This window comes from Nomascus leucogenys, chromosome 7b (genome assembly GCF_006542625.1).
Source record: "Nomascus leucogenys isolate Asia chromosome 7b, Asia_NLE_v1, whole genome shotgun sequence".
Classification (NCBI taxonomy): domain Eukaryota; kingdom Metazoa; phylum Chordata; class Mammalia; order Primates; family Hylobatidae; genus Nomascus; species Nomascus leucogenys.
In genome coordinates this window covers 57,711,724-57,780,341 of record NC_044387.1, presented here as the reverse complement: position 1 = coordinate 57,780,341, position 68,618 = coordinate 57,711,724, and the positions used below count along the sequence as shown (strand labels likewise).

Here is a 68,618-nt window from a genome sequence, read left to right as displayed (position 1 = left end):
AATCTGTGGTCTGGGTCAGGAAAAGAGCTCAGTGTGAAGGCTCACAACTCCTGAGGAGACCCCCAACCCTCCCTCCTGGCTCTCCTTTGCAGTCTCTGTTGCCCCCAGAAGTAACTAGCACACCTCACATTATAGGGATTAGGGTGAGAAAGGAGACTGGTGAGAAATGGGCAGGATTAGTGGCTTGGGAGAGGGCAGTGGAGGAATCCAATCTCTGTACATTACTGGCCTGGCAGGAAGTGGGTGTAGACAGCAGCTGGGGCTTTGCAGAAATTGAGGCTGGAATGTGAAATGGGGCAGGGCTGGGGTGTGGAGAGTTACCTAACTGTTCCTGAGTACATGCCACGGGCTCCCCAGCCAGAGGGAAATGGCCAGCATCAGCCTTGCCTTCTCCTTCTGGATCCAACTCTACGAGGAGCCCAGAGCAAGGAAGATGTCCCTGAGAAGATGTCTGATACTGACCAACATCTACTAGCCTAAAGAGACCCTGGGTTAGCCCAGAATAGAGGCCCATTGTAGCTCAGGGGTGGGTACCCAGGATGCCCCAGGAGTAGAGGACCTAGAAAAGTCCCAGGCAGAATGGTGTGGGCTAGCCCAGCTGCTGGGGCCGAGGCTAGCCCAGGGTTGGTTTCAGCCCATGCAGACCCCCTCAAGGCTCAGATGTGGCCATGTGGCCATATGGCCATGCTGCAGCCTCAAGCTGATGGTTTCTTTGGAGAGAGTCATGGATAACAGGGTCTCTCCCTTCCTGGAGCTGAAGCTTACAGCTCCCAGGGGAACCAGGAGAGCTGAAGGAGAGTATCCCTTAGATTCACACAACCCTTGATAGTCCCCGTGTCTCATTAGATCTTCCCTCCAACCACATAAGGAGGGCAGGGCAAGCATTAACAGCCCCATTTCATAAATGAAGCAAGTGACATTCAAAAGATGCCATCTGTCCTCTTCTTGACTGTGGACATTTGTTACAAAAGAAGGACCTGGGCCTCCCACCCCCAACAAAGTGAATGAACTGTTTACTACACTGACCAAGCCTCAGAATCCTACCCTGTCAGAGCTGGGTAAAGGGGGGTGATCTTTGCAGAATCCTAAGTGTGGGAAGACTGGGGCTCAGGGAGAAAGGGTACCCACAAGGAGCGGTCCTCATTCCCTGAAACTCCCCCTTCTTCAGGGCAGTGGTCACTGGAGGCCTGGGAGGGTCAGTGGGTTCTACAGGCACTCACCCTGGGCTCCAAGGTCACGAGAGGCCAGCCTCCCTTCCTCCCAGCTGCCTCCTCCTGGCAGGGGACCTCTGGCACACGCTCCATGCTTGCCTGCCCCCCCGGATCTGTCCCCAAGCCAAGCATGGGGCCTCATTTAATCCCAGTTATGTAATGTGCAATTTAAACAGTTGGCCAATGAGGAGGCGCTTGGAGCCACACCCAGGAGTGGGGGCAAAAGGACCCAGCTGGGTCAGGGCTGACAAACTAGGCTTGGCCTCTTGCCTATAGTGGCCACTACTCCTCAAGCGTCAGCCAGCACCATGAGTGGGCGAGTTGGAGACCTGAGCCCCAAACAGGCAGAGACTCTGGCCAAGGTGAGAGCCCCTCCCCCTGGAGTTCTGGAAGACCAGGGGAAAGGGGCTGGGGGGTGGAAAGAAGTGGCCGGAATCCTGCCCCACTCAGTTGATTCAGCACGTCCTTGACATTGTCTCTTTGGTGTTACCTCCCAAAGGGTCAAGCCCCACAGTGCCCAGTGACAACCCTGTCCAGGGTGGGGGTTGAGGGACTAGCACCACTTCCAGGCAATAGTGTGGGTGGTGCCCACCCAAGTCAAGCCTGACTACTTCTCATCCAGGAGCCGGAACCAGAGAGGTTTACCTGGCAGCCAGGTACCCCCCTTCCTCCCTCCCAGGCACCATAGGTAGGAGCTGAAAGATGCTGCTGGTCTGCCCTTTAACCCCTTCCTCTTTGGGATCCTGAAAGGTGACCAGTCTGTAAAGGCCCAAGAGACAGAGCAGAAAGTGTTGTCATTCAAAGAGCTAAAGGAGGAAGAGGACAAATAATTACTAACCATGTTTTAATAGAAGGAGGATGGGATGAAAAAAAGCAAATGTTTTGAGGGCAAATAATTACTAACCATGTTTTAATAGAAGGAAGATGGGATGAAAAAAAGCAAATGTTTTGAGGGCTAACACATAGAGGGAACTAAGAATGCATCCAAACTCCAATACACTTATTCCACCCAATTATTTATCCTTTGTTCTTCTTCTTCTTCTTCTTCTTTTTTTTTTTTTTTTTTTGAGATGGAGTCTCACTCTGTCATACAGGCTGGAGTGCTGTGGAGTGATCTCAGCTCACTGCAGCCTCCGTCTCCCGGGTTCAAGCAATTCTCCTGCCTCAGCCTCCTGAGTAGCTGGGATTACAGGCATGTGCCGCCACACCCAGCTAATTTTTGTATTTTTAGTAGAGATGAGTTTTCACCATGTTGGCCAAGCTGGTCTCAAACTCCTGACCTCAGGTGATCCACCAACCTCAGCCTTCTAAAGTGCTGGGATTACAGCCATGAGCCACCATACCTGGCCCATTTATCCCTTCTTTCATCCACCCATCCATCTTCCTACCCACCCATCTACCTATCCATCTTTCTTTCTCTCCATCACCCACCCATCTCTCCTCTGTCCATTCACTGACTTATCCACCCACCCACTCTCCGTCCATCCATCTGTCCATCCATCCATCCATTCATTCATTGATTTCTTCTTCCTTTTTCCATCTACCTACCCACTCACCCATCTTTTCTTCTTTCTAACCATTTATTCATCCATCTATCCTCCTTCCATTCATCCACCTATCCAGTGATCCATCTGCCCTTCTATTCAACCATTAACCCATCCTTTCATCAATGTGGGCCATTTTGCATGTGGGAGGAAAGGAGAGGTTGTGAAAACAGTCTTTGAGTCTGGAGGCCAAGGCTTAATGTCAGAGAGCCACTTTAACCAGCATCTCTCTTGCCAGTTCCGAGAAAATGTCCAGGATGTGCTTCCCGCCCTGCCCAACCCCGATGATTATTTCCTTCTACGCTGGCTCCGAGGTGAGGGCAGAGGTGGGAGAGGTTGGGATCAGGGGGCATCAAGAGGGGCCTGGTCTCAACTGCTCCAGAGTGTCTCATGGCTCTCAGGGTCCATCCACACAATCTTGCTTCTCATGTTCAGGTCCAGAGGAGGGAAGGGGGTAGGGGAGCAAGGTCTCACCCAGGCCCCCAGCATCCTCCATAGCTCCCACTGGCCAGGAGCAAGACAAGGCATCTTTCCTGCCTCACACCTTCCTTCTGTTTTCCCACAGCTCGGAATTTTGACTTGCAGAAGTCGGAGGCTATGCTCCGCAAGGTGAGACCTATCCATTCTGGAAATTTATAGAGGGGCTTTGTCAGGGGCAATCCATGCCTCAAGCCCCTCCTTCCATCCCCGTTCTCAGGGCACTGGGAGCCCAGTGGGGTCTTACCACTCATTTCCCTTTCAGTACATGGAGTTCCGGAAGACCATGGATATTGACCATATCCTTGATTGGCAGCCCCCAGAGGTGAGCCAACACCGCCAAACACCTCAGTCTTTCATGAACGTACCACTCAAGGTCACTGGGGACCATGAATGAGGGGCAGCCAGCCTGAGAGGCCTGTGGAACCCGCGGGCCCACAGTCTCCTTTCCTATAGAAATAATGAATGTTTCCTGGGGGCTTGCAAGGTCCAGGCCTAGGTTAAGATGTTAGCAGCATGTGCTTCTTTAATCATCACAATGATGGATACTACTGTCCCCATTTTGTGGGTGAGGACACTGAAGCCCAGCAAAAATTAGGTAACTTGCCCACAGTCCCATAGCCCAAGGTAGGGCTGGGATTTATGCTTAGGCCTGTTTGGCCCCCCAAACCCAGGCTCTTAACCACCACGGTTAGCCTGTGCTTCTGTAACCCTGCCCCCTAGGGCATTGCCTAAAGCATCCTGTCTCAGTGGGAAAGAAGTTTAGCCCATCAAGGCACTGATGAGGACAGTGCCACCACTGGCATCTTAGTAGAGTAATGGTCACATCTTCACTTGTAGGGCATGTACCCTGAGCTGGGCACTCTGCTTTGCCAATTTTATCTCAGGGACTTTCCCCAAGAGTCCCAAGAGTGAGGGATTATCCAAACCATTTTACAAAAAAGGAGGTAGAATGGAGCTTAGAGAGGTGGTGTCACCTGCTCAAGGACACACAGTAGAGAAGCAGCAGTATCTGCTTTTTTTTTTTGGATGGGGTCTCACTCTGTTGCCAAGGCTAGTGTGCAGTGGCACGATCATGGCTCACTGCAACCTTGAACTCCTAGGCTCAAGTGATTCTCCCACCTCAGCCTCCCAAGTCTACAGATGTGTATTACCATGGCTGGCTAATTTATTTTATTTTTGTAGGGACAGGGTCTCTCTCTGTTGCCCAAGCTGGTCTCAAACTCCTGGCCTCAGGAGATCCCATCTGCCTCAACCTCCTGAGTAGCTGGGATTACAGGCATGAGCCTCCATGCCCAGCCAGTGTCTGTTTTTGAACCAGCTCTGTTAACCTTCAGAATCTGTGTTCTCCATCACTAAACCCAACTCTTCTCCACAGAAAGGGACATGGGAGACGTCAGGGGCAGACCTAAGAAGCCCAGGGGCCTGCTGAGACATGGCTTTGCCATTTATCCTCTATGAGCAAGGACCTCCCTTGCAGGACCTCAGCTTTCTCACCTGAGACAATAGCACTGCCTTCCGGGGAGGGACAGTGCTTTATACCATGGTGTGTGTAGGCTTGGGCCAGGTCAGCCTGGTCTGGGATCTCAAAGGAGGTGTGTAATGCCAAGTTCTGTGCATCTTTTCATGCCCAGGTGATCCAGAAGTACATGCCTGGGGGCCTGTGTGGCTATGACCGTGATGGCTGCCCTGTGTGGTATGACATCATTGGGCCACTTGATCCCAAGGGGTTGCTCTTCTCAGTCACCAAGCAGGACCTGCTCAAGACCAAGATGAGGGACTGTGAGCGCATCCTGCATGAGTGTGACCTGCAGACACAGAGGGTGAGGCCCAGGCCAGGTGGGGTGGATGGCTGGGGCAGGTGAGGCTGCTGGGGGGATTGGTCTCAGAAACACACCTGTGTTCTCTACAACCACAGTCAGAGGGCTCTGGGGTCAAACACCAGCTCTGTTGCTTGCCAGCTGTGTGGCCTTGAAAAGTCACAGTCACAGAAAGACAGTTTCTTGAAGGATACATTTGCTGGGAATATAACTCTGTTTTTTTTTTTTTTCCTTGAGACAGAGTCTCGCTCTGTCACCCAGGCTGGAGTGCAGTGGTGTGATCTTGGCTCACTGAAACCTCTGCTACCGGGTTCAAGCGATTTTCCTGCCTTGGCCTCCTGAGTAGCTGGGATTACAGGCACCCGCCACCACACCTGGCTAATTTTTGTGTTTTTAATAGAGACGGGGTTTCACCATGTTGGCCGGGATGGTCTCGATCTCCTGACCTTGTGATCCACCCGCCTCGGCCTCCCAAAGTTCTGGGATTACAGGCGTGAGCCACTGTACTGGGCCGGGAATAGAATTCTTGGTTGATGGATTTTTTTGTTTTGTTTTGTTTTTTTTCAGTGTTTTGAATATGTCATTTCACCTGTCTGAGCCTCAGCTCCTTCACCTACAAAAGAGGGATATTAATAAATAATGGTTGCAAAAGAGAAATGAAATAATGCAAGTATGCAGTTTAGCACACAGGGCCTAATACATATTTCTCAACAATGATAGCTATTGCTATTCCCTCTGAGCCTTTCTTTGCCCTTGCTATTCCTTCTGTCTGAACAACCTTAGTTCCCACCACACACACCTACCTCCCACAACTTTCCCTGACTTTCTCCTATCTATCCTTTAGGTCTGAAACTTAGATGTTACCTTCTCTGAGTCCCCCGCCTGGGTTAAATAACCTCTTCTGTATCCCTGAAGCTCTTGTGCTGACCTATCACAGCACTCATCATAGGATCCGAATGACCTGGTTGCTTGTCATCTCCCCAGCCAGACAGTGAACTTTTTAAGGACAAGAACTGTGGGTTATTAGGCACTATTCATTATATTTTAGTGTCTGGCACACCCAAAAAAAGTGCTTGATAAATATCAGTTTATATTTATCAGTTTATATTTATATTATGGAAAAATGGAGGATGAATAAATTAATGACAACATGAATGGATGGATGGTTCAATTAATTGATGGGTAAATTGATATATACGGGGGTGGGTTGGTGGATGGATGGATGGATGGATGGATGGATGGATGGATGGATGGATGATGGATGGATGGATGGATGAGTGGGGAAATGCATTCACTGGTTTGTCTACTTGTTCCTCTGAGGACAGAGTTGGGGGCTAGAAGAAGCCCCAAGGGGTCATGTACTTGGATTACCGTCTCCCAAGCCTACACCCTGAACTCCAGAACTACTTCTTGCTCTCATCCTTGCAGCTAGGGAAGAAGATTGAGACCATCGTGATGATATTTGACTGTGAGGGCCTGGGACTGAAACACTTCTGGAAACCTCTGGTAGAAGTGTACCAGGAGGTGAGGAGAAGGCCCAGGGCCACCCCCTACTTGCTTTGATGACCAGCTTGGCCTGCCATGACCCAGCTGCTTACTGAGAGCCAAGATTTAGTTTAGAAATGTCCTGGGCTCCCTCACTGTGACTCAAACCTCAGAAGGCCTTAATATGTTTCCTAGAAGATCCCACAGAATGGGTTTCAGGGACAACACTGTGCTGAGACCACACGTTCCAGCTTCCACCAAACCCTCTCCATGCTTGTTTCCTGACCTACGAAATGGGGATAGCAATGCAGGGATACTTCAGCAAGTTGTTATATAAAGTGTATATACACTGCTTGGCAAATAGTGAACATTTAATAAACAGTAGTCATTATTATACTACCATTATTATAATATTTACTAAAAATGATTATTATGTAATTACTATTAGAGTATGGTTATAATAGTTTGAGGTGAGAAGGTTCCCTCCAGAGGCCAGTGGAGGTGATGGCATGAAGGGAAACCCTCCAGAGCCATCTGAAACCTCCCAACAGGAGATTGCACAGGAGATGAAGGTAGGAGAAGATGCGACGTGCTCTCTGAAGGGATCTCTCTTGGTTCCACAGTTCTTTGGCCTCCTTGAAGAGAATTACCCAGAGACCCTGAAGTTCATGCTCATCGTGAAAGGTGTGTGACAAATGACTTCGCTTACTTGTGCCTCTGTTTCCTCATCTATACGCAGAGAATGATAACACTGTCTTTGTCCCAGGATTGTTGAGAGGCAGGTTGGTTTCTTGGCTGTATGCAAATCACTTAGAATGCCTGGCATAGAGTAAGTTCTCAATAAATGGTAACTTCTAGGGTTGGCCTTACTGCAAGAGAAGGCAGCTCCAGTCCCAGATCTCCCAGGGATCCTCCTTTATTTCTCCTGTCCATGATGATCTCTCCCTCCCCAGACTGCCTCTGGCACTGGCAACTGGTGCAGCCTTTCCTGTTTGCTGCCTTTTAGGGATCTCCAGCTGTTTTATTTGTGCTCATCCTGCTTTACTGGCTGAGTTTTCTGCTCCTTGAAGGCAGGGGCTGTGATTCTCCACTTTTGTTGTAGCCCTCACAGGCCTGGGTCCTTGGTGGATGCTCCATAGGTATTTGGGTGATTGTTGTGGGTAGATGAAAGGATGGATGGATGTTTGGTGATTGGCTGGTTGGTTGATCAGTTGGTTGCTTGATTGGTTGTTCAGTTGACCGGCCAGTTGGATGCTTGGCTAGTTGACTGACTGGTGGTTTGTTGGGGAATTGGCTGGCTGCTTGGTTGGCTAGTTCTTAGCTTGGTTGACTGATTGAGTGGCTGGTTGGCATTTTGGTTGGTAGGTTGTTTTGATGGCTGGTTAGTTGGTTGCCTGGTTAGCAGGTTGGTTAGTTGGTTGTCTGGTTTGTTGTTTGTCTGAATCTTGGATGGTTATTTGGATGGTGGCTGGCTGGTTATTTGGATAGTTGGCTGGCTGATTATTTGGATATTTGGCTGGCTAGTTATTTGGATGGTTGGCTGGCTGGTTATTTGACTGACTGGCTGGCTGGTTCTTTGGATGGTTGGATGACTGGTTATTTGGATGGTTGGCTGGCTAGAGAACACAGTTAGTTGAGTGGTTATCTGGCTGTTCCATTGGCTGATTGCTTTGCTGTTTGGCTGATTTGTTAGATGGTTGACTATTTGGTAGGTTGGCTGGTTAGAAGATAAATTGTTTGACTATTTGTTGTCAGTTGGCTGGTTTGTTGCATAGTTGGTTGGCTGTTTGGTAGGTTGGCTGGTTTATCGGTTGACTGAATAGGTGGCTGATTAGAAGTTTGAATGATTGGCTGGTTTGTTGGCTGAATGGCTGGTTGATGGTTGCATTGCATGATTGATGCATGATTGGTTAGTTGGCTGTTTGTTGGCTAGTTGACTGGTTGGTTGGATGGTTTGTTGGGTGCAGGACAGACACCGGAATTGGCCAGGGTTAGTCATGACTCCTCTGTATCATTGGCTATAACCATTATGGAGGGGGTTGCCCAATGTAATTCTTTTCTTCCCATTATCCTTACTTCTATCTCTCCAGCTACAAAACTGTTCCCTGTGGGCTACAACCTTATGAAGCCATTCCTGAGTGAGGACACCCGCAGGAAAATTATTGTGTTGGGAAGTAAGTAGTGCCAGCTCAATTTCCTGACCTCTATACGTGACCTTTGGAATGAGGTTGTCCCATTACCCCATCTAGAACTCCACACATTAGGTTGGGTGCAGTGGCTCACGAATGTAATCCCAGTACTTTGGGAGGCTGAGGCAGGAGGATTGCTTGAGATCAGGAGGTTGAGACCAGCCACAGCAACACAGCAAGACCCCATCTCTACAAAAAATTTAAAAATTAGCTGGTTGTGGTGGTGCGCACCTGTAATTCCAGCTACTTAAGAGGCTGAGGTGGGAGGATCACTTGAGCCCAGGAGTTTGAAGCTGCAGTGAGTCGTGTTCACACCACTGTACTCCAGCCTGGGCAATAGAGTGAGACCCTATCTCAAAAACAACAGAACTCTACACATCACCTAGTCAGAGGCTCCTTCTTCCCAACAGTGAAGTGGGTTTTACCCTAAAGAGTCTGTTACCTTTGCTCTTTTCCCTGCCATACCCCTTTGGTGGACAAGGCCTCCACACCTACCACCTCACTGGTTTCAGTTTGGTTGCTAGTCAATTTCTGGTATATAGGCCTCGGTTTCTTTTCAACACTCATAAGCTTAGTGCTTCCAAAGTCAACCTCGGCTGAAGAGGATGAGGCAGACGAGCAGAAAGAGTAGTCACAATTCAGAGAAAGGAGGCTCAACAAGAAAGGACTGGATAAATAAATAATGGTGCATTCATTTGATGAATTCTGGAGCACCCATGAGAAACAATGCTATGTGTGAATATTTAATGCCATGCAAATGTCTTTAAGTTTTTAAAAGTAGATTGTAAACTTATCTTCATAAGCATGAACTAAAATAAGATTAAACTAAAAGTATGATCTTATTTTTATGAAAACATGTGCAATAAATACATATTTCTAGAAGGAAAAACAACAAGATATTTATTTGTTGATAGTGAGAGATTGTGTGGTTTTTAATTTTATTACCTGTATTGTCTATGATTTCTAAACTGTATAATAATATGTATTAATTGTATAAATAGGAAAATAGTTGTGTTTACAAGTGACAGGCTGAGAGAAAGAGAAAGAAGGGAAATAGTTCTTAAACCCAAACCAATGACCCTGGCTTGGAGGAAAACGTCTCCCAAGCAGGATAGTCAGATCACAGAATCAGGAGAACTGAGGATCCAGGAGTGAGGAGGAGCTTATAAATCCTTACCTTCTCTTTCTTCCTGGTACCTGAGCCTCTGCCTCTACCCAATTCCACTGGGATGGGGAACTTGATAGATTATGAGGGCCTGGTTTGAAGGGTCCAGGCTCATGCCTTCTAAGCCTTCCAAAGCCTAGAGCAGCGTGGGTTACCAGCACAGTCCAGGCCTTAAGTCCACAGCCTCTGCCCCATGTGACTCTGCTCATTTGGTCCTGGTATGTGGGACATTGTGGTCTTCCCCTTAATCCCACTGTAGAGAATGAATCTCCCATGGCCAAAGTGAGGGGGTTTGGGGACTGGGTAGCCTGGATTAGCCATAAGGCTGAGGCATGGTAACAGCCAGGACCCAGAACTCTTAGAGATTTACATAGGGCATGAAGAACATTATGGTCATGGTGATTAGGCAGAGGGAGGTGGGGAGGGTCCCTCCAAAGGCCCAGTGCTGTCCATCCACCACTAGGAGGTCTGACTTGGGCATGCCACTTACTTACAGAGTGATCCCAACAAGGCCGTTGACATCATTGAGCTCTAAAGTCTCCTTGAGGCAATTAGATAACTCTTAGCTTCACTGCTCATGACTGGAAGATCTTCAAGAATGTGCTGTTGGCTGGGCGTGGTGGCTCATGCCTGTAATCCCAGCACTTTGGGAGGCTGAGGCAGGTGGATCATGAGGTCAGGAGTTGAAGACCAGCCTGGCCAGGATTGTGAAACCCTGTCTCTACTAAAAATATAAAAATTAGCCAGTCATGGTGGTGGACACCTGTAATCCCAGCTACTCACGAAGCTGAGGTAGAGAACTGCTTGAACCCATGAGGCTGAGGTTGCAGTGAGCTGAGATCGCACCACTGCACTCCAGCCTGGGCGACAGAGCAAGACTCCGTCTCAAAAAAGAAAAAAAAAAAAAAAGAATGTTCTGTAGGCTGGGCATGGTGGCTTACACCTGTAATCCCAACACTTTGGGAGACCCAGGTAAGACAATCATTTGAGCCCAGGAGTTTGAGACTAGCTTGGGTAACACAGTGAAACCCTATCTCTACAAAAACAACAGAACAAAATAAACATTAGCCAGGCATGGTGGTACATGCCTGTAGTCCCAGCTACTCAGGAGGCTGAGGTGGGAGGATCACTTGAGCCCAGGAGGTCGAGGCTGCAGTGAGCCATGATCATTCCACTGCACTCCAGCCTGGACAACAGAGTGAGACACTGTCTCAAAGAAAAAAAAAAAAAGGTGCTGATTCATCTATCAAGGGGGGAAACACATTTCCACAGCAATACAATGCTGAGAAAGACACTTCCTATAGCCCCAGGCCTAGGACACTGGGGAATTGGTCCTGGCAGCCTACCTCCTGTAGGTCTTCTTCCCCAATTCAGGTCATCCTGGTGGGCGTGGGAGGCCAGTTGGTCCCCTCCCATGCTTGCTAACCACCCTTGAATCCCACTGCTCCCAGATAACTGGAAGGAAGGTTTGCTGAAACTCATCAGTCCTGAGGAACTGCCTGCCCAGTTTGGGGGCACCCTGACTGACCCAGATGGGAACCCCAAATGTTTAACCAAGGTACAAAGAGCCCTTCCCCGGGACAAGAGAGGTTCAAGGATTAAGCTGGATTCCCTTTCCACTCAGTCATTCATCCACAATTACCTACAGAGAGACCCCAAGAACTGGGTGTTAAGCTAATCAATACAACCCTCACCCTTACAGAGCTCTCAGCAGCTGTAAAGGCAAACAAGAAATAGGCGAATTTTAACCCAGAGGGATGAGCTGGAAGGGGAAGCTCCCAGCAGACGCACTGGCCCAGTTTGGAGGGTCAACAAAGGCTTGAGGAGGTGGGAGAGTGGGGCTAGGATGAAGAGGATACTTCCAGGAGGTGATGAAAGTGTCTCAGGCAGGAGAAACGTGAACAATGGCCCCGAGAAGGGAGCAAGCCCATCTCATCCCATGTCCGCAGATTAACTATGGCGGGGAGATCCCCAAGTCCATGTACGTGCGGGACCAGGTGAAGACTCAGTACGAGCACTCGGTGCAGATCAACCGCGGCTCGTCACACCAAGTGGAATACGAGATCCTATTTCCAGGCTGCGTCCTCAGGTAGGGGCAGGCCCTAACCCCTCAGAGACCCATCAGGCTGAGCAGCAACCTTTCTCCTCCCCCTCCCCCTGACAGGTGGCAGTTCTCATCTGACGGTGCGGACATCGGCTTCGGAGTTTTCCTGAAGACCAAGATGGGGGAGCGACAACGGGCAGGGGAGATGACAGAAGTTCTACCCAGCCAGCGCTATAACGCCCACATGGTGCCCGAGGATGGGAGCCTCACCTGCTTGGAGGCCGGCGTCTGTAAGTCTGCCCCAGCTAGGACCTGGCTCTGAAAGGCTAGAGCCACCTGTCCCATGCTTTAGAGAAGGAAACAGAGGGGCAGTGAGACACCTCCCCCATTCAGGGACACACAGCCTAGGTTAGCACCATTCATTCATACAGTTGCTCACTCAGTCCATATTCATGAGCACCTACTGTGCACCAGGAGCCAGAGACACACAGGCCCTGAAGGGACTGGGGGCACCTGGACCACAGAACACAGACAACAAGTGATAGGGCAGGTGTAGTTTTCCACATGAGGAAACCGAGCCTCTGAAAAATAAATCAACTTGTGCAGAGCCACAAAGCTGAGTGTGGTTCCAGGGTCTCACCCCAGCCTCAGGGTAGCTACATAGTACTGGGCAAAAGTCTGACCAATCTGGGAAGGACCCTTGGTTTGCTCACCTGTGAGCCAGGAGTTACAATGCCTGCTTTTTCTTTTCTCTTTTTTTTTTTTTTTTTTTTTTTTTTTTTGAGACAGAGTTTCATTCTTGTTGCCCAGGCTGGAGTGCAATGGTGCAATCTCTGCTCACCACAACCTCCGCCTCCCAGGTTCAAGCAATTCTCCTGCCTCAGCCTTCCGAGCAGCTGGGATTACAGGCATGTGCCACCACACTTAATTTGGTAATTTTAGTAGAGATGGGGTTTCTCCATGTTGGCCAGGCTGCTCTTGAACTCCTGACCTCAAGTGATCCACCCACCTTGGCCTCCCAAAGTGCTGGGATTATAGGTGTGAGCCACTGTGCCCGGCCAACACCTGCTTTTTGGGGTGGTTGTGATGAGGCAAACAGTGTCCAGCAGGCCTGCTCCAGAACCCCACTTCATCCAAGGGGGCTGGGAGGTCTCTGATGAACCCAACCACACGCCTTCACACCCCCGTCATGTGCGTCTCCAGGTGTGAGACAATGGGATGTAATGACCATTGTTCTTGATGCCAGTAAAGCCAGGCCTGGGCACATGCCAAGAGGAGGTTGGTGTCTGTTTACAGGACCTGCTTGGGTTGGCAGTTCCCATGGGGAAGGGAAGAGGCGTGGTGGGAGCTTGGCCCAGCTTGGCAAACAAAGCCAGTGGGAACACAAGCCTGTCCTCCTCCATGGCCAGGGGTGGAACAAAGAGTGTGTAAAGCCAAGCCCAATGCCCATCTTTCCATCTGTCCCCCAGATGTCCTACGCTTCGACAACACCTATAGCTTTGTCCACGCCAAGAAGGTCAGCTTCACAGTGGAGGTCCTGCTCCCCGACGAGGGCATGCAGAAATATGATAAGGAGCTCACCCCTGTCTAGGTGGCTCCCTCACTTCTCAGAGACCTCCTAACCCTTTGATTTCTCTCTTTATATCCTATCCTCCCTCCCTCCCTGAAATTGACTGTTAGTCCTCCTGACTCTGTGACGTTAGTGAGTACAGAAAGAGATGCCCTGGGGAAAACTCATCTGCTGTGGTCAGATCAAGAAAGGTATGAGAGGCACAATCTTGGAGGGTACCAAGGTTGCAGAAGAGGAAAAAGCAAGGGTAATGGCAAGAAGTGGGTGTACGAAACTCAATAAACAGCAAAATGAATCCCCTAGCCTTTGTCCTCACCTACCCTGAGGCAGGTGTGTGTGCTTGAATTCCTTCCGTATGGCTGTGAGCAACTTGGGTTGGAGACATATCTAAATCCTTTTTACTTCCACTCCCTATATATAGTAGATGCTCAGTGTATATTTGTGGCATTGACTGGAGGACCAGAAGGTAGGGTGCGGGTGACTCAATGGCTATACATGATTAGGAGGAGCCTATGTGGGGTGGATTTCAGCACCTTGGACAGGAGCAGAGGTGTGGTGGGGTTGGATTCTCTTCTGAAGACCCAGACAATTCAGTCTCCAGATTTCTGGCAGTGGCTGTCTTTTGAAGGCCCCAGCCACAAAGGCCACATGCCTCTGATAGGAGCTGCCTACATCAGGCTTTATCTGACTTGCACGCTCAGCTTCCCACCCTAACCACTTCCCTTGTTGCACACAGCTTATGTTTTAGGGACTTTCCTGGAAGCAAAGGCAGGCACATCTGGCATAATCATAATAAAGAAAACAACAACTATTATTTGGCGAGTGCTCTCTGTGTACCAGAAACTGTGCCGAGAGCTTTGTGAGTTTAGCATGTTTTATTCTCATGCCAACCCCAAGGTACTTTATGCATAAGGAAACGGAGGCTCAGAGGGGTGAAGCTACTCACTCAACATCTTACAGCTTGGGTGGCAGCTCCAGGACCTGGGGCAGGGGGTGTTCATTTGTTTGTTTATTTGTTTGTTTGTTTTTTGAGACAGGGTCTCTCTCTGTCGCCCACCCAGGCTGGAGTGCTGTGGTACGATCATGGCTCACTGCAGTCTTGACCTCTTGGGCTCAAGCCATTCTCCCACCTCAGCCTCTTGAGTAGCTGGGACTACAGGTGGGCATCACCACACTTGGCTAATTTTTTGTATTTTTTTGTAGAGATGGGGTTTCCCCATGTTGTCTCAAGCTCCTGGCCTCAAGCGATTTGCCCCCAGTCAGCCTCCCAAAGTGCTGGTTTAACAGGCCTCAGCCACCATGCCTGGCCTGTTTTTGTTTTGTTCACTCCAATGACATTGCTCTCAATTGCCTTCTAATACCACCTCCTGCCTATAATCCCAGCCCTTGGGGAGGCTGAGATGGGAGGATCGCTTGAGCCTAGGAGTTTTAAACCAGTCTGGGCAACATAGCAAGACCACATCTCTATCAAAAAAAAAAATTTAACATAGTAAGAATACGACCTCCTAAGATTCCACTTTTACAAAGGCAGTGAGAAGGCATGACTTATTTGTTCTAGACCTTCCAGTAGAAGTGTCCTGCATGTCACCCTCTCCAGTCCCTGTTTGTAGGTAGAGGAGGTGATAGGCCATAGAGACCAATAATACTTAAGCAGCTTGTCCAAGGAAACTCACAGCAGAGTGGGGAAGGGCTTGTGTTCCTCAGCCCAGCATCCTGTCCGCTGCTCACATGGCATCTGTGAAGCACAACCCCCGAAACTCGCCATGTCCTGGGTGACTAGGGGAAAAGCCAGGACTCCAGAGTTTCCTTCCCAACTTTCTGCTGTGATTCAGGGACATGAAGAGGCTGGCTTGAGCCCCAGCCCCTGACACAACTCTTGCCAGGGGGAGCCAGATCACACCAGGGAATGGGGATGAATGGGAACCAAAGGCTGGTGCCGTGAGAGGTTCCTTGGAAACAAACGAAGAGAGGGCTGAGCTCATCCATGGGCAGGCTATGAGGTCTGATTCAGGCTAGTCAAGCAAATATTCAGCAGCAGCAAGCACTTTCCCACATGCACTTATGGGTGCAAAATCTGCTATCTGCTTTATGGATGGGAAACTGAGCTCCCAAAGGCACTGGCCTTGTACCTTCAGCCTGCAGGTGGCAGAAATAAGCCTGGAGCTAAGGCTGCCCCTTACCCGGTCACCTCTTCACCCCCACCACTCTTCCATAACAATTCGTCAGAATGGGACAAGACTGCCTTCTTCCTGAGCTGGCAGGGAAGGAGGAGGAAGAAGGAAGGAGAAAGGAAAAAGGAAGGAAGACAAGAGAACATGAGGGTTGTCAGATTTAGAAAGGAAAAAAAAAAAGCATGGCCAGGTGCAGTAGCTCGTGCCTATAATCCCAACACTTTAGGAGGCCAAAGCAGGCAGATCACTTGACATCAGGAGTTCGAGACCAGCTTGGCCAACATGGTGAAACCCCGTCTCTACTAAAAATACAAAATTTAGCCTGGGGAGGTAATGCACACCTGTAATCTCAGCTCCTCAGAAGGCTGAGGCAGGAGAATCTCTTGAATCCAGGAGGCGGAGATTGCAGTGAGCCGAGATCACACCACTGCACTCCAGCCTGAGCAACAGACCGAGACTCCATCTAAAAAAAAAAAAAAAAAAAAAAAAGGACATACTTAAAACGTATCCATTGTTTATCTAAAATTAAAATTGACCTATGTATCTTATATTTTATCTGACAATCCTACCAATGAGGGAAGATGGAGGGAGGAGAGGAAAGGGAGGAGGACGGAAAGAGGGGGATGGGTTCACCCTCTTGGAAGACGGTGGGAGCACCCACAATTTGGGCCAATGATGTCATGGAATCCTTGGGAGAGGATGGCTTAGTGTGAGTGATGCAGGGTCGGGGGACAGGGTGGTCTCACCCTCGACCACCAAAGGAAAGGCCCCGATGCTGAAGCAGGGTCTGCGGTGGAGAGCGTGGACCCTTTGTGCCCCTGGGACTAAGATGAGCAGTGCTTTTGCCAGAGCTCCTCTGCGGCAGCTGAGTGGAGGGGACTTGCACCAGGAGGTGGAGCAGTGCACAGAACCTAAGGCCACGGCCAGAGCTGAGATCTGCAAAGTGCCCCTCAGCATCCACCGATGCCCACCCCCGGCAAACCAGCTCCCACTGTGTGCACAAAGCCAGTAAGAGGCAGACTTCCCAAGCTCCAGCCTCCAGCCTCCAGTCTTACTCAGGGTCTAGACGCTGAGCTCCAGTCCTGAATCTCCAGGAGGCAGCACTGGGGAAGGAAAGAGACCCACTTTGTAGCTTTGGCCAATGGCCACTAATAGAGTTTGGATATGTGTCCACTCCAAATCTCAGGAGGAAATGTGGCCCCCGATGTTGGAGGTGGGGCCTAGTGGGAGGTGTTTGGGTCATGGGAGTAGATCCTTCATGAATGGCTTGGTGCCTGCCCTGCCATAATGAGTGAGTTCTTACTCTACAGTTGCTTAAAAGAGCCTGGCACCCCTCCCCTCTTCTTCCTCCCTTCCTCTCATCATGTGACATGCTGGCTCCCCTTCCTCTTCTGCTACGAGTGAACGCTTCCTGAAGCCCTCACCAGAAGCTGAGCAGATGCTGGCGCCATGCTTTCTGTATATCCTGCAGAACAATGGGCCAAGTAAACCTCTTTTCTTTGTAAATTACCCAGCCTCCAATATTCCTTTTTTTGTGTTTGGTGTTTTGTTTTTTTTTTTGAGACAGGGTCTCACTCTGTCGCCCAGGCGGGAATGCAGTGGCGCGATCTCAGCTCACTGCAACCTCCACCTCCCGGGTTAAAGCAACTCTCCCACCTCAACCTCCCAAGTAGCAGGGAACACATGTTCCTGCCACCATGCCTGGCTAATTTTTGTATTTTTAGTAGAGATGGAGTTTCACCATGTTGGTCAAGGTGGTCTTGAACTCCTGGCTTCAGGTGATCCACCCACCTTGGCCTCCCGAAGTGCTGGGATTACAAGCATGAGCCACCTTACCTGGCCCAATATTCCTTTACAGCAACACAAAATGGACTAACACAGCCCCCTCATTCCAGAAGTGATAAGCTAGTAGCATAGAGGCAGGAAGACCAAGGCCTGCGGGCCCCTCACTGTGTGAGAAGGAAAGTTAACTTAGGAGTTCCCGTTCCAACAGCCCAGAAATGCTGAGGCGGAGCCAGGGAAGGAAAAGTCTCACTGTTCTTGGGAAGCTAAAGATGGTGGCCACAGGCCATTTCCCATAGAGGGGTCGAATTTCTGCTGAGGCCAAAAGGCGAGGCTCCCAACTGTGTAGACCTCAGGCCAGGGACACCCGTGGGCAACACTATGCTGGTGCTAATGAGGCCCCAGCCCTGCCTCTTACTCCTTCCCCAAGAACCCACCACCACATTGGCCCCTTCAGAGAGCCCAAATGCATGTCACACAGTTAAGACATCAGGTTTTTCTCCCAACAACTACTACCAGAAAGCACAGGTGCCACAGAAGGTTAAGGCAACACAGGCCAGGTGCAGTGGCTCGTGCCTGTAATTCCAGCACTTTGGGAGGCTGGGGCAGGCGGACCACTTGAGGTCAGTTCAAGACCAGCCTGGGCAACATGGTGAAACCCTATCTCTACAAAAATATAAAAATTAGCTGGGCGTGGTGGTGCATGCCTGTAATCCCAGCTACCTAGGAGACTGAGGCAGGAGAATTGCTTGAACCTGGGAAGTGGAGGTTGCTGTGAGCCAAGATCACACCACTGCACTCCAGCCTGGGCGACACAGATTCCATCTCAAATATATATATTATATATATAATATAAATAATATATTAAATATATAATATAATATATATTATTAATATAATATAAATAATATATTAAATATATAATATAATATATATTATTATATTTTATTTATATATATACTTTTGGGTTCACAGAGTTAATACTGATGAAGGGTGACTGCACAGTGGACTTCATTTTCTCACCTGCAGGAAGGTGATAATGATGGCACCTGTCTCATGAGGCTACATAATGCGATGGAGGTTACATAATGCGATGCTTAGCTCAGTGCATGGCACACAGAAAGAGCTCCATCCACGTTCTCTGTGGGTGTCCAAGGGGAGGGCTGAGCGCGTGATGGAGGGGACTGTAGGACTGTAGGACAAGATGATTCTGTCTTGGGGAGGGAGCCAAGCAGGGTTCACGGAACGGGTACTGTTAGAGCTGGACCTTGAAGGCTGGGAAAAAAGGGAAATGGGATGGGGGCGGGCATTCCTGGCAGATGACATGGCCTGAGCAAAGGCAGGGAGGCAGGACGTGCAGGGCACATCCAGAGAATGACGTGGACTCAGGGGAGGCAATAGCATGGGTGCAGGGATGTGTGTGGTGAGAGATGAGGCCAGGGAATTTTGAATGCCAGACTGATGTGTTCAGACTGGATCCTGGGGACCGTCATAAGCCATGAAAAGTATCGGGACAGAGGAGGGACTTGGAGAGATTCAGCCACCAGTGTGATCAGATCAGAATGTTTCTTTATGCATTGGGCAATTAAGGAATTCCCAAGCTTTTATTTCACACAAATAAGACCCCAACAATCCTCAGATGCACATCTCTGGACAATTGTCCAATTAGTTCCTCTGAATAAATTCTTAAAAGTGGAATCCTTGAACCATATAATAGGCATTTTTTATATCTGGGTTAGACACAGATGGAACAATTCAATCATTTGCCCTCGAAGTGGATGTCTCTTGTCACAAAAATAATGGCCAGTATTTGTGGAGCTCTTGCTCTGAGCCCCACTCTGCCTGGATGCTTTGTGAATCATTTTGTCTGTAATCCTCACAACAGCTTCAGGTCATTACAGAGAACTGTGCAGAGAGAAAACCAATGCTCAGAACATTAGGTAACTTGTCCAAGGTCACACAGCCTATGAATCAGCCCCTGACTGTGTAGAGGGTCATGGGCTGGAAGGGCAGTGGGCAAAAACAGTCCTAGGCTGGGGGAGGTATCGGGAGTTTGGGGACTGCGTGAGCTTGGGTCAGTGATTTTAACTCTAGGAAACAGACTTAACAACATCCATCTCAAGATGAGGTTATGAAGATTATTATTATTTTTTGTACCCCATTTCTGTTGAAGACTGTTAAGATTAAATGAGCCACATCACATGAATTGCTTAGAACAGGACCCGGTGCCCACTATGAGCAATTCACTAAGAGTTTATCAATAATCAGTTTGAATTGGCCAACATGGGCACGTTGGGAGGTGCTCTCCCCTTGTGGTTATTGCTAGTATTGCGTGAAGATGGCCACTTGGGACCCAATTCCCAGCGTGCTCTAGGACAAAGGCCACAAAACCTGGGGGTAGGAAAAGACCCCGCCCCATCCCAGCTGAGGTCTCCTCCATCCTCTCACACAGGGGATGGCGATTTCCCATCACAACCACCATCTGCCACCTCCTGCCTAGTTGACCTCTCTGTACCTGTTTCCCCACCCATATGAATGACTTAGCACAGAACTCACAGCCCCAAAAAATTGCTTCTGGTTTCCTGCCCAAAAAAGAGGCAAGCTTTTCCTGAGAAGAAAACTTCCCACTTGTACGTGGCTGGGGTGTTTGGAGGAGGTATTCCCGCCCTGTAGATGCCCTTTCAAATAAGGTTGCCAGGTAAAATACAGGATTGCCAGTTTAGTGTAAGTATGTCCCATGCAATGTTAGGGGCACACTTCTAAAACATCCTTTGCTGTTTATCGGAAACTCACGTTTGAGCACCCTATTATTTGCTAAACTCAGCAACTACTCCTGGGAGTTTGGGGCAGAGGCAGAGGCAGAAGCAGGGGCTGGGCTGCCTGGGAGGGGACAACTACCCATTCTGTGCCAGGAACCTGGGATGTCTCACTTCAGCCCTCCCAAGCTGGTGGGAGGAGTCTCTGTTGCTAGCCCCACTTCACCATGAGGCCAGTGGCATCTGAAAGCCACACAGATGATGTGTGTAGCCTCCAGCATAGATGCAGACTCACAGAGGAGAAGCAGAGACCTCCACAGGCAGCTACTACAGCAATGGAGGGAGTGTTGGCCTAGAAGGAGCCCAGAGTGAAACCACTTTTGCAAAAATTATAACTGAGAAAATTATGGCAGTGAAAGAGATATGATCTAGCCAAGTCCTGATCTCTCCCTAGGCCTTCAAGCTGCCCCTAATTATTCCTGGGCTTAGGCCAAGCTAACTTTGGGAGACAGTTTATAGTTTACATGATAATAGCCCTTCCCCAAAACTCAACCACCTTTGCAAAGCTCATAAGAGACCACCAGGGTAGGAGAACAGAGAAGGCTGAATTCTCCTAAGGTGTAGACATAAATGATAGCCAGTCATTATTCTGGAGGTCAGAAGATATGCAACTTCCCCAAGTACTCCTGCAGATAACATCACTATTTTAGAACCTAAGATTGGCCTTTTGTTGTTATTTTTGTCATATTTTGTTTAGAAACAACTTTTATTTGGGTAACATGTCCCCAAATAGGTCAGTTAATAAAATAGATTCTAAAGAATATGGCCCTATGCATAGCCTTCCCTCGCCGAAAATAACCTTTGGGAATAGGAATTCCCTTTCCCCCTTGGGCTCCTCTAATTTATTTGTAAGAATGTTTTGGGAGCTCATGTTTATCATCTGGGCAGGGGGGTGCCATGTCCATGTCCCGTATTCCTGGGGTACAGCAGTGGTAGGTGGCTGCAGCTCTCCAACCCTCTCCCAACCCTGGCCCAGCAAACATTTCTCTCCCACCCCAGGATCTGGGACCAAAAGAAAAAGCAAGCAGGCCCCCTCCACTGAGGTGCTGGGCAGGGCTCAGTGGCACATCACTGTGCTTTGAGAAAGAGGGAGGGGATTTGTTTGGCACTTTAAAAATAGAGTGAGCAAGGCCGGGTGCGGTGACTCACACCTGTAATCCCAGCACTTTGGGAGGCTGGAGCAGGCGGATCATGAGGTCAGGAGTTCGAGACCAGCCTGGCCAACATGGTGAAACCCCAACTCCACTAAAAATACAAAAATTAGCCAGGCGTGGTGGCGGGCACCTGTAATCCCAGCTACTGGGGAGGCTGAGGCAGAAGAATCGCTTGCACCCAGGAGGCAGAAGTTGCAGTGAGCTGAGATTGTACCACTGTACTCCAGCCTGGGTGACAGAGCGAGACTCCTTCTCACGAAAAAAAAAAAAAAACATAGAGAGAGACTGAGCAGGACTGGAGAGAAGATATCAAAATGGCGGGGAGAGACCATTTGGCACTCGCCCCCTGGGAGAAGGGAAGAGGGAGATAGATACGAGAGTAGGAGCTAAGAAAAGTACAAGGAGTCCACTCCAAGTGACAGGTGCTTAAATGGGGTCTAACCAACAGGACACTGACTCTGGGTTTATGTCCTCTCTATCCCTCTATCCCACAGCAGCGTGTGCCTACCTCCAGCCTCCCATGTCAGCCTGTGCCTATGTTTAGTGTCCAACCTCTGATTCTGGCAGTCAAGTGTCTTCCCCAATCCTAACATCAGAGGCTTTCAAACAAGAGTGACTCCATCTTGAGTAGGGACTGGGTAAAATAAAGCTGAGACCTACTGGGCTGCATTCCCAGGAGGTTAGGCATTCTTAGTCATAGGATGAGATAGAAGGTTGGCACAAGATACAGGTCACAAAGAGTTTGCTGATAAAACAGGATGTGGTGGCTGGGTGCGGTGGCTCACACCTGTAATCCCAGCACTTTGGGAGGCCGAGGCAGGTGGATCACTTGAGGTCAGGAGTTCGAGACCAGCCTGACCAACATAGTGAAACCCCATTTCTACTAAAAATACAAAATTAGCAGGACATGGTGGCATATGCCTGTAATCCCAGCTACTTGGGAGGCCGAGGCAGGAGAATCGTTTGAACCTGGGAAGCAGAGGTTGTAGTGAGCCAAGATCACACCACTACACTCCAGCCTGGGTGACAGAGCAAGACTCCGTCTCAAAAAAAACAAAACAAAACAAAAACCAAAATAACACAAAACAGGATGTGGTAAAGAAGCCAGCCGAAAACCACCAAAACCAAGATGGCAAAGAAAGTGACCTCCGATCATCCTCATTGCTCATCATATGCTAATTTTAATACATTAGCATACTAAAAGACACTCCCACCCGCACCACAACAGTTTACAAATGCCATGGCAACATCAGGACGTTACCCTATATGGTCTAAAAAGAGGAGGAACCGTCCGTTACAGGAATTGCCCACTTCTTTCCAAGAAAACTGATGAGTAATTGTTTAATATATGTTTTTTGTTTGTTTGTTTGATTTTTGGAGATGGAGTCCCTCTCTGTTGCCCAGGCTGGGGTGCAGTGTCATGATCTCAGCTCACTGCAACCTCCGCCTCCCAGGTTCAAGCGATTCTCTTCCCTCAGCCTCCTGAGTAGCTGGGATTACAGGCACACACCACCGTGCCTGGCTAATTTTTTGTGTGTTTTTAATAGAGACAGGGTTTCTCCATGTTGGCTAGGCTGGTCTCAAACTCCTGACCTCAGGTGATCCACCTGCCTTGGCCTCCCAAAGTGTTGGGATTACAGGGGTGAGCCACCGCGTGCAGCTTATGCTTGAAACTACCATTGCAAAATTATAACTGAGACAGTGAAAGAGATCTGAACTAACTAACCAACTACATCTTGCCTTTTTTTTTTTTTTGGAGATCAACTCTTGCTCTGCCGCCATGGTAGGAGTACAGTGGCACAATCTCGGCTCACTGCAGCCTCTGCCTCCTGGGTTCAAGTGATTCTTCTGCCTCAGCCTCCCAAGTAGCTGGGATTACAGATGCTCACCATGCCCAGCTAATTTTTGTATTTTTAGTAGAGAGGGGGTTTCATCATGTTGGCCAGGCTAGTCTCAAGCTGCTGACCTCAACCTCAAGTGATCTGCCCACCTCGGCCTCCCTTAATGCTGGGATTACAGGAGCTCCACCATGCCCGGTCTCATCTTGTTTCTAACCAGGTTGTCCTTGTTCATTCCTGGGCATAGGCTGAACTAACTTTGGAAGGAACTTAGTTTATAGTTTATAGTTTAAAACAAAGATGATAACAGCCCTTTCCCAGAACAAACCTCTTTCTTGCCTGGAGACTAGACTGCCTTTGTAGGACTAACAAATTAGCCAAAAGATTATAAATTGTGGTTTAGGAGTCGTGCAGCTAGAGGCTACAAGATTCTGACCCTCCCCAAATTGCTCCTGGGGGTAACATCACTATTATAAAGCCTAAGATCAGTGCTGGACATATTTTGCAGACCCTGCACTTGATGGATCAGCTGGCACCACACAGATCAATAAATTGGCTCATCTGATCTTGTGGTCCCCACCCGGGAACTGACTCAGCACAAGAGGACAGCTTCCACTCCCTATGATTTCATCCCCGACCCAACCAATCAGTACTCCTGACACACTGGCGGCCCCCCGCTCACCAAATTATCCTTAAAAACTCTGATCCCCGAATGCTTGGGGAGACTGATTTGAGTAATGATAAAACTCCAGTCTCCCGCACAGCAGGCTCTGTGTGAATTACTGTTTGTCTATTGCAATTCCCGTCTTGATCAATCGGCTCTGTCTAGGCAGTGGGCAAGGAGAACCCGCTGGGCAGTTACATGATCAAGAAATAACTGTAAGTATACTCAGTCAAGCAGCCCATGCTGCTGCTCTGTCTATGGAGTATTCTTTAATTCTTTTACTTCCTTTTTTTTTCTTTTCTTTTTGAGACGGAGTCTCACTCTGTCACCCAGGCTGGAGTGCAGTGGCACAATCTTGGCTCACTGCAACCTCTGCCTCCTGGGTTCAAGCGATTCTCCTGCCTCAGCCTCCCGAGTAGCTGGGATTACAGGTATGCGCCACCACGCCTGGCTAATTTTTGTATTTTTAGTAGAGACGGGGTTTCACCATGTCAGCCAGGATGGTCTTGATCTCCTGACCTTTTGATCTGCCCGCCTCGGCCTCCCAAAGTGCTGGGATTACAGGCATGAGCCACCGCGTCGGGCCTCCCTTTACTTTCTTAATAAACTTGCTTTCACTTTATGGACTCACCTTGAATTCTTTCTTGTGTAAGAGCCAAGAACCCTCTCTTAGGGCCTGGATCAGGATCCCTTTCTAGTAACACTAACGTCCCCGATCATGTCTCTAGTGACTCGACCATCTCTTGTTCCTTGGGGCTGAGACCAGTCTCTCTTGCCTGCCCACTTCCCTCTCATGGGTCAGATAATGCCGAAGCCTCCATCCTTAGCTCCTAGAGAAAGCTTTGGTCCTCAGAACCTCCCTTCCCATTCCTTCCTTTTCCCCAGACACTGGGGCAGGGAGGGAGAACAGGGGCCTCTCTTTCGAAGCCCCCTAGATTTGGATGAAGAGCAGGCCAGTGAGTAGGGCACAGTCTTCTAGGAGCAGAATGACCTTGAGGATCCTTTGCTCAGAAGTCGCCAGCTCCTGGGCAAGATTTCCAGAAAGGTGGTGTAGAGGAAGGTGCCAGCCGCCATGCCCTCTAGCCCAGACTGGGCCAGCTGGTGCAGAGGCCCTGCTGACTGCCAGAGCCGCACCCAGCCGGATGCCTAGAAGTGTCATGCACGAGAAGTGGATCCCACAGCCAGCCACCACCTGTAACCCCAAGTGGCTCTGCAGCAGCTGCAGGGACAGGCTGACAGCCACGGTGCCCTTGTGGAGCAGTAAAGCCAGGCGCAGCTCCGCGGGCCAAGCCCCGTCTCGCTGCAACCCCTTGAGCACTGAGTATAGAGCCAGGGAGAAGGCCAGTACATAGGCACGCAGGGCTGAGAGGGCTGCTGGGGCTCCACTCGCCTGTGGGACCCCTGGCCCTTCATGAAGATTGGCCTTTTGAGGTTTTTTTTTTTTTTTTTTTTTTTTTTTTTTTTTTTTTTTTTTTTTTTGAGGCAGAGTTTCTCTCTTGTCGCTCAGGCTGGAGTTCAATGGCACAATCTCGGCTCACTGCAACCTCCGGTTCCTGGGTTCAAGCAATTCTCCTGCCTCAGCCTCCTGAGTAGCTGGGATTACAGGTGCCCATCACCACGCCCAGCTAGTTTTTGTATTTTTAGTAGAGACGGGGGTTTCACCATGTTGGCCAGGCTGGTCTCAAACTCCTGACCTCAGGTGATCCACCCACCTCAGCTTCCCAAAGTGCTGGGATTACAGCACTATGTATGTGTGAACCATCACGCCCGGCCTTTTTTGAGGTATCTTTTCAGGCTTTTTGTATGTCTGACACTTATGGTTCCACCTGGACCTGCCAACTATTCCTGTGGCCTCACCCAGAAGTGCCTCAGCATGCAGGATCATCTCCCACACCCCATCATTGCACCCCCAACCGGTCAGCAGCAGGCCCCATTGCCTAGCCACCCCTGCCACCCTTCCCCTAAACTACCTTTGAAAAACCCTAGCCCCTAAATGCTCCAAGAGACTAATTTGAATAATAAAAAAAACTCCAGTCTCAGTGGCTCCTGCTTGTAATCCCAGCACTTTGGGAGGTCAAGGCAGGAGGATCACCTGAGGTCAGGAGTTCAAGACCAGCCTGGCCAACATGGTGAAACCCCATTTCTACTAAAAATACAAAAATTAGCCAGGCGTGGTGGCGCAAGCCTGTAGTCCCAGCTACTTAAGAGGTTGAGACAGGAGAATGGGTTGAACGTGGGAGGAGAAGGTTGCAGTGAGCCGAGATCACGCCACTGCACTCCAGCCTGGGCGACAGACTGAAACCTCATCTCAAAAGAAAAACCAAAACAAACAAACAAAAAACAACTCTGGTCTCCTGTTCAGCCAGTTCTGCGTAAATTAAACTCTTTCTCCACTGCAATTCCCCTGCCTTGATAACCCACTGGGTGGTTACAAGAGGAGCTTCCCAAGCCAGTTAGAGGGGCTCAGAGGTCACCTTGGGTTGGGGAGCGGGAACTGAGGGAGGAGGGGGCTGTAATCAGGGTAGGGCTGGTGAACCTGCAGGACGGGCTGGGGGAAAGGCATGGAAGGGAGTGTCCCAATAGGAGGGAACAATATATGAGAAAGCCCGGGCAGGAGAAACACCAGATCTAAGGACCCAAAAAGGACAGAATGGCTGAAATGAAGATTTGGGGTGGGGCAGTGAGAAGGGTATGTATGATAGGGGCGTTATCCAGATCACCAAGGGCCCTGAGAGCCACTGTGAGGGCCTGGACTCTGTTCTGAACATTTTAAGAAGTGGTTGGCCAGAGGGAACATTTGGAGAGGAACAAGCTAGAGGCTGCTACCATGATATATGTCTAGAAGGGACAGATAGGAGACGTGGTGCTAGAGTACTGGGGACAGAAGCCACAAGAATGAGCGGGAGCAGCCAGGGCAGAGAGAGGAGGGCCTGAGCCCAGGCTCTTAGCACTGGGGTGACAGCCAGAGGGGTATAAAGAAATCTGGAGGGAAAGCTCCAGATAGCCAGGAGTCAGTCACAGCTGAGGCTGGCTTTCCCTTCTCCCTACCAGGCAGTTTTGGGGAGGGAATAACAGACCAGGCTTGAGTCTTACCTGTGACCATATATGCTGGGAGGCCTTTGCCAGGTCACTTGCCTTCTCTGATTCTTAGAATGTAAGTCTGGAATGGGGAGCAGTTTATCTACTGTGAAAGGAAAATAAATCTGGGGACCCCAAAATCATTAAGCCAAAGGGAAAAGACAAGCTGGGAACTGCATCAGGCAAACCTGCCTCCCATTTTATTCCTAAATAAGATAGCTACAAGGATTAAAAAGCTACACACCTCATGCACATTTTGCCCACAAGGAAATTCCTTGTGGGCCTCAAGATTTTTACCCTAAAACAGTTCCGCTGGATTTCACCCTGGCAATGTAAATGAATAGCCGATCTTCACAGGTGCGGGACAAAGGACAGAACTCGAAGTCGTCCCTCTGCTCACCTGAGACAAATGCAGGTCTGATTGCTTCCTCTGCCCTATTGTTTATGTAAAAATGCAGCTTCACTGAGCCAGACTATAGCATAAGTGACTATTCCTCTACCCACCTCCCCCACCCCACCCCCGCTCACATGTAAATTGTGTATTCAGTGAAAGGCTGATAAGGACCCAAAACAACACAAACTTTTATCGACCCATGACCTGGAAGCCCCCGCCCCACTTCAAGTTGTCCTGCCTTTCCAGACCAAACCCATGTACATTTTACCCACGTTGATCGATGGCTCATGTCTCCCTAAAATGTATAAAACTAAGCTGTGCCCCAACCATCTTGGGCACATGGCATCAGGGTGAGGCTGTCACAGGTGCGTCCTTAACCTTGGAAAAATAAACTTTCTAAATTGATTGAGACCTGTCTCATACTTTTGGTTCACACTACCTACCCTCTAGGTTAGCAAGAGGGTCAGAAGAATGGTGGTAAACTACAGGCCTTTCCGGGTATGGAGACCCTGACTTGTCAATTTCCATGGTATAAATGTGTCCACCATGGCCTAATTCAAGCTTCCCACATAAAGCGATACACAGTAGCACACGATAATGTGGTCTTTCCACCAAACAGAATAGATGTAAATAAGCTCCCAAGAGCATAGATGATAGTAAGGTGTAGTAAAATGATTACGAGGCAACAAGTTTTGGGCATTTACTTTGTTTTTAGTACAATGTATTTAAATCTAAGTTTATATAATTTGATCTTTTTATATTGTTTATTTTTTTTATTGAGACAGGGTCTGACTCTGCTGCCCATGCTGGAATACAGTGGCGTGATTACAGCTCACTGCAGCCTCAAACTCCTGGGCATAAGCGATCCTCCCATCTCAGCCTCCTGAGTAGCTGGGACTACAGGCGTGCACCACCACATCCAGCTAATTTTTATATTTTTTGTAGAGATGAGGTTTCACCATGTTGCCCAGGCTGGTCTCGAACTCCCGGGCTCAAGCAGATCACCTGCCTCGGCCTCCCAAAGTGTTAGAATCACAGGCATGAGCCACCACACCAGCCTACATTATTTAATTTTTAATAATGGCTGTGTCTAACAACGAGCTCATAAAATTCCTGAAAAGCTAACAATTGGCTGTAATCCCTACCAGCCAGCTGTGACATGCCACTCACTGGTCTACAGGCAAGAGGATGTGCAAAGTAAACCTCCAGTGGGCCCTCCTCTCTGTCATCCTCAAGAGGCTCAACCTCCGCCCTAGGGGGCTGCTGGGCTTCTCAAACATTAAGGGGCAAAGGCAGGAGTGCTCTGAGCCCAGCCTACCCAAGGCAGCCACAGGTTTGGAGGACAAATGCACTACTTTCCACCCCTCCCCACCCCTGCCTGAGTCCTGCCATGCGTAAGACAGTATCCCCAACAGTGGCCCCTGTTCTGGGGACCTCACGTTCCCAGCCCTTCCTCAGGAAAACCAGAGAGCTAAACTCATTGGTGAACATCTCTTTATTGGAAAATCCTGGTGGGTGTGGGGGCTCCTTAGACTCCGGTGCCTGGACCTGCATCTGGACATGCTTCAAAGCTCTGGGTCCTGAGCCAGCAGTAGTAAAGGAAGACACAGATGCCCATCCCCAGGGCAGATAGCAACACCAAGAGCAGAGTCCCTGTTACCAGTGTCAGTGAGTTGGGAAGACTTCCATATATAAGAGGGAGAGGCTAGGCAGGGCCTGGAGAGGCAAGAAGTGTGCCAGCAGCGGCAGGAAGTGCACCAGCAGGGGAAGGAAGTGCACCAGCAGGGGCAGGAAATACACCAGCAGAGCCAGGAAGTGCACCAGCAGAGGCAGGAAGTGCATCAGTGGGGGCAGAAAGTGCACCAGCAGGGGGCAGGAGATACACCAGCAGAGGCAGGAAGTGCCCAGCAGGGGGCAGGAAATACACCAGCAGAGGCAGGAAGTGCCCCAGCAGAGGCAGCAAATATACCAGTAGGGGCAGAAAGTGCACCAGCAGAGGCAGGAAGTGCACCAGCAGGGGCAGGGAGGAGACTGGATGACAGCCTCCATTACCCAGAACCATGTTGTTCACATGGGAGAGGGTGCAGGGTTACCGGCCTCAACTGGTGCCTATGTGACCTCAAGCCTCAGTTTCCCCATCTATAGAATGGGACCTGATTGTGTCTACTGCATGGGATTATTGGGAGGATTAAACAGAAAATTGGAAGCCCTGGCCCCTCCTTTGGCAGGCAGGCAACAAAGGCAGCATTTATTAACAATATCCAGTGGGCAGCAGTTACTGTTCTTCTGGATAAGGAGGCTCAAAGGGGTAAGTGGCTTCCAAGGTCATGAGGTAAGCAAGCTTACAGACAGATTGCCTGAGGTTTCAGGCTCTGCCCTGGCAGGCCACAAATGGGGGCCCAGGGAGGAGGGGGAGGGGAGAAGGAGGAAGCCAGAGCCTGGTTCTACAGGGACTGCCAAAGACCACTGGATGTGGAGCTCCGGTGTCTCTCACTGTGAAGGGGACCTGGAGAAGAGCCCAGGCTACAGGAGAGGGCTCCCTTGCTCGTCTCCAGGCCCCCTAGAGTCAGAAGCCTGACTCAATTCAGAGGACAAGTCAGCCTTCTCTGTCACCTGATTGGAAGCCTTCTCAGAGGCCTGATTGGAAGCCTTCTCTGTCACCTGATGGGAAGCCTTCTCAGAGGCCTGATTGGAAGCCTTCTCTGTCACCTGATTGGAAGCTTTCTCTGTCACCTGATTGGAAGCCTTCTCAGGGGCCTGATTGGAATCTGGTAGCCAAAGACATCAAAGACAGTTTTAAGCCACAACACAGCATCCCCTCACACCCCCAACATACACAGCTATAAACTTCTGACCTTCTACTATTTGCTTACTGATGCTGAAAGTTGAGAGAATATGAAGCTATTTTTTTCCAAGGAGAGAAAAGATAACATGTTGTTTATACTGTGGTGTGAGTGACTACAAGTCTTCTCTCTCCTCTACGAAACTCTCAGAAGGACATATATCAAGGGTTATGTGGGTGGAGATGAAGGGGTCTCCAGATATCTGTTTAATAAAGATTACATGAGAGGCTCAAAAGTGGCAGACCAACCTAATGCTCTCATTTTGCACTTGGGGAAACCAAGGCCCAGAAAGGGAAAGGATTTGCCCAAGGTCCCACAGAGTAGGAGCCTCTCCACAGGGTCCAGAAGCCAGGACCCTCCTTGGTTCTGATCAATGGGCACCTCGAGTGGGTCTTTGTGGTCCAGGCCAGTGTCAGTTTCCTCAGAGGTCTTTAGTAGCAAGATGATGTCTTCTATAAGCCTGTTCATGCAAGGCTGTGACTGATTCCCTGGGCCAGCTGCCTCCCTTGCCTCAGAGCTTACCTCCACCCTCCACACCCAAATCAGGGGCCTCCTGCCTGCCAAGGACCTTTGATAGGGTAACTAGGGGGCCAGGCAGGCAACCTCACAACTGTCACACATACTCCCAGGGAGGCATCCAGAAGTTCTTACCTAGAGGTGAGGGATGGAGGTGGTCAGTGCACCAGAGATGGGAGCTAGGGGTGGCATGGACCAGACCTGCATTTAACAAGCAAAGAAACAGAGGCTAACAAAAGGTCAGTGACTTGCCCTTGATGTCACAGCCAGCAAGAGCTGGAGCTGGGATTTGAACCTGGGTCTAGGTCACAGTCCAAAGTCTCCATTCCCAGTATACCTCACACTGCTTACTCTAGGCCAAAGCAGTTGGGCTGGTGGTCCAGTCAAGCATGGGGAACTATTGCAGAAATTCAATCTGAGCTATTTTGAGCCTCAGTTTCCTCACCTCCCACACAATTAAGTGAGGTCATGTACATCAAATGCCAGTTACAGGGTAGGGCATGCAGTACACCTTTGGTGAACATGACTCACCTGTTTGTGCCCCTGTGGAAGGAACAGGCCTTCTTGATAGCATCAGATGGGACCTTTAGATTCCAGAGCAGCAGCTTGTGGTGCACCCTGTAACTGCCAAAGATTCCTCAGCTTGGGTCTCTGTTCCTACGGGGTGGCAGAGTGGGGAGGGGGTCATCTGTTTCCACTCACATCAGCAGGAGTACCAGTAAAGCTGAAGGCCTCGAAGGAGAGCTCCAGTCTCTTGGGGACCTCTTGGGGCACAAGTGGGAGCGGATGTTCTTGCTGTTCACCAGGCACCTGGAAGGCCCAGGTTGGAAGGTCAGCAGGGCCAGAACCCTGAACTGGGGTCTGGTCCTAGCCCCAACACCACCATACACCACCATTTGTTGAGAATTCTGCATGCCAAGCACTGAGCTAAGCATCACCCCATTCAATCTACACAGTAGGCTTTGAAGATTCTGGCACTATCCCCATTTCACAGAAGGGCAAACAGAGGCTCCAGAGGTGAAAGGGCCAGTAAAGCGTTCTTGCTCCCCTGGCCTAGAAAGGACTACTCAAGAATGCCCAGGGAGCACCATCTGGGCATCTGTGCCTTCCAGCCCTGGAAGGCCCTCAGCCCCTGTCCCAGCCTCCCCAGAGATATCACCTACTGAATTGTACCCATCCTACCCTATCCTCCTCCTCCAGGTTCAGGACCCATGATTTCTGACAAGTGCAGGGGCCACTTCCATATCCTGGCTGGGGCTGATCACACACTCGTCCACATATACCTGTAAAGGCTAATGGGAGCTGCCAACCACATCAAACTCCATGTGGAGCTCAGAGCCCAGGAAAATGGTGCTGGTGTTGGTGTGGTCTGGATCCTCCAGTATGGCCCCACCCTTGGCTGGAATGAAACCAAGAAGAGGAAGACATGAGACCCAGAGATGCTGAAGGGTTTGCCTGAGGCCACACAGCAAGAGGGGAAGCAGGAAAATCTAGGGCCAGGTGGCCTGAAGCCCAGTGCCCTCACACTCTGTTACTGGTCTTCCCTCACTTCCTGATTTCTCCAGGGGTAACCTGGCCCAGAACTGGAGGCACAGAAGTCCCTGAGCTATAAGCCCTTCCTCTTGGGACATACTTCAGCCCAGCCAATGTCCCCCACCTGTAGGAAGCAAAGAACCAGGCCAAAGTCTCATGCTGAAGTCCAGATCTCCAAACCCAGCCAGAGAGTGACCAAGGAGGTGGGAGGCAAGATGGGAGCTCTTGGGCTGGCAGGGAAATAAGGGGGGGAATATTGCAACTCTGGCATGTGAGGGGGCCCAGAAAACAAACACTAAAGGCCCATGCCAAGTCCCCCAGGGCAGCCCATGCAGGAGGAAGAACAGGAGGGAAAGGGCCAGGAATTCCAAATTCCAACCCCCAGATGAGCATTTCCAGCCCCACCCTAGGCTCACACCAAGGGGGGGGGCCAGGAGGTCAGCGCCTGGTGTCCCTTTTCTGAAGGGGCAGCCCCCACCCAACCTACCATTCCCTCTTCCTGCAGACCTCCAGGTGGCAGGGCCCTAGACAGGCTTATGGGCGCCAGGCAGTGCTCATGCCTTGACCACACAGCTGACCCAGTGGCGGGAGGCAGCACTGCAGGGCTGCTCTGAACTGGGTGGTGGTGCATAGACCAGGTCAGCAAATAATTCCACTCTCTTCCCTGAGGTCTGGAAGGATACTTGCTCCTTAGGATGGTGGGAAAAGGCAGGAAAGGTATACTCCCAGCTTGGGCCCCCACCTCACTGGGTGGTCTTGAAGTCCCTTGCCTTGTCTGGGCCTCAATTTCCTGCTAGGCCTCACTTGAGGTCCCTGTCTTGCTTAAATGCCTATTCTGGCAGGGCTCAGTGGCTCACACCTGTAATCCCAGCACTTTGGAAGGCCGAGGTGGGAGGATCCCTTCAGCCCAGGAGCTGGAGACCAGCCTAGGCAACATAGCGAGATCTAGTCCCTGCAAAGAAAAAAAAAAAAAAAAAAAATCAAAAAAGTATCCAGGCACACAGCTGTGGTCCCATCTACTTGGGAGGCTGAGATGGGAGAATCCCTTGAGCCTGAGAGGTGAAGACTACAGTAAGCCATAACTGCACCGCTGCACTCCAGCCTGGGCAACAGAGCGAGACCCTGTCTTAAGGAAAAAAAAAGAAAAAAAAAGCCAATTCTGCTTTGAAGAATGATGTGCTGAGTTGCATCTGGTGGTAGACCAGATGGTAGGGTCTTCCCTTCTGTGAGCCTCAGTGTCTTCATGTGGAATGTGGGAATGATGGTTTTATCTCCTCACAGGGCTGTTGAGGATGCAAGAAACAAATGCACGTAAAGGGCACGTGCAAACACACAGATGCTAAATGGCAAATCTCCATCAAATCCTTAGCTACTGAATTCCGCAGCGAAAGAGGGCTCTGCATCTTTGAGAGAAAAACTCACACTCAGAGACGCTGTGACTTGCAAATCAGTATGATCTGATTCTACCCTTCTTTCCAGCCCAGACATCCCAGCTCTTCTCCCCCGAATCTCCCGGGTACTCCCTGGCTCTTGGCAGCCTTGTCCTCATGAGCCTCCAACAGCCCCCTCACCAGTTGGATGAAGCCATAAGCTTAGAATGGGGCAGTGAAGACCTCGTAGCCAGGCATGACAGGGACCGGGGAGGGCAGGCAGGTGCCAAGGCACAGGTGGCAAGCATCCACCTGGGGCTCCTTCCTCACCGCTAGGAGGATGTCTGTCTGATTACATTCCTGCAGGAGGCTGTCTCCTGGGAGTCCAGCCCAGGCTAGCTCAGGTGGAGAACCAGACTCAGCGAGAACATGGCCAGCAGAGGGTACCCAAAAACCTCCCCCAGCATCCCCCACCTTCAATTAATTCCCTGCATCTCCAGAATGGAGCAGGGAGCGAGGCACAGTGGCTCACGCTTGCAATCCCCGCACTTTGGGAGGCTAAGGTGGGCAGATCACTTGAGGTCAGGAGTTTAAGACCAGCCTGGCCAACACGGTGAAACCCCGTCTCTACTAAAAATACAAAAATTAGCTGGACATGGTGGCATGCATCTCTAGTCCCAGCTACTTGGGACGCTGAGGCAGGAGGATTGTTTGAACCCGGGAGGCAGAGGTTGCAGTAAGACAAGTTTGTGCCACTGCACTCCAGCCTGGGTGACAGAGCGAGACTCAGTCTCAAAAAATAATAATAATAATAATGGAGCAGGGCAAACTATTGGGAGGTTGTGGAGATGGTGGTGTTTCCCCCTACAGACAGGATGTCCACCGACCTCATCCCTATCAGCCTGGCCTGGGAGTGCCTGAAAGCCCCTTCTGTGAGCACCTACTATGTGCCAGGCATCTGCAAACTTGCACCCCAGTATTTCCTCACAAGGTACCACCAATGGGGCAGTCAAGGGCAGAGGTGGCCCACAGTAAGGCATAGTAAGGGGCAACAACGGAAGGGGCACTGGAGCTGGTTCTGAAGGGTGCTCATAGCTGGCCAAGAGGAAAAGGATTTGCAGCTGAGGAAGTGTGTTGTGAGGAAAGGCATAGAGGCACAGGAGGGCAGGTGATGGGGAGAAGGACAAGGCTGGGCGCTTAGGCCCGTGAGCACAAAGCCTGCATGTGGCCTGCGCAGCTCCCAGCTTGAGGGAGAGCCTGCAGAGTGGAAAGTGGAGAGTGAGTGAGCAAGGAATTGGTGGCAGATGCCAGGAGATGTCACAGGGATGCAGGTGTGAATGTACCCCGCATGGGGCTGTGACTGCCGGGGGAGAAGATGAGCTGGGAAAATGCTGAGCTGGAGAAGGATGTGAGTGCCAGCTCAGACAGGGAATGGGGGGTGGGGGTCGGGGGCTAGAGAACAAGGTGGGGCTTAAAGCCTTTAAGGGAGCTGGGAGGGAATGACAGGTGACTGGGCAGAAGCCATAGGGGCTTGGGAAGGGGACCTTGCCAGTGTGGGACAATAAGAGTAGCAGAGAAAGGCTCACCCCACATCAGACTCATCCTGTAGCCATGGATACCCCCAGAGCAGCAGAGGCCACCACCCTGGAGCCCCCATACTGTCTTGCTGGCAGCACCCCCACCCAGCCCTGCAGCCCCTTTAAGTCCCAGCCCAGGTGCAGGCGAGTCCCACCAGGGCAGGGTCAGCCTACCTGACTGCATAGCGAGGGATGGGGCAGGGTCTTGGTGGGAGCTGATTTGGGGCTTGGGGCAGGGCTGAGAGGGGCCCAGGTCTGCTTCAGCCCTGTGCTCCCACCTCTCTACCTCTCTGAGCTATTGAGGGGGATGGCCCAGGATCAGAGGAATGGCCCCCTTTAGCACTCTGGAGCCCAGCAGCTCAGGGGAAGCCACAAGGAAAACAGGCCATTCCCTGATTCTGAGTGTAAGAAGCCCCCGGTCACTTCCTTCTCTCCAGGCTGTCGAGTCCCCTCATGAGGAGGTCTCATGTGACCCTCATATGGGGCTGACACCACCATCTTGGCCACCTTCAGGCTCAGGTGGTATCTGCCCAACAGGCTCCCCTCCCAGAGGGGTCGGTGCTTTAGGAGGCTTGCAAAAAGAGGACAATGCCAGGCTGAGTGCGGTGGCTCATTCCTATAATCCCAGCAGTTTGGGATGCTGAGGTGGGAGGATTGCTTGAGCCCAGGCATTCAAGGCCAGCCTGGGCAACATAGGGAGACCCCCATCTCTATTAAAAGTAAGTAAGTAAAGGGTAATGCCTACCCCAAAGGAGGCTGGCAGCACCAATGTGGGACGCCAGGCACCTGCAGGGAGGCACTAATGGGCGGGGAGACTGCTACCCATCCCTCCTCCCCACCACCACATCCCTGCTCATCCCAAACAGAAATGAAGACATAACAAATTCTTCAGGATTTATTGGGTCAGGGAAGGGCCTGGCCAGAAAATCTGTCCTGAGGTGTCCCTGGTACTGCACTCCTGAGTTTCTCCCTGAGTTGTCTGCCGCTCCTTGTTCAGCCATACCACCATGGGGTGACTTTGTCAAGCACCTGGGGGTCCTGGGTGCCCAGCTTGCCAAGTGATCTCGGGCCTATTCCTTGCCCTCCCTGAGCCTCAGTCTCTCATCCTCCATGGGAGGATGTAATTTTCCTGAAAAAGACAGGGCTGGGCGGGTCCACTTCCACTCAGTATCATGGATTCCAGAGAAGTAGACAGGGTTCAGGTCCTGCCCATCTGTGACTCCCTGCAGCCACTGCTTCTTGAAGCCTTTGTCTCTAAGCTTCTGTCCGGCTCAAACCCACTCAGGTGCCAGGGTCTTTGGACCCCAGGGAGCCAGGCGTCCACATCCCCTGGCAGGAGTGGGAGGTTGACATGAAGCAGGAGGCCGATGCACAGGCCAGGTACAAGAGTGTGATCAGGAGGAGCTGGGCTTCCCCACCGATGGGTAGAGCTTGCGCAGGCTGGAGTCCAGGAGGAAATCCACCGACCTGTAAGGAGTGGGAGGGTAGTGAGCAGGTGACCAAGGGTGTTCATGAGGGAATAGAAGGCAGAAGGCCAGGGTTAGGGAAAGGGGCACTTAGATGCAGGATACAAATGCCATCCAGGCAGAGACCCACCCTTATCCTGATCCTCCCACCTTGGGCTACCTGGGGAAGCTAGAATCAAACTCCCAGAATAGAAGCCATCCTCTTCTTTATTCAGGAGGAAACTGAGGCACTGGGTAAAAGACTTGCTCAGGGCCTCAGGGTCAGCTATCTTTTCCTGGAGAAAGACTCCTCCTCTCACTCTTACACTGGTCTGGTTGGGTTGAGCCCATCTCTGGGTCTAAGCCCAAGCACGTGACCCAAGCCTGGCCAATCAACAAAGGGAAACTGGCTCATAGGGTGGGCATGCAGTCCAGAATGGACCAGTGACACCCTTCCTTGGGATTTTTGTTGTTACGATTTAAAAGCTTCTGCTGGGGGAGGCTAAGCTGGTGGGATAGAAGTTGGGAGCTGCTAGGACCATTTCTACTCCCACAAGGAGAAAGCAGGTGAAACCAGCAAGAAGTAGGGTGGGGTGGGGGGAAAGGCACCAAGATGGGGAGACCCAGAGCCCTAATGACATCATTTGGGTACCTAGATCTAGCCATGCCTGAATGCAACACAACCCTGGACTTTTACTCCATTTTATTCAAACATTCAGTTTGAGTTAGGCTTCTGTCACCAATACCTCCCAAAATGCATCCCCTCCAGGATGCACCTGCTCCTGCTTCCCTCTGGTTGTTTTATAACACTAGACTTTCTGGGAATTTACTTCTCCTGTGTCCCATACCCTCAAGGCACCCCTCTTCTTTTATTGCTAAAGTGCCCTCCAGACCATATGACAAGGGTACAGGCTATCCTTTCTACCCCAGGAGCCAAGTGCCAGCCTTGTCCCTGCTATTGTTCCAGCAAAGTAGGCATGCCCCACACTTCACAGAGTCTAGCTCTACCTGGAGACTGGATGATCCACTCTCATCACTGGAGAGTGGATGATCCCTGAGGCCAGGAAGGTACCCACCTGTCAATGGGGTGGATTATGATGGGGATGGTCAACAGCCCAAGCGCAGTGGTGGTCCACTTGCGGACAGCCAGGGGCCAGCGGGTGGCAGTGCCCAGGACATAGAGAGAGGCGGCACACACGCGGTTGATGGTGAAGCCCGGAATGGCCACAGAGGCCAGAGCCTGCCATACAAAGGTGTCCACCACAGCCACGGTCACCCTGGCGCTGCGGCCTGCTTCAGGGCTGGGCACCTGGTGGGCGCAGAGACATTTAATCCAGTTGGGGCAGAGGCAGAAAATCCTGCAACAAGGGGCATGAGGCTAGACTGGGAGGGGCAAGTGGCCAGTGGACTTGTCCACACCTAGGAGTGGGGTACAGTCTGCCACATCCAGGTCGGGGAGTGGGAGTGTGGGGGCAGGGGTACACTGTCCTACAAACAGGACTGTCTATGGACTGCACTAGGCAAGCTTGTAGGGACTGGAGTGTCCCACAGGGACTTTATTACATGCAAGGCTGTGGACTGAACCACACAAGAAGAGAGCTGGGGTCGGGGGTTGGAATATAGGCTAATACTCACCTCTCCAGCCTTCTTGCCTTTGTCAATGGCATCCGCCAGCACGTAGGAGCTGGCCACGCCATAGCTCAGCCACACCACCGCCGCTGGCACAAGAGAGCGGAAAGCCTCGCCCACCTCATTGGCATAGCCTGGGGGAGGGAATATTTAATTCCTAGGCCCATGAACTGTTCCACGAGGGGGCGCTGGAGCAAGCCGGTTCTCATTCTAGCCAGCTAAGCAGTCCCTGGGTGACCTTAGGCAAGTGACTTGACCTCTCTGAGCCTCCCTTTCCGAGATGTAAACTGGTGCCATGATGCCCACCTCGGACTCAGGCCACTGAGGGCGGGCTGAGCATACAGTCACCGTTACCATTGCTTATTGGTTAGATTTCCTGGTCTTGGTCTCAGGAGTAACTGCACTAATGAGGTGACAGGCACCCAGAGGGGCAGAGTGATCGAGGGCAGCTCCACTGACCAGACGCTCGCCAAGTGCCAGGCCTTTCTGCGCTTTATCCCATTCCACCCTCGCAACCACCACCCAATGAGAGAGGCCCTCGTGTGTATCTGGTTTGTTTTTTGTTTTGTTTTTGTTTTTTTGCCGAGGAGGAAACAGGTTCAGACAGAGCCAGTGCGTGTCAGGACCGAAATGGGAGTGGAGATCCCGACTCCACAGCCAGCCAGAGCGCATGCCAGAGCGGGCAGCCCGCTCACCCCATGGGAGCTTCCGCCCTGGGCGACCCACCAGGGTAGTGTGACCTTGGGCAAGTCCCTAGCCCTGTCTGAGCCCAGTCTCCGGCCCAAAAGCAGAATGAGAACTAAGATCCTCCCGCCTCCTCCAGGCCCCGGGCCGGCGTCTGGCGACCCCTGCTTCTCCAGCCCAGTGGTGGTGGGGTCGCCGCGCCCGTCGCCCCGCTCTCACCCAGGTATCGCACCCACGTGTCCCGGTAGAGATCGCGCTCTGCGCCCCGCGGCTGCGGCTCTGACATGACTCTCCCGCCACGGCCCCGGCCACTCTAGCCGGTACTGGCTCCACTGCAGTCTCCGCCGCCGGCACTCGGGTCGGCCCGGCCGGGACCCGCCGAAAGTCCCGCGCTGAAGGACAGGTCAGGAAATCTCCGCCAGCAGGGAGCGTCTGCAAATTCCCCGCGCACCGAAGCCCCTCTCCCAGGCTCGGGTTTTACAGACTGGTTTTCGTCACGTTTTCTCTGAGCTGTTGGCGCTAACCGCTCCCAGGACTGAGGGTAGGTTTTGGAGCCAAAGAGACAGGGGATCAAATCGGGGGATGCTACACTGCAAAGCTGGTGACCTCGGGCAAGAGTCTGCTTATCCAGCATCTCTTTATTCATTTATAAAAACGAGGGAGGGACACAGGCTGGGCCCGTTGGCTCACGCCTGTGATCCCAGCACTTTGGGAGGCCGGAGGCGGGAAGATCTTTTGAGCCCAAGGGTTCGAGAACAGCCTGGACAACATAGCGAGACCTTGTCTCTACTAAAAAAAAAAAAAAAAAAATTAATGTAATAAATAAAATGGGGAACACAATAGTGTCCACTCCCTAGGATGGTTCCGAGGATTAATTATAACAGTCACCATTTATTGAGTTTATTGCCAGTCTAGATGTTCGCTAAAGGACTCTCCATGGCTTACACCTGAAACCCTCCCACCAGCCTGGGACCCCGTTTTACAGGTGAGAAAATGGAGGCACAGAGAAGGTGAGTCATTTTCCCAGAACACACAGCTGCTAAGTGGTGAAGTTGTGATTTGAATCCAAACAGTGTGGATCCAGATCCCGTGCTCTTAATGCGAGCTCTAAATGAGGCTAGAGGAGTGAACGGTGAGCCCCTGGAAGGTGGGTGCCTGGACTCTGGAGTCCCTTCTCAGCAGTCGCCACGTATAACTAGGAAGCACTCGCATCTAACTGGATCAGTATGTCCCCAGAATGAGCCTCTTGGGGACAGGATGTTGGATGAATTAATTAACGAATGAATGAATCGGGCAAAGGAGACAGAGTTGGGGTTAGTGATTACAACAGGAGGAAGCCTTCCCCCGCTGGACCTCAGTTTACCCAGGTGAGCAATGTGTGCACTTCACTAAGTCTCTGTGACTCCTTGGCGGGTATAATTAAGCGGCGATGGAGACAATCCTGGGTTCAAATCCTAGCTATGCCGCCTACTGGCTTTTAGCCTCCCTGAGCCCCAGTTCCCACGTCTGCAAAAAAATGAGAGTAGCCAACATTGACGAGCACTTACTTATACCAAGCTCTTAAGCGCTTTGCACGGCTTATTTCCTTTAATCTTTGCAACAACCCAAAGTATAATAGTAAGCACAGGGTTTTTGCGTGATACCCGGTAGGCCTCATTAAGAATTAGCTCTTATTTTCATCAAAGGTAGGGAAAATGAGTAACACTGGCTCCCTATTGAGGCCCCGGCTGGCTCCCTACTGAGGCCCCCGCTTTCAGCCCTAGGCGCTTCTGTCTTGTAGGGCTGTATAGGACAGTCCCGTCAGCAGTTACCTCAAGCGGAGCTGGGCTTGTAGGTTGGGGAGGGTGGTTCGTGGGAGAAAAGTTGGTGGGGAACGCAGCGGTCTCCTGCCCCTGAAACACCGGCAATGCTGGCGTGGAATTATTAGACAGTCCCTAAAACCACGTGATCGCTGCTCCTCCACCTCCCTCTCACTCTGGGCCCAATGCTAGCTCCGCAGGCGCTCGCCCAGACTCACACTTGGTTCGCACAGGCTGCGCTGCACGTACTGATCAGCTGGCGGGGCAGGGCCTCCGCCCTCACTGTGAAGGCGATCAGGAGCATCCTTAGTGCCCTGATCAAAGATGGCGGAAGACAACCCACCAGCTGGGCCAATCAGAAGGCAAGCTGGACGTGGCCCCTTGGGAAAGCTCACGCTAGCGAGCCGAAGAGGCTTTCTGCGCATGCGCCCTACCTATTGGCGTGAAAAGGCTGTTGGGTCTCTGAGGCCGTCTAAGTTTGGGCCTCTTGAGTGAGAGGCAGCGCGGAGCCAAGCGGTGGGCATTGAATTTCACTCCCTGCGCACTGAACGTTGCTTTATTTATTGGTTAATTTTCCTAACAGCGTTGTAAACGCAGGCCGGGATGTCCTGAGCGTTCTGGCAGAGGCCCGTGCAGCCTCGGCCCCTTCCGGTCCGCTCTAGCCCGGCCTTTGCCCCGAGCTCCCTCAGCTTCGCAAGATGAGCGTCCCAGGCGGGGCCGGGGCCTGGCTCTAAGGGAAAGGCGTGCCCGCCAGGTCTGGGGCCGCCTTCCCATGTTCTGTGCAGCCCAGCACCTGTGGTTCGTTGGCGGGGCTCGTGGGATTGGGGTAAGGGCTGTGGTTTCGAGGCCGTCTGTGGCCGTCCCCAGCCCCTGGTCTGCGAGACGCCGGCCCCGCCTTTGGGCGGCCTCCTGCCTAGGGGGCCTCCAGGCCTGGCCACGCCGACCGGCACCTGAACTCCCTGCACGCGTTGCATGCCTCCCACAGAAATGGAACTGCTTGGTAAGAGCTTGCTCAGGCCAGTCAGGAAGCGGGTTGGCGGGCACCGCGGAACACTCAGACTGGCAAACACCCTCTCCCAGTGCTGCTCTCTTGATCCCACTTAGCATTTTTGTCTCGGGGTTGCTCACATGGAGGACTGCTTGGTGAGAGGCTGGTAGCACTGAAAGGACACTGGACGATCTGCTTTTAGCATTCACTCCCACCCCCAACCTCCCTGGCCCTCCCTGCAGCTGTGATCCCTGGGGGTCATTTCCCTTGCGCTTTGTTTGCATGGAGAACAGCAGGTGGGTACCCGAAGTCCCAGGAGGCTCTGAGTCAGTGACAATCATTAGTAATCAAAGAGGCAGGCTGTATGGCCCAGGAGTTGCCAAAGTCTCAAAGTGAGGGAGAGACCAGCCTGTCTACCCGAGTGGGAAGACGTGTGCTGACTCAGGCCACCTCCTGAGACCTTGGAAAAGCCAAAAGCTACCCCAGCCTCAGTGCTAAAAAGTTTGGAAGTTTCTGATCCCCAGCGTAACTCTAGCAACCAGCTACCCTGCTACTCTTCATTGCGATCTAAACTTACATGTTCATTTAGGAGCAAGTTTCTCCCCGGCAGCTGACTTCCCTGAAGTGTTAAGTCCCAATCTTTCACTCTTTTCTAATTTTTTTCCCTGCTACCCGCCCCCCCGCCCCCAGCTTCGCTGTCCCTGGACAGGTGAAGTTGGCACACTTTACAGGACAGACAGATCCTATCACGATGGCCAGCCAGCTCCTGGGGACTCCTTAGGTATTTGAGAGACAAGGAGACCCACTCCAGTCACTCTTCCTCTGCCTAACTGAAATGAAAGCTCCTGAGGTCTGTCCTCCAGCCCAGTTTCTTTGGGCTTCAGGGTTGTGCGAAAATGACTGCTACAAGGGTAGAAATTGACAGGGAGACACTGAGGGGGCCAGGCCTGCTGTAGGAGAAGGTGTTATTTCGGGGTGCCTGCCCCCAGCTGTTTCATCTTCTCTTCTGAGGCTTTGTCTGGAAGCAGGACCTCCACAGTGAAATTGACCTTCTTGGCATGAATGAAGCTGTAGGTGTTGTCAAACCGCAGGACATCTGAGGGGAGGCAGAAACCAGACAGACATTCAGGCAGTTCTGGCAAAGGGCTTGGGGACAGTGATTTTTTTTGATGTTTAGGGACTGAGCAAGGCAGTGTGGCAGGTCATGGGGATGAAGGTAGCCTAGGTAATGATCCTTGACCTTCTGAAACTTAATCTAGCGGGGTTGACAAGACATTCATGGAGAGAAAAAAATAGGCAGAACATGCCAAGTGCCAGATGAGTGACAGAGACCATCTCATCTGTACCAGCTTGGAAGAAGAGGGCCTGGTAGACTGAAATCATGTGAAACTCTTTTTAGAGGACTTAGAGCTTGAACTGGACTTTGAAAGGAGGGAGGAGAATTAGCAGCAGCAGTAGCAGTTGTAATAATAACAATACTAGCTGTGTGTCGCAGCACTGGGTTGGTAATCTATATGTTATCTCACTCTTTACCCCAACTCTATGAGTTCAGCAGTAGTCCTGTTTTATATCTGATAAAAAGGAGGTGGTGTGACTCTGGTGCCACACAGTGAGGAAATGACAGAGCTGGAGTTTCCCTCTGGTCCACATTGCTGCGTTTGTTCTGCCTGACTTGGACCCTGGAAAACCTGGCCCTGTTCAATTTCTGACAAAAGGTAAAATGTGCAAACTTTCTGAACCAGGAATTTATCCTGCAAAAGGGTAAATGGACAGAGATGCTCGTTGCATCCCTATTTGTAATAATAAGAGATTGGGAAAACTCAAATGTTCATCAAAGGAGAATTGCTTCAACAATTTTATATTGTAATCCATATGATAGAATACTGATATATTTTTTAAAAAAGAGGTTAGCTCCACAGAAGTGACAGGAAACTGTCCACAATGTGTCCTGAGGCCAAAACAAGTTGCAGAACAGTATGTAGACAGTTTGTAACATTTTTGTAAACACATAGGTAAAAATACTTTTGGCTTTACTGCTTTGTCTGTTTAGACTCCCAGATTCTCTGATGATACCACTCTGGTGCTTGTCCTAATGGGAAGGTTTCCTCAAATCCTGTGATGAGTTTGACAGTTTCAAAATTCCTTCAAACATACAGTGAATGACAGACAATTCCTGTGAATATATGTGTGTGTGTGTGTGTATGTCCTGTTTTCTGTTTATTTAAGACAACCTGATTGTCATCCTCGCGCAGGGGCCATGCTAATTTCTGTATTGTTTCAATTTTAGTGTATGTGCTGACAAAGCGAGCACTGTATGCCCTGTTTATTATGGAAACATGTAATGCTTCTAGATGGAAGATATTTGATAGGATAATAGACATTAGCAGTGGTTTCCTCTGGAAAGAGAAAATGGGCATGCACTTGGCAGAGAAAGCTTCCACACTTTGGCAGAGGAACAGGCTGCTTTTAATCTAACCCTGTTTCTTTGAGAAGTTGTTCCATTTCAGCCAAACACCCCTTCAGGAGAACTGAATGTGAAAACAAAAACACTAGCTCTGCCCCATCCTTCCCCTGGTCTTCTGTCACTGTTCCAAGCAAGAAAAAAAATATCCTGTATTTAATCCTAAGACTTAACCTTTTCCTGACCCTGGACAAAATGCATAGTTTAGACAAAGGGTAGACACACCACCCACTCTTTCCTCATGGTGTAAGGTGTTAGTCATCTATTTTTCCCCTGTACTAGAGGTCTTTCAGAGCCAATAGTCCCTCTGGCAAGAGTGAAGCTTCATCTCTGCCCTGGATGATAGAGCCTTAGCAACCAGAATCAACCATGCTGGAGGAGAGGTCCTTTGCATTCGCTGGACCAAGTATTAGGTCGATAATGACCCTGCCTAGCAAGATACTTGGCCTCAGAAACAAGAAAGGGGTTGATCAGAGAGCCACAGGCCAGAGGGAAGTGGAGTCACTGCAGCTCCAGAGTCTCCATGGTTCATTTTGACACTAATCATAGACTCACAGAGCCCCCAGACACCCTCCAGGATAAGGCTCCTTAACTTTAGTTGGGTAACTGACCCCCTTGAGAATCTGATGAAAGTGCACAATTTGGCCGGGTGCGGTGACTCACGCCTGTAATCCCAGCACTTTGGGAGGCTGAGGCGGGCGGATAACCTGAGGCCGGGAGTTCAAGACCAGCCTAACAAACATGGAGAAACCCCATCTCTACTAAAAATACAAAATTAGCCAGGCGTGGTGGCCCATGCCTGTAATCCCAGCTACTTGGGAGGCTGAGGCAGGAGAATCACTTGAACCTGGGAGGTGAAGGTTGCAGTGAGCCAAGATCGAGCCATTACATTCCAGCCTGGGCAACAAGAGCGAAACTCTGTCTCAAAAAAAAAAGAAAAGAAAGAAAAAGAAAGCATACAATTTTAGATTTCCTGGAGCCCACTGTAGAACCTCTGGGGCCATGGTTCCCAATGGGAAAGGTACAACCTTACCCTCTCATTCATGTATTGAAAAAATACATATTCTAAATTAGTTCCCTTTTATATCTCTTTTCTATTACCATAGGAGAGTATATTGATTTTTAAATTATGTGTGTAGGTAGGATGGGTTATATTATCGGGATATAATATGCAGAATTTATGTATTTTGAATTTCACTTCAGAATAGTAAAGGGGACATTTTAGACACTATTTGCTGTAAAGAGGAAGTGTTTGGTCTTTATGATTTAGAACCACTGCTCTGGGGGACCCCAGATTAAGATCTGCTTTGGTTTACTCCTCTCTTTTTATTGTTGCTGTTGTTTTGAGACAGAGTCTCTCTCTGTCACCCAGGCCGGAGTGCAGTGGTGCAATCTTGGCTCACTGCAACCTCCGCCTCCCAGGTTCAAGCAATTCTCATGCCAAATAGCTGGGATTACCAGCATGTGCCACCACACTCAGCTTATTTTTGTATTTTTTAGTAGAGACGGGGTTTTGCCATGTTGGCCAGGCTGGTCTCGAACTCCTGGCCTCAAGTGATCCACCCGCCTTGACCTCCCAAAATTCTGGCATTAGAGGCATGAGCCACCACGCCCAGCCATCACTTCTGTCATTTTAAGGAGAAGGAAAACCAAACCTAACAGAGACACTTGCTGAAAACACTGGGAGAGTCATTGGCAAAGCTGGACTCAGAAACCGGGCCTCCTGGTGCCTGGCTGGGCTCTTTTCACCACAGCACTGCTGACCTTTTCTACAGTGTTTCCAGTCTTCTGACCACATTGTGCACTTCTAGTGGACAAAGTCCAGATCTTTCTTTGGGAATCTTTTCATTCCTAGTTGAGTATTCTATACTCAGTAGGCCCTTGGTAAATATTAGGTGAGAAAACAAAAGCGAAATCAATTCAAACTTTGGTTCTCCTCCTCGGTAATTTAGTGCACTGGGATAAGGACCAGAGAAGCCTGGGGAAGGTTAATGTGCTCTTGCCATTGGAGGCTGGCGCAGTTTTAATTTCTCCACTGGATGACTGTTCTGCCTTCCAGGGGTCTCGTGGTTCTCCAAGGGCATTGCCCTCCCACAGATGAGCTTGCAAGCTAATACTGGGTCCTCTGTGGGCTCACATCTAACCTTAGCTGTGGCGCCGGGTAACAGCTGATTCCAACTTCATTGTCTTTGTACCTGGGAAGGGGGAACGGATCCTGTGGCCTGCCTCTGCTCCTCATGGGAATGGGCAAGGAGCAGATCCCAGACAAGACCCTGCAGGCAGGTAAAGGTTCTGGTTGGGAATGTATCCAGAAGGAGCTAAAATGAATTTGGGGGTTAGCAAGCCCAAGCCTGATTATGTTAAAAGGTTCATGTTCCCTTCTTGGGCAGTGTCCTTCAGATACTAACGAGAAGATAGAGGGGTAATGGGCAGATGCTGGAAAATGGTTTGGGGCTCTCCTACTGGCTCTGTGACCGTGAGTCAATTACTTCCCTGGTCTGGGATTCCACACTCTCTGTCACATCCAGGACAGTCAATGGCCAAGAGGTTCTGGATCAGGACTCTAGGATTCTCTGGTGTCTTCTGTCTTGATGTCTACACAAGCTACTTTGTGGGAGAACATCCCTTCTCTATGCCTCAGCTTCCCCATCCATTAAAAAAATAATTCAAGGCTGGGCATGGTGGCTCATGCTGGTAATCTCAGCACTTTGGGAGGCCAAGGCAGGAGGGTCGCTTGAGCCCAGGAGTTCGAGACCAGCCTGGGCAACACAGCGATACCTCGTCTCTACTAAAAACAAAGAAACAGACAAAAAAATTCAAGCTATATGTATTAAGTGCTTTCTCCTCTGTGGGTGACACTGTCTGGGCTGGTGCTAAGCCTTGTTCTTGCTGAAGCACACAGTATACGCCTTCTCCCCCAGGACCCAGCTGCTCACTAAGAAGAATATTCCGCCTCCCCCAGGAGCTATATGGTACCACAGAGCATCTGTGAGGAGGGGGCGGTGGAGACGAAGGGTGCCTGGGATGTGAGGAAGGAGGCAAAATCTCAGGTTGGGTGACGGTGTGGACAAGCAGAGAGGCCAAGACATCTGTGAGGCTAGTTCAGATCTCCCAGTAGTGCTGGTACTGTCGTAGAAATGGGGCACAGGGCTTCTCCCATCTCCCGGCATTGTCTCCAGGATGGCCCTTCTCCCACAGGCCTCATCCTAACAATAATAGTGGTGATTATAGTGCATTGAGTGCTTGCTCTATGCCAGGCATTATGCTAAGTGCCTCACAGAACTTATCACATCAAATCATGAGGTATCCCTGTGAGACACCCCCAGGGTAGCAGTCCGGAAACCAAAGCTTAGGTTTTGTCACTTGCCGAAGGCCATGGAGCTAGCCTTTAGTCAAGTCCAGCTCAGCTCTGATGATAAAGCCTTTGCTCTCATTGATTTTCCATTGGCTCTGACAAAAAGAAACTGGAGATTTGATTGTGGGTGTTGGGGATGTAGGTATGGTTTTTCTGCTTATAAATGTAATATTAATACGTAGTCATCATAAAATATATTTGCAGAAATACTGGAAAAATGCAAGCCCTCCATAAACATCCTATCACCCCAGAGATAACCACTGTTAGAGTTAGCATAAATTTCCCCAGAATTCTTTTCTGTGTACACACTTCCTTAACCAAAGTGAGTACATACCATACATGCTGTGTTTCATGCTTATTTGTTTAACATGTCCCAGACACTTTACATGTCAGTTTATTCTCTTTAACATTGTATGGATGGACTGTAATTTACTTAACAGACCTTATCATGGTCATATGGTTTACTGCCAGTTTCCCAGGCTACCGGGAATATCCTTGTTCCTATATCTTTGTGTATTTGTGTATTTCTGCAGGATAAATTTTCACAAGTAGAATTGCTGAGTCAAGGGGAATTTTAATGGTATTACAAAGTTAAGAGAGATTAAGCACCTTTTCCAGTGTCTGTTTCCCATTCTTATATTCTTGTGTAAACTGCCTGCTCATAGTCTGTGTCCGTTCTTTGGTCAGCCGGGAGATGAGTGAAACTCAGGGGTGAAGGCTGGACTTTTGAGCACTCCACTTACCTTGTGATCCCATGCCCACCCAGACAGTTCTGTCTCTGTGACCTCTGGGAAGGAGCATCCCCAAGAAATATCTGTCCAGTCACAGACCCAGTTAGACCTGGACCAGAAAGCAGATGTGTTGAACCCCTGTGATTGCCTAGGACTGTGACTCACCCATACCTAGGACTATGAGATCAAAGTCCCAGCCTGCTGTTAACCAGCTGGGTCACCATAAACAAGTCTCCAAGTCTAGATTTCTTCATCTATACGAGGAGAGGATTGAACTGATGGCATTCCACTTCTAGTTCTAACACTCAGAGCCAAAAATCCATGGAGGAAGAGGAACCTCACAGGCAGAAAGCTGGACATGGGGCTTCAAGGCATTGCCAAGGCAGAGATACTTACAGATGCCAGGATCACTGCAGGTGAGGGTCCCATCTTCAGGGACCAGGTGGGAGTTGTACCTCTGGTTGGGCAGCACCTCTGTCATCTCCCCTGCCCGCTGCCTCTCCCCCATCTTGGTCTTCAGGAAAATCCCAAAACCAACATCCGCTCCATCTGACATAAACTGCCACCTGCAGGGGACATCACCAGTTTAGACATAATTCTGTCTGTGTGTGCCCTCTCGGGGATCCTGGCACCAGGGCTTCTCCTATTCCAGCCCACCTATCAGGACCTATAGATGAAAGCTCGGATCTCCTGGAAGGGCCCAGGCCCCTACCTGAGGACACAGCCAGGGAAGAGGATCTCATACTCCACTTGGTGGGAGGAGCCACGGGAAATCTGCACGCTGTGTTCATACTGCTGTTTCACCTGGTCTTGCACATAATACTTCTTGGGGATATCACCCCCATAGTTGATCTAGAAGCATGGCATGGAGTGAACTGGAATGTGCCTTTGAGCCAGGCATCCCTGTTCACTTCCAGCCTCTGGCGGCTCATACCTTGGATTTGCACTTGGGGTTTCCATCAGGGTCAGTCATGGTGCCCCCATACTCCACAGGCACCTGGTCAGGGCTGATATGTTTCAGTAAAACCTCCTTCCAATTTGCTGGCAGGACAGGGAAGGAAGGATAGAGATGTATCTCAACGCTAGGTAAGATTTCGCCATAACCCTAGTGGTCTACACTAAAGAGGCAGAAAAAACCCATCCATCGCACCCCACAACACCCCACCTCAAATTCCTGCATTAGGAGCACAAAGTGCATGCATAGTACTGCAGGGGGTTCAGTAGGAGCCAGAGGATGGCTCTGCCCCAGGCTAGAAATCGAGACCCTGGTTCCTGTCCTCGTGTCTGAACAGCCAAGTGACCTTATTTTTGCCCTGCCTGGTTACGGTGGAAGTGAAATGAACTAAGTACTTGAGAAGGCTTTTTTGTTTGAGACAGAGTCTCACCCTGTTGCTTAGGCTGGAGTACAGTGGCGCAATCTTGGATCACTGCAACCTCTGCAACCTCCGCCTCCCGGGTTTAAGTGATTCTTCCGCCTCAGCCTCCTGAGTAGCTGGGACTACAGGCGCCCGCCACCACACCCGGCTAATTTTTTGTATTTTTAGTAGAGACAGAGTTTCACCATGTTGGCCAGGCTGGTCTCGAACTCCTGACCTCAGATGATCCACCCACCTCGGCCTCCCAAAGTGCTGGGTTTACAGGCATGAGCCACTGCGCCCGGCCGAGAGGGCTTTTTAAACCATAAAGTGCCTTACACATGTGAGAGTATGTTATTACCCCAGGGAGGTGATACACTGAAGTACAGCAGGAGGGGGGACAAAGAAAGGGAAGAAGGACATTCCATGCAGAGGAAACAGCACGTGTGGCGAGCAGGAAGGCCTGAATGCACATACTCTGTCCTGATTAGACTGAACACTGTGAGGGTAGAATTATGTGTCTTTCCCCCACCTTCCCCTACAGCTAAGTCGTGACTTAATAAGTAAATGCATCTCTGTAGAGTCACCCCTTAAATGGATTCTTGGCTTTACCCCAGCCACCATTTCACTTCTGCTCCTATTGTTTTCAGCTGTTGAGCCACCAGTAATTTGGCTCTTTTTTTTTTTTTTCTTTTTATACCCAAGCTCCTTCCTGTCTAGGAGAGTTTGGCTCTAGCACAGCCAGTGCTAAGAACCACTTCTTCACCAATCCAAATTCATAAATATCAGCCAGGTACAATATTTTGATACTAAAACCTGCCCATGCCTACTATATAGAGCATATATAGGCAGCAGCTCCAGGCCCTGGGGTACAAGCCAGTGTCATGCTGGCTGGAGACCCATAGAAACTGTCCAGAGTCTGCCAGCCCTCAGATTTTTAGGGACCAAAGACCATGCAACTGCTGGGAACACAGTGTCTGTGGTCTTGGGGTGATTTAATCTGCACTGCTAAGCTCCAGTGACCAGCCCGAGTGAATTTCCCCCCTCTGTTGAAGATTCTGTATCTTCCCAGCCTGAGGTAGGTTTGGTTGAAAGAGTTTTAGGTGTGGGTAGGGGAACAGACTGAACCTCCTACACAGCTCTGCTGCCAGGAAACCAAACCGTCTCATGCCCATGGTGGGTGGTAGCAGCAGAAAAAACAAAAATCATAAAAACCTCTTGCTCAGCTTTTATAGTTCTTCCCCCAGTCCAGCTGGAGAGTTGGGATAAGGCCAGGAGGATTCTTCTCGTCTTACAGAGAGAATAACCGAGGCAACATAAAGCAGAGAGCTGGCTGGGTGCAGTGGCTCATGCCTGTAATCCCAGTGATTTGGGAGGCCGAGGCAGGAGGATTGCTTGATCCCAGGAGTTCAAGATCAACCCAGGCAACATAGTGAGCTCCCGTCTCTACCAAAAATAAAAATTTAAGTGGGTATGCTGGCTGTAGTCCCAGCTGCTCAGGAGACAGGTGGGATGATCATTTGAGCCCAGAAGGTTGAGGCTGCAGTAAGCTGTGATCACGCCACTGTACTCCAGCCTGAGCAACAGAGCAAGACTCCCTCAAAGAAGAAAAAAGAATGCTTTTATGGGGACCTAAATTTAAAAAAGAAAAAAAAAAACAGCTTGAGCTTGTTGCTGCCAGAGCTAAGTCTGGAACCCAGAAGTCCTACACTTCCCTGACGAGTTCACTTCACTCCCCAGGTCTCACTAGCACACATTTGGAAAATCTCCACTTCTGATGTGTCACCAAAAGATGAACATTGTGAAGCCTTCAGAATCCCTCTTACCTACCCCCCAAGTTCAGTGCCATAGGTGGCATTCACCCTTTCATGAGCCTGTCCCAATATACCTTTTTGTTTTGTTTTTGAAACGGTGTCTCACTATGTTTCCCAGGCTGGTCTCAAACTCTTGTGCTCAAGTGGTCCTCCTGCCTCAGCCTCCTGAGTAGCTGGGATTACAGGTGTGAGCCACCACACCTGGATGCCCAATCTACCTTTCTAGCCTTTTCTCCCTCCACTCCACTTCAGCAAAACTGAACTCTGCCTGTCCCTGGCTGGTTTGATGCCTGTGTGTCCTCTTTGCTGGGTTTTGGGTCACACTTTCCCTTGTGCCCCGATGTTGCCCCTACTTCCCTGCATATCCATTCCCTGTTGACTTGCTTCTCTGCCAACCTCAATCACTTCTTCTCAGTCTCCCTGGTGGGTTCGCTTTCTCTGCCTGCTGTTGACCTCGGATGTTCTCCAGGGTTCCGCCTCTGTTCCTCCATAGGCAGTCTTACGTACTGACAAGGTTTTAGCTGCTGCTGTTATTTGATAACTCCCAAATCTCCAGACCAGAGTTTTCTCCTAAGCTTCAAACTCAGGTATTCCCAACATTTTTATATCTCACAGACTCCTCAAGCTCAACTTCAAGCTTTTTTGTTTTCCCCAGTTGAACTAATGCATCACCATCTCTCAGTCACCTCTGCCAGACACCAGGAGCTCATTCTAGATTTCTTTCTCCCTTACTTCCTACATCTAATCGATTGAGTTCCGCTGTTTTACTTCCTATAGAAGTTTTTTTTTTTTTTTTGAGACAGGGTTTTGCTCTGTTGCCCAGGCTGGAGTGCAGTGGCACCAATCACGACTCACCGCAGCCTCAAACTCCTGGGCTAAGCGATCCTCCCACCTCACCCTCCCAAGTAGCTGGGACTACAGGCACACACCACCACACCTGGCTAATTTTTGTATTTTTTGTAGAGATGGAGTTTCACCATGTTGCCCAGGCTGATCTGGAATTCCTGGGCTCAAGCGATCCACCCACCTGGGCCTCCCAAACACTCACAAAGTGTTTGGGATTATGGGCCTGAGCCACTGCGCCTGGCCCTAAATAATTCTTAAATCCATCCTCTCCTCTCTATCCCTATTGCCACTTCCCCGATTCAGGCTTGCAACACCTCTTGCATGGACTGTGACAACAGTGTGCCGAGATTGCACCACTGCACTCCAGCCTAGGCAACAGAGACTCTGTCTCAAAAAAAAAAAAAAAAGGGGGGGGTCCCTTGAAGGTCTTTTGGCCTCTCTGGGAAGGCAGACACAAACAAATCTATAGCCTCCCTAGTAGCTGGTATGTGCCACTATGCACAGCTAATTTTTTACTTTTTTTTGTAGAGACAGAGGATCGTGCAAACTGGTAGCCTTCGCAATCTTGCTAGTACTGTGTCTCGGTTTAAAATCTGTAGTACTCTCCTGCTGAAAACTCCTCTGATTCCCAGTGGCCTGTAGAGTCCTATCCCAGCTGCTCAACCTAGTGCCCTGGATTCTCTGGGGCCTGACTCCTGGTTCCCTCTCCAGCCTCATACCTTGTCACACCCTGCCTCACATTCTATAACAGCTGCCTCTGCCATGCTATGTAAGGTCTTTGTTCAATGCTCTTCTTTCTGCCAAGCAGCGTCCTGCCTTGCTCTATCTGGCAGACTCTTACTCATTCCATAGCACGCAGCTTAGGTAGGCATCACCCCCTTCCTAGCTCAGGTGGAGTGACTGCTCCCGCTGAGTGCTCCCATGCACTTTGTGGTTTCCCCTTCCGTACATTTGCCATAGCATGCTGATAGATTTGTTTGTGTCTGCCTTCCCAGAGAGGCCAAAAGACCTTCAAGGGACCTTTTTTTTTTTTTTTTTTTTTGAGACGGAGTCTCTGTTGCCTAGGCTGGAGTGCAGTGGCACAATCTCGGCTCACTGCAACCCTCCACCTCCTGGGTTCAAGCAGTTCTCCTGCCTCAGCCTCCCAAGTAGCTGGGATTACAGGTGCCCACCACGACGCCTGGCTAAGTTTTCTATTTTTAGCAGAGATGGGGTTTCACCACGCTGGCCAGGCTGGTCTCGAACTCCTGAGCTCAAGCGATCCGCCTGCCTCGGCTTCCCAAAGTGCTGGGATTACAGGTATGAGCCACCGCACCCGGCCAGGGCTCTGTCTTATTCATCTTTGTAGTCTTGGCACTAGCTCGGGCCTGGCACACACTATGTGCTTATCAAATGAAGCTGCTCCTAGTTTTCCCCAACTGAAAGCAACCTTGCTCCTGCAACTTCTGTGGCACCCTCTCTATGACTATTCTACTGTCTTTTCTAGTTTATATCATAGCTTTCTCTCTCTAGGTCTTTTTTTAAAAAACAAGGTCTTGCTCTATTGCCCAGGCTGGAGTGCAGTGGCACGATCATAGCTAACTGCAGCCTTGAACTCCTGGGCTCAAGGGATCTTCCTGCCTAAGCCTCCAAATAGCTAAGACTACAAGTGTACGCCACTATGCCCAGCTATTTTGTATTTTTTAGTAAAGACAGGGTCTCGCTTTGTTGCCCAGGTTGGTCTTGAGCTCCTGGCCTCAAGTGATCCTTTCACCTCAGCCTCCCAGTGTTGGGATTACAGGCATGAGCCACTGCATCCAGCCTCTCTTTCTAGGTCTTCTGTCTCCTGTTATACTGTAAGTTCCTTGAGGGCAAAGACTGGAGTTTCATTCATCTTTGAATCTACAATAATGGACCCAGTGCTTACTTCTAGAGTGTCTGAGAGAAAGAGTTCTTAGGAAAACAGACGAAGGCACTAGCTCCGCCCCAGCTTGCTCCTGGGTCCCACTGCTCCCAAACTAGCAGAGGGAGCTTTCACCCTGGTGGCTACGGCCACACCCCTAAAGCTGGACCCGATTTAGGCTACAGACCATCCTTTGGGGTTGAGAATAGTCTGGACCACTTACCTCCCAGGACCATGATCTTCTTACGAGTGTCCTCACTCAGGAAGGGTTTGATGAGGTTATAGGCCACAGGAAACAGTTTGGGGGCTGGAACAGAGACCAGATAATGTGAGGCTGGGAGCAGTGCCCAGTCTGTCCCTAACAGCGTCCTCTGCAGCACCTCCTACCCTCCCACCAGCCCATGCTGGGCCACATGTTCCCTAGGGCTGTGGAGCCCACATAGGCAGCCCAGGGTGTGCAGCTCAGCATGGGCATCTTTGAGGTCCAGCCTTCCCATCTTTATAGTGGATATAATCAAATGGTCTCTTCCTATCTCATCAGGCTGGGTGGCTCAAAGGCGGTCATAAATACTGAAAGCTCTGTGAGTTGTAAAGTAGTCTGCGTATGGGAAGGGCAGTCTTCTTTTTATTTTATTTTTTTGAGACAGTCTTGCTCTGTCACCCAGGCTGGAGTGCAGTGGCACAATCATAGCTCACTGCAGCCTTTAATTCCTGGGCTCAAGCAATGCTCTTGCCTCAGCCTCGGTGAGCTCTCAGCTCACTGCATCCTCCACCTCCCGGGTTCAAGTGATTTTTGTGCTTCAGCCACCTGAGTAGCTGGGAATACAGGTGTGGGCCACCACGCCCAGCTAATTTCCATATTTTTAGCAGAGATGGGGTTTTGCTATATTGGCCAGGCTGGTCTTGAACTCCTGGCCTCAAGTGATCTGCCCACCTCAGCCTCCCAAAGTGCTGGGATTACAGGAGTGAGCCACTGCACCCAGCCCTATTTTTATTTTTTTGAGACGGAGACTTGCTCTGTCGCCCAGGCTGGAGTGCAGTGGCACAATCATAGCTCACTTCAGCCTTAAACTCCTGGGCTCAAGCAATGCTCTTGCCTCAGCCTTTTGAGAAACTGGAACTACAGGCATGCACCACCATACCCAGCTCATTTCCTTAACTTTTTTATAGAGATGAGGTCTTGCTGTGTTACCCAGGCTGGTCTCAAACTCCTGGGCTCAAGAGAGCCTCCTGCCTTGGCCTCCCAAAGTGCTGGGTTTACAGGCGTGAGCCAGCACACTAGCAGGGGCAGCAGTCTTCTGAACATGTCCTCAGACCCCCTCTTTTGGCTCACTGTTTGACCCTCCGTCTGCCCCAGTCATGTTTTTGACCCCTGTTTTCCATCTGGCTTTATCACAAGAAATTCCCAACTTACCTTTAACAACAAAAAGACGCTTCAGTGTTTCGGGATAATTTTCCTCAAACATGCAGAGGAACTGTGGAAACAAAATCACTCTTGATTCCAGCAGGCTCAGAATCTGCCCCCATCGCCTCACCCATCCCATAGGACAGCCTAGCAGAGGGGCCCACTCCTCCTCCCGTTCCCTCTGTCCCCTTCTTCCCCACCCCTGCCCCTCACCTCTCCATAGGCCTCCACAGCAGGCTTCCAGAGATGCTTGAGGCCAAGCCCCTCGCAGTCATAAATTATGGTGATGGTCTCCACCTTCTTCCCTAACTGCAGGGAACAGAGAGCAGGAAGTCTTGTCAGGCTGTCCTACTTCAGAAGCCCACTCCAGTCCAGGGCAAATGATTGCACTGTGCACCCACAGAGCAACCAGAGCTAGTTAGGGCCGGACCTAGAGTTTTCCAAATTGAGATAATCACCCCAGGCCAGAATTGTGGTCTAGGCGAGTCACTCTTCCTGCCCAGGTCTCTATGAATCCAGTACATGACTGGGTGGATCTAGATGACATCTGAGATGGCTTTGGTTCTGCAGTTTGGCCCGATGGCCTCCCCCTTCCTGAGTCACTGTGTGGTCTGTGCACGGTACCCGTAGAGCCACTTACGCCCGAGGACAGATGTTCTGTGCACCCTGAACCCTCGGGTGCATCCACGTCTAATCCTTCCTGCATCCCCAGATCCGCAGGGTCTCTGCGCACAGTAGGCTCTCTGTGAACATTTGCAGATGAGTGTGGAAATGTTCCTAGACTTTATGACACCATTTCACTGGATCTTTACAACTGCTGAGAGGAAGGCAGGAGGGAAGTGGCAGCTCCTGCTTATTCTTCAGTCTTTTTCTCAGTAAGGGAATCAGCTCTCTTTATCTTTTTTGATGCAGGGTCTAGCCCTGTTGCCCAGGCTGGAGTGCAGTGGTGTGATCACGGCTCACTGCAGCCTCGACTTCCCAAGTTCAAGTGATCCTCCCACCTCAGCCTCCCTAGTAGCTGGTATGTGCCACTGTGCACAGCTAATTTTTTACTTTTTTTTGTAGAGATAGGTTCTTGCCATGTTGCGCAGGCTGGTCTTGAACTCCTGGGTTCAATCTGCCCACCTCAGCCTCCCAAAGTGCTGGGATTACAGGCATGAGCCACCACACCCGGCCATCCTTATCTTTTTTAAATACAGAATTAGAGAAGCAAGAATCTGAGATCCTCTGTACCAGTGGTACCCAAATACTTGCTCAAGGATGGGTGGGTCCACAATAAGATTTCACTGGGTCCCCAGATAAATCAGAAAAATAACAATAATGTAGTGAGTTTTTTATGAAGCTAAATTTATTCAATTTAAAGGACTCCTTTTTTTTTTTTCTTTTTTTGAGATGGAGTCTCTGTTGCCCAGGCTGGAGTGCAGTGGCACGATCTTGGCTCACTGCAGCTTCCTAAAGGACTGCTTTATAATCTGAGATTATTGCCATTCTTATAGTTTTGGGTGTTAATGATAGCAACAATAGATGGTCATTGTTTTAAAGTCCTTACATGGCAAAATAGACATTTGGGAATATTCTAAAACTTGGAAATGTCACTGGTCTAGGAAATCCCAAAGCCTGGGCCTCGGCCAGGTCCAGTGGCTCACACCTGTAATCCCAGCACTTTGGGAGTCCGAGGTGGGTGGATCACTTGAGGTCAGGAGTTCAAGACCAGCCTGGCCAACATGATGAAACCCCGTCTCTACTAAAAAAAGTTTTAAAAATTAAAAAAAAAAAAAAAAAAAGTCTGGGCCTTCGCCCTGAAGCTGTGCTTATATTCCTGTGTGACATCCCTGCTTCTGCTGGAATGCCTCTGCTGTGGTCAACTTGTTTCTAGCCACGGTGGTCCACTCACCTTTGTGGTCTGGCGGGCACACTCCTGCAGAAGCAGCTCACACTCCCGCATCTTGGTCCTGAGCAGGTCCTGTTTGGAGGCTGAGAACAGCAGACCCTTGGCATCCAGAGGTCCAATTATGTCGTACCAGACTGGGCAGCCATCCAGGTCATAGCCACACATACCCCCTGACAGATACTGTTGGATCACCTGGGCAAAGACACAGAGGAGCCGCCTGGTCAGCAGGCATCCATACCTTGCCTGGACCACAGGGCCTTACTCCAGGTTCATCAGTATCTTTCTCTACATCCCTCCCCTGGGTAGCAACAGATGCCCATTCTGGAGACCATCAGGGCTCAGTGGGCATTGTCAGACCTTTCCTCTAAGGATCCAAATCCAGTGGATCCAGGACCCAGGTTGTGGGTCTGAAAGGCCTAGCATAGGGATGAGGTGGGATAATTTGTGCTCACCTCTGGAGGCTGCCAGCTAATGATGTTGTCAATGTCCTTTTGCTTTCGGAACTCCACATGCTACAAAGATACAATGGGGAAATTTTTAAAAGGAGGGATGGACAGCCGGGCATGGTGGTTCACACCTGTAATCCCAGCACTTCGGGAGGCCAAGGCGGGTGGATCACTTGAGGCCAGGAGTTCAAGACCAGCCTGGCCAACATGGCAAAATCCCGTCCCTACTAAAAATGGAAAAATTAGCCAGCTGTGGTGGTGCGTGCCTGTAATCCCAGCTACTCAGGTGGCTGAGGCATGAAATCACTTGAACCCGGGAGGCGGAGGTTGCAGTAAGCCGAGATCGCGCCACTGCTGCACTCCAGCCTGGGTGACAGAGCGAGACTCTGTCTCCAAAAAGAAAAAAAAAGAAAACAAAAAGCAGGGATAGTGGGGGAGGCTTAATAGGCATGTAGCAATAAGTGACAGCGTGAATGGACCACCAGATCATAAGTGGTCACCCGAAGGCATTAGGCAGGAATGGAAAAGAAGGCCCTGCCTGTTTTAGAGGTCTTAGCAGAACAGATTATCATTCTTGGCTGGCCCAGAGCTATGAAAGCCTGTGTTGCCAGGGAAGGGAATGCAGTTTGTCCCAGAGGGATAAGGCAACAGTGGTCGGCTAATACTCAAAGCCAAAAGCTGTGATTGGGATGGGACGTGCGGCAAAAGAAGTCCACGCAAGGAGTGATTCTGATGGGGAGGAACTGAGGCAACAGCCAAATGTGTCTCACCTTCCGGAGCATGGCCTCCGACTTCTGCAGGTCGAAGCTTCTCGCTGTAACAGGGAAATAGTTCTGGTCACGGTTAGGTTAGCAGGACTGGGTGTCCAAGGATGGGGAGATTCCCATATTCCCACGATAGGGCCAGTTCCTCTCAGTCATCTCTCCAGCTAACCCTCAGACCATCCCATAAGCAGAAGCTAACATGAGAGCCTTTACTGAGAACTTCTGGGGCACCACAGGCCCCAGGTTTGTGAGGAGAGCAGGTCAAAGTTCAGGGCAGCTGGGGGCAGCCATTGTAACTTCAGGGTCAAAAGAGTTTTACTCCAGTGGTTATAATCAAGTTAAAGGTCTTCCCTCCTCTCAGTGAAAATGAACCCTGGATCCTCTTATCATTTGGCCTTCCCCCTTGCACAAAGTTTATCTCCTCCACAGACACATCCAATCCTGAGACCTTGACACCACAGTTCAAAGATGAACATACCAGCCTGGGCAATACAGTGAGACCTCGTCTCTCCAAAAAAAAAAAAAAAAAAAAAAAAAACCAAACTAATTAGCTACAGGTGGTGGCATGTGCCTCTAGTCCCAGCTACTTGGGAGGCTGAGGTGGGAGGATTGCTGGAGCCTGGGAGGTGGAGGTTGCAGTGAGCTGAGATCTCGCTACTATTCTCCAGCCTGGGTGACACAGCGAGATCCCGTCCCAAGAAAAACAAAAAACAAAGATGAATATAGCTGCCCCTATAATCTGTGGCAGAGCTGGCAGAACATCCCAGTGGGATAGAGGGGTTGATGAGCCTCCACCCAACCTTGTCATGTCCTCAAAGGGCCCACACATTCCCTAAAGCCACACAAAGGGCCTGCCTCCCAGGGCTCCTGACAAGTTTCTGAATTCAGTTTCACCTGGGTCACCTCTTTACGCATGATGCACCCAAAGTTGTCCTGCTCAAGCTTGAACACAAAGACCTCACTGACCCCCAAGACCACTTGTTCCAGGTAATCATAGCTGCAATTTGCACTCAGCTGATTGATACTGAGTTGAGATTCATTTCAGAGACACTCAGAGAGTAGGATTGCCTCCTTAGCCTCATGCAACACTTCCAAGACTGGAAAATTCTGTGCTGTCACCCTGCATCTCCCCTATCATCGTGCTGCCCATCCTTAGAGCCTTTACGAAGCCCCACAGCTTGGTCTGAAGTCCATGCAAATAACTTCCCTTTGAGTGTTTTCCAATTTTCCAGGGCCCCCTCAGAGTGTGCTCTAAGAGCCACGCAGAGTCCCAAGTGTTGTCTAAGAAATTTCTTTTTCTTTTCTTTTTTCTTCTTTTTTTTTTTTTTTTTTTTTTTGAGACAGAGTTTCGCTCTTGTCATCCAGGCTCACTGCAACCTCTGCCTCCCGGGTTCAAGCGATTCTTCTGCCTCAGCCTCCTGATTAGCTGGGATTACAGGCACATGCCACCACATCCGGCTAATTTTTGTATTTTTAGTAGAGATGGGGTTTCACCACGTTGCCCAGGCTGGTCTCGAACTCCTGACCTCAGGTGATCCACCTGCCTGGGCCTCCCAAAGTGCTGGGATTACAGGCATGAGCCATTGCGCCCAGCCTAAGAACTTTCTTGGCAACAGGCACACCCTTAACTCAGGTGGAGCTTGTAGGCACTGAAACCCCCCAAATCCTTTTCACCTGTGCCACTGCTAAGCCTCCATTGCATACGTGGAGAGGAGAGACCTTAGATCCTTCCCTATCAAATTTCTTCTTGTTACAGTCAACTTCAGTCCATCCTTTAAAGAGTTTTGAGATCCAGGTTCTGATCAATTTTGCCATCTGACCTATGAACTGTCCCTCCCAGTTGTATGCCTCTGTGGATTTGGCATCTAGATTTGCTGACAGCCGTGGAACCTGGGCCAGACAGGCTGCCCTCTGGACTGTCACCGGTCCCTTAACCATCGCTCTCTGGGAGTGCCAAGCACATTCCCTGACTCTGCCGTTAGGAAAATCAGTCCCTTCTCCTGGGCCCATAGGCTCCCTCAAGAGATTTGACCAATGCCACACCCATCACAGGTGCTGGACACATCCTGGCAGAACTGAATCTCACCCTTTTTTGTGTGCTGCCGTGGCAGCATGGGACAGCTTTTAGAGGAATATCTTCTGGGTTTGCATCCCAGCTCTTCATTTCTCTACTTGACCTGGATAAGATACTGTACATCTCTGACCAAATCATCTGATAAGCTAGAAACACTTGGAAGATGCAAGGCACTGTCCTCTCGTGATGGGGGAGCTGGGCCATGAAAATGAGAATCTTCCATAGGAAGGACACCACTATTGTGAGAAGAACCCTTATCTTCTTAGGGAACAGGAGTGGTGGCGAACTGTGAGTCCCTTATCTTAGGGAGGCTGTCTACTTAACCCTTATCTGCCAAGGCCCAACATCCAGCATCTTCTGTGAGGGCTCTCCCAGAGTTGCCACCTGCTCCTGGCAGTACCACACCTGAGGCTTCCCTGTGCCTGCTTGAGGCCTCTCCAAGCTCCTGCTGCCCTGGTCAGGGGCAACTCAAAGCATGGCTTGGGGCACTGCAAGAACCCAGCTCAGGAGCAGCTGTCTGGGTGGTGGTGGTTCATTCATTCCCTAGACCTGTAAAATGCAGAGACTCAGACCCGCTCTGCCTCCCTCCCAGGGCCTCCACCACTTCCTTGTTTTATCCTGCTGTCTGATCCTTCTTGCTGGGGTGCCCAGAGCTCAGCCTCAGTCAGGGGGAAGCAGAGGAGACTTGCAGACCTGCTCTCCATGCCTGGAAGCCAGCAGAAAACTGAAGCCCTCAGTGGAGAAAGGGAGGGAGAGGAGCCCCAAGCACACACCTAGGTTAGGGACAGACATTCTGCCGGTGTGTGGCTTTTATGAAAGGTCTTTGTCAGATTGAAGGAGAGAAAGAGAAAAGGCTTTTTTTTGTTTGTTTTGTTTTATTTTCTTTGAGACAGAATCTTGCTCTGTCGCCCAGGTTGGAATGCAGTGGTGCAATTATAGCTCACTATGGTCTCAAACTACTGGATTAAGCGACTTCCCACCTCGGCCTACCGAGTAGCTGGGACTATAGGTGCACGCCACCACACCCAGCTAATTTTTTTTTTTTTTTTAAGTAGAGGCAGGGTCTTGCTATATTGCCCAGGCTGGTCTTGAATTCCTGAGCTTAGGTGATCCTCCCACCTTGGTCTCCCAAAGTGCTGGGATTACAGGCATGAGCCACCATGCCAGGCCTTGGTTTTTTGTTGTTGTTTTTTGGGTTCTGGTTTTTTCTAAGGACAAAAAAAAAAAACAACCCAATTGAGATTCATATTAGTTTCTGACCAGGCCTGAGCTCCTGCCCAGGAAATGTGAGGCACAAATGAAATGCCGAGGAGACACTTCCTCTGTTGTAAGAGGCTGAGCTTGGCTTTAAGGAGCAGGGGTGGCTTCCTGGAAAGGATACTGGCCTGGAGTCTGGAGTCCTAGATTTCTGCCCTGATTCTGCTTCGCATTAACTGTGTAACTTCAGGTAAGTCCCCTCCCCTCTCTGAGCCTGTTTTCTCATCTGGCAAATGAGAATGACCACATTTCTTTGAATGACCGCCACTGTGAGGGGGTAAGTTGTGCCTGAAGTCTGAGGCTCCCCAGGAATTGGGAGACCAGCTGCCAAGACCCCTGGCTGGCCCCTGCCTCAGTAAGAGAGCTGTGTTGCTGTTCAGTGGCTCTCAGAAACCATGCTTCTCCCCCAAACAGCAGCTCCCTAGTCTGCTGGATCGTTTTGCAACTGGCCCTTTAAGAAGGCTACTCTCTTCCCACTCTCTCCACCCACCTGCTTCTAGCTGCAGCCCTTCAGCAAATGCTGGGCCAAAATTTCCTCCAGCCTGAACTGATTCCACTGTCACCCCCACGCTGCCCCTCCACCCTCTCTGGGCGGTGGACTGGGGTAGGGGGATGGGATGGAAGCTTTTTTGGGGAAAGGGGCAAGTGACACTTCCAGAGGCTCCTGGATGCATCTGCCCTCAGATGCTTATAAGCAGCCTCTCAGGAGCCTGCCAGCTCTATGAAATTTCTGGAAAGAAAAGGAAAATACATCTCTTCACCTGCCCCAAGACTCCTAGGGTATGCATGTGCATGTCTTTATGTGTCCATAAAGAAATAATAGGGCCAGTCACAATGGTGTGTACCTGTAGTCCAAGATACTCGGGAGGCTGAGGTGGGAGGATCACTTGAGCCCAGGAGTTTGAGGCCAGCAAGACCCTGTTTCAAAAATAAAAATAGGCCAAGGCGGGCGGATCATGAGGTCAGGAATTCGAGACCAGGCTGGCCAACATGGTGAAACCCTGTCTCTACTAAAGATACAAAAAAAAAAAAAAATTAGCCAGGCATGGTGGCACATGCCTGTAATCCCAGCTACTTGGGAGGCTGAGGTAGGAGAATCCCTCGAAACTGGGAGGTGGAGGTTGCAGTGAGCTGAGATCTCACCATTGCAGTCCAGCCTGGGTGACAGAGTGAGACTCCGTCTCAAAAAAAATAAAAATAATAAAAAATAAAAATATAAAATAAAAATAACGGCCGGGTGTGGTGGCTCACGCCTGTAATCCTAGCACTTTGGGAGGCTGAGGTGGGCAGATCACCTGAGGTCAGGAGTTTGAGACCAGCCTGGCCAACATGGTGAAACCCTTAGCCGGCGTGGTGGTGGGAGCCTATAATCCCAGCTACTCAGGAGGCTGAGGCAGGAGAATTGCTTGAACCTGGGAGGCGGAGGTGGCAGTGAGCCGAGATTGCACCATTGCACTCCAGCCTGGGCAACAGAGCAAGACTCCATCTCTAAATCAATCAATCAATCAATCAATCACTTGAGACCAGAAGTTCAAGGCAGCAGTGACCTATGATCATGCCCATTGCCTGGGCAGCAGAGTGAGACCCTGTCTCAAAAAACAAATTTTAAATAATAGGGCATAATTTGTGCTTTAATATTTTAGGATATGATTCTACACCACACTTTGGGAGGCCAAGGCAGTCAGATAACTTGAGGCTGGGAGTTTGAGACCAGCCTGGCCAATGTGAAACCTAGGTCTCAAAAAAAAAAAAAAAAAAAAAGGTTACTTTTTTTTGAGACAGAGTCTCACTCTGTCACCTAGGCTGGACTGCAGTGGCATGATCTCGGCTCACTGCAAGCTCCACCTCCCGGGTTCATGCCATTCTCCTGCCTCAGCCTCCCAAGTAGCTGGGACTACAGGTGCCGGCCACCACGCCTGGCTAATTTTTGTATTTTTAGTAGAGACAGGGTTTCACTGTGTTAGCCAGAATGGTCTCGATCTCCTGACCTCGTTATCCACCCGCCTCAGCCTCCCAAAGTGCTGGGATTACAGGCGTGAGCCACTGTGCCTGGCCCACCTCCACTAATTTTTTTGTATTTTTAGTAGAGACGGGGTTTCACCATATTGGCCAGGCTGGTCTCAAACTCCGGACCTTGTGATCTGCCCACCTCGGCCTCCCAAAGTGCTGGAATTACAGGCATGAGCCACTGTGCCCAGCCTACTTTTATTTTTTTGGGGGGCGGAGTCTTGCTCTGTCACCCAGGCTGGAGTGCAGTGGCGAAATCTTAGCTCACTGCAACCTCCACCTCCCAGGTTCAAGCGACCCTCCCACCTCAGCCTCCTGAGTAGCTGGGATTACAGGTGCCCGCCACCACACCCGGTGTATTTTTTGGTAGAGGTGGAGTTTCACCATGTCAGCCAGGCTGGGGAAGAGCTGGAACCAGGACCTGGGCTCTAGAGCCTGGTGGTGGTTTGAAGAGGCTCTTGTCACCCTAGGTCAGGCTGTGCCCCTCAGGTTCCCCATGCACTGTGTCCCTCCCTCAAGTTGCCTAAACTGTGGTCTGCAGGGACCTGCCATCACACTAGGGCATAGCAGGGGCCAGGACTCTGGTTCTACACTTGGCTCTGCCTCCGACCACCCACATAGCTGGGGCCTTTCTCACTTTTTCTTCAGCCCATTTCCCCAACTCCATTAGCAGAGCAGATTTCTCGAGTAGATGGAAAAGGCTGTGGGCCAAGGGTCAGCCCACCTGGACTCTCCCCTTTTCTCTGCCTGCAGTTTGTTCACTGTGTGGCTTGGAACAAGTCACTTCACCTCTCTGAGCCTCAGTGTCTTTATCCACTAGGAGAGTTGAGCTTATGTCATTGCCAAGGGCCCTTTGGCGCTAAAGGTTGGACACTCCAGATGCCCCGATTGCCAAGGGCAGGGTTTTCAGAGGGTGCCATTCTGTTGCCCAGAACAAGCCCCTGCTCCAGCCTCCCGCAGCCCCTCTTCCCTCACCTCGGAGCCAACGCAGGAGAAAATAGTCATCGGGATTCGGCAGGGCTGGCAGCACATCCTGGACATTCTCCCGAAACTGTAGGGAGAGGCATCGGGGTGAGTGGTAGGGCCCACCCTGACTGCTGCCCTCTGCCCAGGACTCTCCACTGAGATCTTTGCTGGACCCCTCTTTTTTTTTTTTTTTTTTTTTTTTTTTGAGATAGTGTCTCGAACTGTTGCCCAGGCTGGAGTGCAGTGGCGCGATCTCCGCTCACTGTAAGCTCTGCCTCCCGGGTTCACACCATTCTCCTGACTCAGCCTCTCGAGTAGCTGGGACTACAGGGGCCTGCCACCACGCCTGGCTAATTTTTTGTATTTTTAGTAGAGATGGGGTTTCACCGTGTTAGCCAGGGTGGTCTTGATCTCCTGACCTCGTGATCCGCCCATCTCGGCCTCCCAAAGTGCTGGGATTACAGGCGTGAGCCCCCACGCCCAGCCAACTGGACCTCTCTTTAACATGGTTCAACTCTGCAGACACTACCTGGGCACTCATGCTGCCTGGAGCACTGTCTTGTCGGGGTGCCAGGTAAGTAGGGCAGGAAGTGGGAAGGGAGTGAGACACTGCCCCTGCCCCATAACAAGGGCTCCCACACACCAGTCTGGGGGCAGGCAGATGTGTTCCCAGCTAATCGTAATAGTAGGCACTCTGGTACAGACTACAGTAAAAGCTGTCAGTTTACCAAGCATTCCCTGTCGCCCAGCGCTGATCTTGGCACCGTAGCTAATTTACTCCTCACTCACAACCCGTAGAAGTGTTGTCCCCATTCTACAGACGACGGAATTAAAGCTCAGAGAGGCTAAGTAACATGCCCAAGGTCAAACAGCTAGTCATTAGCAGAGCTGGGATGCGAACCCAGGTCTATCTGAGTCCAGAGCACACACTCTTTCCACCATGGTCTTCTGCCCCATGGAAGAGTGAGGAGTTTGCTGGGGAGCAGAGCGAAGAAAGAGGTGGTCTCACACGGCTTCCTATAAAACATGGCATTTGTGCTGGGCTTGAAGGACTTCAAAGGCAGCAGGGGGAGGGAGGTGGGCAACTCAGGTGGAGGGAATGGTTCCAGTAGGGGAAGCCAGGAAGCGGGAAAGTGCAGGTAGTGCCAAACAAAGGAGGTGGACAGTGACCTCAAGGGACAGCCACACCTATCTCCAACCTCTCACTCCCTGGTAGGTGAACAGGCCCCCATATGCCCTCCCTGAGCCTCCTGCTCCCAGCCATTCACCTTTCCCTGGCCACTGACCTAGAGGGCAGTCCCAGAGAAGACGAATGAGGACTGGCCACCTCTGCCCCTTGCCTAGGTCAGCCAGGGACTCAGACCATCCCACCCTGCAAAGCAGCTCCCAGTGCACCAGGGAAACTGCTCCTCCAAACTGCAGGCATGAAGCTACCCCTCTCTAAGGACCCTAACCAGCCCCTGGTCTCCAGTTTAATCACCACCTAATCCCTTCTCTGCCTGACCTCTCCTGCGAGTCAGCAGTAAAATCTGAAGCCTCTCTGTCCAGCCTTCCTGGGATGGGGGAGGCCCAGCCTGGGACAAAGCCTTCATGGAGCTGGTGCCTCCCCACTGCTGCCAGTGGCAGGATACATCTGCCCCCACCCCACCTTTCCCAGCCGTGGAAAACTCCCCAGCTGTGGAGCCTCCAAATCTTGGGGCCAGATCCAATCGGCTCTTGCCCAGAGAAGAGCTGACCTCCTCACTCCCCAGGGGTGACAGAGAAGAGATTTAGTTGGTGAAGAGGAAGGTCCAGCCCTCGAACTGTTGCCCCCTCCTTGTCACAGGTGCCAAAGCAAAGCCAGCCTCAACTTCTTGCCTTCTGAGGAGCATAAACCTTAAGTCCTGAGCCAGGCAGGGGTCTGGGATGCAAGATAGGGGACGGCTGGTCTCAGCTCAAACTAACACCAACCCAGTGCGTCATGGGGGGAGCCTGAAAGTCACACATGGAGGTGTTCCCTTCGACATCATCTGGTCCAACCTCCTCATTCCATGGCATCAAGGAGCAAAGAGAAGGGCAGGGTTTTGCCCAAGGTCGCACAGCGGCTTGGTGCCGGGGCAGGAGCTATCCAAGTCTCCCAAGGAGCTATCCAGAGCCCTTTCCATCGTGCCACTGCCCCTGCAAGAAGAAAGCCTCCCGGAAATGGGAGGAAACTTGGGCCCCTGCCCCTGCCCCTGCCCCAGGGTCTGGCTGCCAGTCCCGAGGATGAATGTTGCCTTTGTGCCCTCAGCGGCCTCCGGGGACTCACAAGCAACCACTTCTCCCCAGGTGGCACCGCCACGGCTGCTCGGAGCTTGGGCAGGGGGTGGCCAAACTTCCTGGGACCTTGAGGGTGGCAGAGGGAGGAAGGAGCCATCCGCGGGCGCGGGCCAGGCTGGGGCAGCCGTCTCTGCTCCCTCCGCCGCCCGCCACAGACCCTCGGCCCCCACCCAGCCCCATCCCTTCTCGCTGCCGCAGGAGGGCGAGGGCCACAGCCCGAGGCTGGAGCCCGGGCCAGGGCTAGGGCTCACCTTGGCCAATGCCTCCTTCTGCTTGGGGCTCAGATCGCCGACTCTGCCGCTCATCGTGGCTCAACCGCGGGGATGGGGTTTGCGGGCGGGAGGCGGCGGGTGCGGCAGCTGATGGAGCACAGACTCGTCCTCGCCGCCACCCGGAGTAAAGTCCCAGCCTTTTGCCCGGGCGCGTTGCTGGCAGCCAAGCCCCGCCTCTTAAAGGATCCCGAGAGGCGGAGTAGGGAGCGATGCGCTGGGGCGCGGGAGGCTCTGACACGGGCCCCCTCCGCTCTCCTGAAGTCAGAGACCCAGGCAGGAGGCCAGCAAGTGTGCCCACTGGGACTGAGGCCAGTGGGCATCAGAAGGGCAGGGAGTCTCAGTTTTAGTTCCAAATTTACCCTTAGCTCATAGTGTGACCTTGGGCGAGACACCTGAGCTCTCTGGGCCTCTGAACAAGGAGGGATTGAAAGGTGCTATCTAATGAGCTCTTCTAACCAGTCTCCCATATAGTGCAGGATAGCACAGCATCCTGCACACAGGGATTGTTTTTGCATTTTTTTTTTTTTTTGAAACGAAGACTCACTCTGTCACCCAGGCTGGAGTGCAGTGTCACGACCTCCGCTCACTGCAACCTCTGCCTCCCGGGTTCAAGCTATTCTCCTGCCTCGGCCTCCCAAGTAGCTGGGATTACAGGTGCACGCCACCATGCCAGGCTAATTTTTGTATTTTTAGTAGAGATGGGGTTTCACCATGTTGGCCAGGCGGGTCTCGAACTCCTGACCTCAAGTGATCCTCCCGCCTCAGCCTCTCAAAGTGCTGGGATTACAAGTGTGAGCCACGGTGCCCGGCCTACAGGGATTATTAATAAATGTATCCTGAATGAATGAATGAATGTAAGAAATGCTCCAATAGAGACACAGATCCCGGGGCTGGCAGAACCCTGAGAGGGAGAGAGAAACATAGATCATTCAGGGATCGTGCAGCTTACCTCATTTAACAGCTAGGGAAACTGAGGCCCAGATAAGGCATGGCTTGCCCAAAGTTGTT

General features: G+C 50.8%; 3 protein-coding genes and 1 non-coding gene across 10 annotated transcripts; 1 reads left to right on the top strand and 3 right to left on the bottom strand.

The window, feature by feature from the left end:
- The first annotated feature begins 1,430 nt into the window (after positions 1 to 1,430).
- On the top strand, positions 1,431 to 14,311 carry LOC100606733 (SEC14-like protein 3). 4 transcript variants are annotated; one of them, XM_003258077.3, is made up of 13 exons: positions 1,431 to 1,573; positions 2,282 to 2,403; positions 2,994 to 3,069; positions 3,321 to 3,364; positions 3,498 to 3,557; positions 4,867 to 5,055; positions 6,481 to 6,576; positions 7,161 to 7,221; positions 8,628 to 8,711; positions 11,343 to 11,449; positions 11,841 to 11,980; positions 12,056 to 12,225; positions 13,405 to 14,311. In XM_003258077.3, exons 4-13 carry the CDS (start codon positions 3,353 to 3,355, stop codon positions 13,524 to 13,526), a joined length of 1,041 nt encoding a protein of 346 aa, XP_003258125.2. In that variant the 5' UTR covers positions 1,431 to 1,573; positions 2,282 to 2,403; positions 2,994 to 3,069; positions 3,321 to 3,352; the 3' UTR covers positions 13,527 to 14,311. The 4 variants fall into 4 exon arrangements, with proteins under 4 accessions (XP_003258125.2, XP_003258123.2, XP_012363541.2 ...); XM_012508087.2 differs by lacking the exon at positions 2,282 to 2,403 and having other exon boundaries at positions 1,448 to 1,573; positions 13,405 to 13,498; positions 13,776 to 14,311; XM_003258075.3 differs by lacking the exon at positions 2,282 to 2,403.
- A 21,815-nt stretch (positions 14,312 to 36,126) lies between these two features.
- On the bottom strand, positions 36,127 to 39,719 carry MTFP1 (mitochondrial fission process 1). Of its 2 annotated transcripts, none has more exons than XM_012508095.2 (4): positions 39,219 to 39,719; positions 38,322 to 38,449; positions 37,763 to 38,044; positions 36,127 to 36,708 (listed from the first exon to the last, which is right to left on the bottom strand). In XM_012508095.2, the coding sequence occupies exons 2-4, from the start codon at positions 38,381 to 38,383 to the stop codon at positions 36,636 to 36,638; spliced, it is 417 nt and encodes a 138-aa protein (XP_012363549.1). In that variant the 5' UTR covers positions 38,384 to 38,449; positions 39,219 to 39,719; the 3' UTR covers positions 36,127 to 36,635. The 2 variants fall into 2 exon arrangements, with proteins under 2 accessions (XP_012363549.1, XP_030671961.1); XM_030816101.1 differs by having other exon boundaries at positions 37,763 to 37,995.
- An 838-nt stretch (positions 39,720 to 40,557) lies between these two features.
- Positions 40,558 to 67,815, bottom strand: SEC14L2 (SEC14 like lipid binding 2). Of its 3 annotated transcripts, XM_030816098.1 has the most exons (12): positions 67,590 to 67,815; positions 65,050 to 65,125; positions 58,743 to 58,786; positions 57,979 to 58,038; positions 57,530 to 57,718; positions 55,849 to 55,944; positions 55,645 to 55,705; positions 54,454 to 54,537; positions 49,268 to 49,374; positions 49,046 to 49,185; positions 48,730 to 48,899; positions 40,558 to 42,882 (listed from the first exon to the last, which is right to left on the bottom strand). In XM_030816098.1, exons 1-12 carry the CDS (start codon positions 67,641 to 67,643, stop codon positions 42,752 to 42,754), a joined length of 1,212 nt encoding a protein of 403 aa, XP_030671958.1. In that variant the 5' UTR covers positions 67,644 to 67,815; the 3' UTR covers positions 40,558 to 42,751. The 3 variants fall into 3 exon arrangements, with proteins under 3 accessions (XP_030671958.1, XP_030671960.1, XP_030671959.1); XM_030816100.1 differs by lacking the exons at positions 65,050 to 65,125; positions 67,590 to 67,815 and adding an exon at positions 62,913 to 62,947; XM_030816099.1 differs by lacking the exon at positions 65,050 to 65,125 and having other exon boundaries at positions 40,560 to 42,882; positions 67,590 to 67,812.
- Positions 43,993 to 44,097, bottom strand: LOC115836131. The gene has a single exon (XR_004031129.1). It is a non-coding gene; the product is annotated as a U6 spliceosomal RNA (small nuclear RNA).
- Positions 67,816 to 68,618: the final 803 nt, after the last annotated feature.

Bases quoted from the DNA above. Each gene is read 5' to 3' on its own strand.
- LOC100606733 (XM_012508087.2), top strand. From the start codon at position 1,520: ATGAGTGGGCGAGTTGGAGACCTGAGCCCCAAACAGGCAGAGACTCTG. The intron at 6,577-7,160 runs GTGAGGAGAAGG...TTGGTTCCACAG, and splicing joins TGGTAGAAGTGTACCAGGAG to TTCTTTGGCCTCCTTGAAGA. The intron at 12,226-13,404 runs GTAAGTCTGCCC...TCTGTCCCCCAG, and splicing joins CTGCTTGGAGGCCGGCGTCT to ATGTCCTACGCTTCGACAAC.
- MTFP1 (XM_030816101.1), bottom strand. From the start codon at position 39,285: ATGTCAGAGCCGCAGCCGCGGGGCGCAGAGCGCGATCTCTACCGGGAC. The intron at 38,450-39,218 runs GTGAGAGCGGGG...TCCCTCCCCCAG, and splicing joins CACGTGGGTGCGATACCTGG to GCTATGCCAATGAGGTGGGC. The intron at 37,996-38,321 runs GTGAGTATTAGC...TGCGCCCACCAG, and splicing joins AAGGCAAGAAGGCTGGAGAG to GTGCCCAGCCCTGAAGCAGG.
- SEC14L2 (XM_030816098.1), bottom strand. From the start codon at position 67,643: ATGAGCGGCAGAGTCGGCGATCTGAGCCCCAAGCAGAAGGAGGCATTG. The intron at 58,787-65,049 runs GTGAGGGAAGAG...TCCCTGTTACAG, and splicing joins TCTCCTGCGTTGGCTCCGAG to CGAGAAGCTTCGACCTGCAG. The intron at 42,883-48,729 runs GTAAGTATCTCT...GCCTCCCCTCAG, and splicing joins CTGCAGTGATCCTGGCATCT to ATGTCCTGCGGTTTGACAAC.